The 72,089-nt window shown below is 37.2% G+C and overlaps 1 protein-coding gene across 2 annotated transcripts; it reads left to right on the top strand.

Moving 5' to 3' along the window:
- Positions 1-17,143: 17,143 nt before the first annotated feature.
- On the top strand, positions 17,144-57,237 carry LOC142337109 (uncharacterized). 2 transcript variants are annotated; one of them, XM_075386201.1, is made up of 4 exons: positions 17,144-17,508; positions 22,664-22,757; positions 47,740-47,974; positions 56,927-57,237. In XM_075386201.1, exons 1-4 carry the CDS (start codon positions 17,187-17,189, stop codon positions 57,149-57,151), a joined length of 876 nt encoding a protein of 291 aa, XP_075242316.1. In that variant the 5' UTR covers positions 17,144-17,186; the 3' UTR covers positions 57,152-57,237. The 2 variants fall into 2 exon arrangements, with proteins under 2 accessions (XP_075242316.1, XP_075242315.1); XM_075386200.1 differs by having other exon boundaries at positions 56,888-57,237.
- Positions 57,238-72,089: the final 14,852 nt, after the last annotated feature.

The following is a 72,089-nucleotide window of genomic DNA, read 5'->3' as shown; positions in this document are numbered from 1 at the left end:
TCATTGTGAATTAAATTTGTCTCAAAATTCCACTCAAAGCAAATTATTTACAGGTGTGTTATTTACAAAATAATCTACTGATGAAAGTCAATACACTAAAATTAACAAGAAAAACGAATTAATAAGCTCCGTGAAAATTAATTTCGAGATTTCCGTCAACATTCCCCTGAGACAACATTTTTCAAACCTCATAACCAAGTGAGTCGCTTTAGTTGCCTCAGCTAAAAAGGTGGGGCACGCAATTACGGTGAAAACGCGCAATAATATAGGTTTATAAAGAATATCTTTGTTCCGACCCACTTCAGTGAGGGAGGAACTGTATACTCAAATGGGGGGTTTTCAGTCAATTTATGGCTGACCGATTTAATCATCGTAGAGAGTTGCGAGTGGTATCATTAGAAAGCCCGTCCAGCGTAGAATATGAAATAAAAAAGATTTTTTTTCACCTTCGCTTTTTACAGGGAGTTATCAAGGTTTAATTTTTTGTAAATAGTAGTCGACATTACCTTGTTTATTTTCACATTTTCAATATTTTCTTCAAATTTTCGTCAATTTTTGTTGAAATATGTTAAATTTGTTAACAAAAGTTTCATTTATTTTATCATTAAAGATAGAGTAGGGTTGCTGAATTGTTCAATCCGTTTTTTTTGGCTAGTTTATATGTTTTCAAAGTTTTCCAAATTTCAGACATTTTTCGTCAAATATGGGACCAAATATGCCTTTTTAGCCCACTTTCTTTAAATTTGCTGGAAGTGCACACCTTGAAACTTATTCTTTTTAAGCTCAAAAAGAGAGCTAGTTGTACTCCCGCTGTCTTCAGTCTCCCCAATCAGAGATCCAATTGATTTTTAAGAGGTGTAAGTGAACCCAGGCCAAGCTTTCAATTGTTATCTAATGTCTCTTATGACTTTAATTTATTTGTTTTAAGAAAATGTCGTTGAATTTTTGAACTTTTCCACTTTTTTATCTTAAATCTCAATTTCTGGCGTAGTCTCAGTGAAGTGAGAAAACCAATTCATGTGAGAAACATTGAGAAAACCAAATCCTGTGAGCTATAAATTAATGTCTGTGACAGTTATATTTTTATTATTTTTAGAAAAAGGTGTATCTTAATATATTCATTGCTTTTGTTGAATAGTTTTTGCTTTTGGGCTGAGACACAGTTCTCCCGCACAAATTAGTGGATTTTTTTCATTTCTGCATGTTTTTCTATCCTTTTGTTGTTGTACAACATAAAGCTGATAGTGATAGAACTCAATTGCTTCCCCAGGACGTAAATTGGACCTATTTATGGATTTCAGTTTATAGCTATTTGTTTTAATGACTTACAAATTATTTTAAAAAAATTTCAATTGTCTCCCTTTTGGCTTACATATTTGTCACCATACATCTCAATCTCACTAAGTCTCAAGCCATTGAATCTCACTCAATCTCACAAGTCTCAACTACTTTTGTTAATTCAAACATCATTTTCATGGTTGGTTTTATGTTTTGACTGATGGCTTCGACCATTTAGTTTCATTAAAAAATTTCAAGATCTCTACTGTTCAGTTTCTGAATTTATTTTCGTTGTCATTACAAAATAGTTCCCTCAGAAGGAAAATCCATTGATGTTCAGATGAGAAACAAGTAATGATTTACAGTTCTTGCAGATAACATCTTATAATTATAATGCCTTAAACATCATAGTGTCGTAATATTGTGTGAAGTTTTGGCTTCTGCCTGTATTCGTTTTTATTTTGCAGTCTCGTGACTTAGTCTCATCATTAACAGGCTCAATTGGCCTACTGTTGCAACTTCATCCATCTCCTTCTTGACATCTTGTGTCTGTTATGATTTCTGAAAATATTTGTTTTCAAAATTATATTTGGGTTTTTGAGCTTCGCCACCTTTAAATACTTTTTATGACGATTTGTAGCTTAGTCTCTGTAACAACAGGTTACAACCCGTTTCCAGTGAGCTATTACTTAATTTTTATAGCTGACTTAATTTCAATCATTTGTGTCTCGGCTTGGTTACTACTGTTACTACGAGATTTCATAAATTTTTTGATCTTTGTATATTTGTACATTTTAAATGAGTTTTGTTCTTTTTTTAAAAAAAATTATAACATTAAGGGTAGGTCCCATTGGCTTTGAAATTTTGCGCAATTGCACATATTTGATGCTCTTAGTGACAAAATCATGATTTTAACGGCTTCACTGCCATTTTCGCGCAAAGTATAATTGAACTTTTTAATTTTGCCTTCGTTTGTTTTTCTTTGTCTCTTTTTGTAGTTGTATGATAATCACAGGTCTCAATTGCTCCCATTGGAGTTAGAAACTATTTTTTTAAGCAATATTAGTTAATATCTAATGATATTGGTCGCATTGAAATTAATTGTTTTCAAAAATGGAAAGGTATTTTTGAAATTTGCACCTTTTTGCTCTTGTTTTTATCGACTTGTTCCCCAGTCGCATTGAGAACAGGCCCAATATCTTTTCTAATGAAGTATGGGTTAATTTGTTTTGTTTAGGTTTCATCTGATGCGAGTTTGATTTTATTATGGTTTTTAAATATTGACATCGAGTTTTGGTCGTAGTTAATGTTTAATTGATTTTTTATTTTGTCTTTTCTAGTAGTCCTATTAACAACAAGTTCCGTCGGCCCTCTTGCGCGGCATTATTGTAATCCATTATTTGTTTATTAAACGATATGTATGTTTTTGAAAGTGTTCTATCTCTTTATCTTTTGGTAGCCAATTGAGTCAAGAATGTGGATGAGCGGAGTCGGAACATTACGTGTGTACGCACATTACTGAGCCTCCTTGTTTATATTTTGACGCGCTGAAGGTGATTTTTTTTTACTAAACTATACACAAAATGTTGCATTAATTTGCCCATTTTGCGACTTTTTTCGGCATAGTTTTTAAGCAGCTAAATCGGAGCACAATTAGTTTTTGCGTTGAGACTTCTAATGAAGGAGACAAATCAAAATTAAATGCAGTAATTGTCATCACACGGTCTAAACTGACATTCCTTTTTTCAAACCTTAATGGGCATTGGTGAAAATTGGAGAAAAATTGAGGCACATTCATTAGAAGTTTAAAGGATCGATTTTTGGATGAGCAGGCTTATTTACAGAGGAAATCCAGATGGAACATGGCTAGTTTTCCAAAATCAGCTATAATTTTAGTCCCTTGTGAAATCATTTAATTTTACTCATACTGCTGAGGTGACCGCAAAAACGCAGGCAGCGAAATGGTTCTTTTTAATGGGTAAAGCAATTAACTTAAAGTAAAGCTTTTTGACAATACTGTGCGCTTACTTAAAGTACACAATCAGCACGATGACAAAGTATACCAAACGGTATCGGTAAGCACGCACAAAAAGGCCTATAATGGACTGTATCATCTAACAGTGAGACTACGATGTATGAATAATATCAATACAAAACAGTCTATAAAGAGTTTAAAATAATGCATGGAAATGCTTCCTTGCAGAGAGGATCCACATATGGAACCCCGCCAAACTCTCATGCATCTTGAATTTCGACCTGCATAAATTCGTTGGGTTCGAAGAAGTCCGGATTCTTTGATGTCATATCGAACTCCTCACTGACGAAGGGTTGTTCGATCCATGCTCCTCAGGCGGAATTTCGCATGTCGGTCGCACTCGTTCACTCCTGGAGGTGAACCGAGTAAAACACCGTCCGAATGAGGGATTTCTGCTAGGGAAGGAGTCGTCTTTTTTGGTGGGCTCTCAGTGCTGGTTTCATTTTTTATCACAATCTTGTCCAGCTTCCGGGTGGATTTTGTGGACTCTAATTGGGATGTCGACTCGTTCGGTGATACTGATGTTTTGGAGTAGTCTTGTGGATCATTTGACATATAGATCGTGAGAGTGTCTCCTCGCAAGGAGTCCGACACGAGGTTTACTACTTCCACTGTCGGGGAATCCGGGATGATAGCATCATCTAAGTCGGCGAATGACTGGTTACTTGGAGACGAAAATCGCGTCTGACGCTTCATACGGTTTTGCATTTAGCGAAGAAAGAATCACTCAACATCTGCTTGTTTCGATTGCCACTTGAAGCTTGACGGCCTTTGTGTAACATGGAGGGTGGTGCTTTGATTTGATTGCACTTAGGAGCTTGATCCGTATGCTGTTGTGTTTGTTTGGGTGACTGGAGTGGGGCTTCTGCAATGTTTTGTTTTTGCACTTGACCGTTTTTGCTGCTGCTACTTCTAGTTTCTCTTCGCCAGAGAAATGAGGTTGCTGTCAACATGTAGGGTTTGCGCCAGAGAAGATCCTGCTTGTTCATCTGAATAGATTTTCTTTGATTTATTCTTTGTTTCGGTTGATTCACCAACAGCTTTTAGGCTACCATGCATATTCATCTCGGTTTTGAAAGAGATTTGATTGAGGCCTTATGTGTTCATGGCTTGGTTAATTTTACTCGACTTTGCAAATAGCTGTTTTTTGTTCGTTTGTGGCAAGTGTGATGGTGTGTGGATAGTAATTCGTGATTTTGCCTTCTTCTAAAGGTTTCCACTGTTGTTTTAACGATTCATACGGTTCGGATACTTTTCGTGCTGGAATCTTTTGGGCCAGTTTTTTTTTGAATTATACTAATGTGGATGTTTTATCACCAAATGTTACTCCACAATTTATTGGCTTAATCTTAACGGCTGCGCTTGTGGCTATTCAGCGGCGCGTTTTCCCGAGTAGATTGTTTCGGGATATTGATGTGTGGACGGTTGGTCCCCATTGTACTGCATATGCAGTTCTGGTTCTGACTATTATGTGAAGTCACACATTGCCGTCAGGCTGAAAACTAGTTGCTTCAGCAGTTTGCAATCTGAAGTGAACATTTTTATCTTGTTATATGGTAAATTTATTTATTCTGTGATTAAACCTGTTTAAGCCCTTTTCGCTTTTCCACCAAGGGGTTTTTCCAACGTACTTAATTTGGAATGAGTCTTATATTTCGAATTTTTCGAAAAGGACTTAGTTTGGAATGAGTCCTATATTTCGAATTTTTCGAAAAGGACTTAGTTTGGAATGAGTCCTATATTTCGAATTTTTTTGCCGCAATTGTGCTTGTGACCGTAATGGATATACCTCCAATAGTGCTAGGCGTCATTTTACTGTTTGTTTTAGGCGTTCTACCTTTCCCGTTGCTCGGTGGTTTTCAGTGGGAGCTACGATTAATTGGAAATTCTTTTTTTACTAAGCAGTTTGGGTCTAAACGCCTGAGATTGGTTCCATCTTAAAAAGCTAGGTTAACCGTTGAATTTGAAAAATTTTTCTAATTATTTAAAGCAATTTCTGCGACAATCCGTACATTTGGAGGGAAACCGTGATAGGTGGTTTACTTAGACTAGGTTTTAATAGTTTCGAATATTTTCAATCAGAAAGCGCGCCGGCGAAGTCCAATTGGTCTTCGTCGTTGGGTTCAATAACTGGCGGTAGTTTTTTTTTGAAACATATAAATTACTCAGACTATAACCCTAAGGTTAGATATCTACATGCTCTAAAATGTTAAATAAATTAATCAGCATTGTTATTAATATAATAATCTTCAAATTGTGGCTGTTCGTTTTCATAGTTAAAAATAGGATTTGAAGGCTCCTATTTGTCTATTAACGGGTACCTTCTTTTGTTGATCGAGCAAAAACTCTGCTCAAACATTTTTAAAGTAAGTTTTACTGTTAAAAGTTTTTATTGAAGAGGGCAATTTGTTCCATTTTTGAACGCTTTTCGAGATTAAGGATTTGTTACTCCACTTCGTTTTCGTTTTCTTTTTTACAATAATTTGATTTGTTCTCTTTTTCTGTCTAGCGTTATGGCGACTAGAAAACATTTTAAAATTTTTGGATGTTTCACATTGTCTTATGTCTGTTTGTAGCTTCATTAGGCTAACTTTTAAGATAAACAATTCGGCTGGCAGGATACGATCCTTAATGAGAAGATCAATGGAGTGGTCAAATTTTGACGAAAATAAACTTTTATTCCCCAGTTAATTTGCCTGTTTATGCGGTTTATGTTTTCCAATGTAAGAGTTTGAAAGAATACTCCACTGAAAGAAAGATGAGAGCGTAAAACTGACTTGAAAACATACAAGGTTCGTTTTCCTAGGTTTGTTTTATGGAGTGCTGGTTTTAAGTTTTTACCTTGACGTGTAAAATGGGACAAGCTTGTGCGTTGGCCGCTTGTTTTTTGGCTGCTTGTGCTTTGGCCGTAATGTTGCGATGCAAGCAAGGAAGCCAAACTAAACCTGCGAGACTAAACATGCCAGCTTGGCCGCAGTGTGTTGGATGTATTGCATCAATACCCAATTGTTTCTGAACCATTAACTAATTTTCAGAAAGGTGGCAGCGCAACTTTGTTACTGCGAGGTCCTTTCGAAGAGTAAAAATTGGTTTGTGTTGTTGTTCAAGCGTTTATTTCTGATCTAATGAAGATTTTGCTGTTGATTTGGTGCTGTTGATTTATCTGCCTTGGTTGCTTTAGCCAAGAATTTTTCTCAGAATACACGAGCCAAATTTTTATGGTATTCCGGCATTTTTGGCTCTTTTCCTGAGGGTAATAAATCCGGGCGGAGTTCAACTCCATCCGGGGCTGGTTCTCGTCCTTTTTAGTCACTTGGCTCGGTTTGTGTGACAGATTGGTTGTTTGTGGGAGCGGTGGAGTGTTGTTTCTCTGTGAAGGTTGTTCCATTTGGAGTTCTCTTCAGTTGGGGGGCTCTAAATCGATTGATGATGGGGCGTTAATTTGCGTCAATATATGGGCGGCCTCGATTGATGATGTGTGACAGATAAAGCTGAGCTAGGCAACATTGAACAATAGAGTTTCGTGGAAGATTTTTTAAAATTAAATGTGATTGAAGTTATCGAATATACATTTTGCAAAAACTACAAAACTAATCAAAATGAAGTTGCTTGAAAGTGAGTGCTGCTAAATTGTAGAAGACATAGGGCAAAAGGCATTTTGGTTGCGCTTTTTAGAGTGCGAGTGCAACAATTAACACTCCTTTTTTAATGGTGTTATGCCTACGCTTACGTTGCTACCTAATCCACGTGGATTCATTGTGTTTCGCGTAACCACAATTTTCCAGCCGTTTTTTTCGACCAATTTTGGGATCTATTTTGATGGGGAATTGCTTCTCCTGTTGGGTTTCTAGTAAAGTAATCTGCGAATCCATTTTTTTGCTTGGAATATGTTTCATGGTGAAACAAAAGGTAGGAGTTCTATCTGCCTTTTGTCTTGGACGGCTTTGATATGTTTTAATTCTCTGCCTTCTCAAAAGCTCAATGTACTTGATGATCCGTTTGGACTATGGTTTGAGAACCATAAACCTAATGTTCAAATCCTCCAGGATTGAAAAATGGGCTTGCAAATGCTACAGTGTGCCATACTTGATTTCTTTCTTTTTTGTCCAACACAGGCTGCTAAAGACGTTTGCTAGCATCGCATTGCATGCAGTTTTCTTTTATCATGTCAAATTGTTTGTTTTCAAATTTTTTGCGATCTGTTTTTTTATTTTTTCGAAGGGTTTTGCATGAATTTCTTATCATTTTAATATATTTGTAATTGTTTTATTTGATTTTTGAGTAGTGATCTCTGCGGCTCTGAGATTTTAGCTAAAATAGGATTAAATTTCTCAGGTGGTGTATACTGCCCATAAAGAATCGTAGCTGTCCTATTGCCGTGGTTTGATTATACTTAATAAGAGCTTTCGTTTTGAAAGTAATAGTCTATTAGGAGTAATTTGGCGTCCTGGCCACTTTATGCTTAATATCCCGAATTCGGTTTTCAGAAAGTTGATTGCTAGTCCTTCTTTGTCTACTTCTGATGAAATTTATCGGAATTTTGGTTGATTATTGGATAGTTTTCTTTTTTTACTACTAGAATATGGTCTAAAATTGCGTGGTAAACTAAAAGTGTGGTTAACTGACCTCTAATGTTTGATCTAAGTTTTCTGAAATGTTGCTGGCATGTAAGTAACTCCATATAATCCCTTCACAATGTGATACGTTGCAGTTGCTTTTCACCGAAATATGCCAAAACTACAATGTCGTGAAAAGCTTTCGTACGAAGGGTTTTGACTGTAATCATCTTTCTGATCGACTTTGATGAACAATAGTGTTTCCTTTGTGTTAGTCTAATCGGAGATGTGTGGAACTGCGTTCATTAGTTGGTCGATGCTTTGCATTGGGTACTTGTTTATGAGTATTGCCTTTTTAATGCTTTTTAATGCCTGAGTCTAATTCGAATTCTACGCTTTTGGCCTTTTTTACTGTTATGACGACAGGACTTATGAGTAGATCATCCTGACTTTTTCTGGGATGCTTTTCTTTTCCTCTAATAGTTTGGATGATTGGTTTTCTACTTTTCTTAGGAAGTATAGCGCTACTCGTCTTCGTTTATATTGAGGAAGCAACGGTCTGGTTTCAATGATGGTTTGTTGTGTGATTTTTTGGGCGGTCAGGAGGGATGCTATGATGTTCAAATTTCTTGAAAACCTCTTTTGTTATGTTTTTCTCTACTTCGATATTTGAAATTTTTTTACTTTCCTACCATAGGGTGGTGTTGTTTTGTTCGTGTGTGAATTTCTAGTTTTGAGATTTTGTGCCGACCCTTCCTTCGATTGGAATTTCCTTATAGTTGAGGCATTTGGTTCTTGTGTTGACGATAATAATAATAACAATAATTTTGGTTCCTGCGTAATCGCAACGGAACAGCATTAGGCCTACAGTAACCTGTTTTCAACTGCCCTTTTTCTTATTATTTCCCACATTTCAGACTGATCTTTTCATGAGCAGCATTGCTCTTTTTTGGTGACTATAATCACTTTTTTTGCGTCTGAAACTTTCACGTGGCACCATCATTGCAGCCAACATTCGTCGGGCTATGGTCAACCTAACGCTATGGTTAAGTAAGAGCTCATCCTCACACAGTCAGCTTCACGGATGCAGGGGATTGAACTCCCAATCATTGGCGTGTGAATCACACACCTTAGCTCTCGGCTATCGCGCCACCATTTGTGGCCCCGTTGAATTTTTCTTTTGTGACGCTGTTAAATGATGAATGTAAGAGTCGTTCACTGGCCAGTTGACGAAGCTTCTGAATTAACCTATATCGGCTAACCACTAGAGTGTTAGTTTTACTTCTGGTTTGCTTTAATATTTCTGGATTCGGAGAACTGTTAATGTTAGCAAAATTCACTGCGGTAAAGTTTATTTCGATTGTTTATGTTGGACCGATCTTCCTTTAATTCCTTGAGGCAACGGGCTTCAGGGTCGAACAATTCATTATTTTCATCCACTTCTGCTTCTATTTTTTTCTTTGATTCTTGAATGTTCTTGACTCGTGATGCGATGTTTGAGGGATTTTTTTCTGTTTGTTTTGTTTGAAAATTGGTTCCTGCGGGAGGTCTTGCTGACATTTTTGACCGACACAGTTTCGCGAACTAACCTGGTTTTGTTTGCGAATGTTGTATTCTGATGACTTGGCTATGCATGCTGTGTAGTGGTTTTGAGTGGAAGGGTTGCTGCATCTCCAGCATTAGGCGTATTTGGAGATTGAAGGTGTAGCTAATAGTGGCTGACTTTAGGTTCGGTTGGAAATCAGTGCAACTTGTTGGTTTCAGCGGGCATGGTTGCCTCTGAATTTTTGTTTTTGCTTTTCATACGCGTTTTGAAGCAAATTGTAGTGTTCGGGCAGGAGTTCCTACATCGAACAATAACTCAAATTGTTTGGTCGAGTTGTTCATTTGTTCACTCTTCCTATGAGATAAATGTTTACAAGATCCTCTTCTCCACTCTCTAGATGCTCGTGAACCAATGTCTTGAAGGCGAGTAAAAATGTTTCGTGAGATTGCTTTGAAAGTACGATCGATTAGTTGGAATCTTTTTTAGGTGAGGTTTCTTGGTTTCTTGTAGTTGATGCTACATTCATGTTCTAACTCATATGTACTTAGATCTTTTTTGTGAGTGGATTAATTTGATTGAAAATCCTTGTTGCTTCTTCTCTTAGATTTTGATTTTGACCTCCGTTTCGTGCAAGGGTAACGATCGACAAATGGACAGAGGAATTGGATGAATTGGAATTTTTCTCCACTCTTTCCGTATTTCGCGTTTTTTCTTCCACCGTCTCTTTTTTTGTGTGTTTATGGGATAATAGTCAATTCAAGTCAGCTGCTGTGGGACGTATGCAGATTAGTTTTTTTACTCTAAGATTTTTCTTTGAAAGCTTGGTTGTTCATAACCAATTAGATCACTCATTTTTGGGACATTCGGGTCCGCTCTCCCATCAAAATGAAACACCTAGTGGAGATTTTACCGATACTGACTCTGCCATGTGGTGACCGGGAAAATATAGGCAGCGAAGAGGTTCTATTCAATCCCTAGAGCAATAAATTTAACATAAAGTTTTTAGACAATTCTGTACGCGTATTTAAAGTAAACAATGAGCTCTATCATAAGGTAGCAGACTGTACAGTCGAGCATGCAAAAAAGTCCTGACGGCTAGTTGAACTATGATGTATAAATAATAGCAATATGTAACAGTATATAAAGAGATTATAATATAACATGGAAATGCCTTGTTGCAGGAAGGATCTATAAGGAACTGCACCTCGACTTTTATAATTTTAGGGAAAATTTGCATTGTGAAATTAACGACAATACAAAAAATTGAGCAGATTTCACGTGTGAGTAAATTTACAGCCTTTTATGAAGCCCTGGCCAACTCCTATACGAATTTCTCTGTCAGTAAACTTGTCAGTATATCTAGAAATTAATCAATTAAATTTCAGATGATTATGCGCCGATTTATAAGGAAAACAAAACGCAACGCCGAAGGTACGTTTGAAAATAGCTTCCTAAACAAGGAAAATACCATGTGAAATTACATTTTGAGCGTTCGCTTTTCTCAACGAGTCTATTCAATGAGAGAAAAAGTCGTTTCAATTTGTCACCTTGAAAAAATGTTGCTTGTTTTTTTGAAAATACAAGAACATTTGAAATGGAGGCAATTCTCAACCCATTTTTTTTTACAAGTTTGAACCAGTACCGAAATCAATTTGAGTCCAGGTCGACGAATTTTCCAGAAGTTATGTAATAAATGGGCTCAAATTTTAAAAAAAGACTTCATTTCAAACTTAAAATTAACCAAGCAAAATAACCAGTTTGCAAATTTGTTTAAAACACGTATTATACAATTTTTTGATATCAGGTTTTAAAAATCTCATCACTTATCATAAGAGGTTAGCCATGAACTGTGATTGGTGCGACTGCTCATGAAGCTCAGCGGCACTCAATCTTCACAGCCTGACTCTCCAATCTTACACCAGCCTGGTTCTCTTACTTGAATTACAATTGACTAACACAAAACTAATAGACGAAGGGCCGTTTAGAAGCACTGTCACTTTGAATGATTGAAGTTAAGAGGTAGTGAATCCTTAGTGGTATACTATGCTCAATCTCATGGAAAAAATCTTAAGTCTGTAGTCAACCTTAGTATGTTGCTAGCATCAAGTAAGAGAGCTAAATTGAATTAAAAATTTTGCTAATTTTAAGATCTAGCAAAACTTTATCTCAAAACATCAACTTTGGTTTGGAATCAAATTTTGGCTCCAACAATAGCCAATTGATCTTTGTAACACTTTTTAACTGTTCTTAATACAATAAGGATTCATTAACTAACCAACCCTGTAAGTGCACCTGACATTTAAATTAGCATCTGTAAACTCATGTTGATTTATCCTTGATTTGATCTTTATATACAAAATCTCTTTTTAGTAGATGTCGAATAACTGCGCTAAAAAAGTTTTTTTGCCTAAGTCAGGGCTGATATTTGCAGCACATTAGGTTTTTCATATGAGGCAATTGACTATTTAACAACTTCTATGAGTTGAACAGAAATAATGATTACAGATAGTGACAATAACCACATAAATAGTGAAAAGTGCAATTTTGCACCCTACAAAAGCTAATAGCCTCAGATGTGGACCATTTGGTGTGACAAAAAAGCTGTTTGAAAGCTTGTGATTAGTGCTACACGAAATTTTCCAATCACCTAGGAGTTTTAGGGCTGCTCTATCTTGCAGGCATGCCACGATGTACGTTGCGTCTTCTGAAACATCTGTAAAAATTGGTAATTTCAATTTTGTCACTCCGCTTTAAAAATAAAGTCGGTTTTTTGACACTTTTGCTGTTATATAACAAGTATGCCACGATGTAGAGTGCTTATTCTATTCATCTGTGAAACGGCGCAGTTTCAATTTTTTTGATCTGTTTTATAACTAAAGTGGGTTAATGGACAACCTTCTTGTCTCTCTAAACTCAGATCATGATTCATTGAACCGTTTTGAGTGTTCTGTTTACAATTGTTTTTGCAATATTTAAGACTTAAGAAAGAGTCTAATTTTGTTTTGTAAACTACAGCTGAAAAGTTTCTTTTCAAAAATTTATAAATTCGCGGCGACATATCTCGATGTCTTCAAGTTGTGGTACTTGGTCAACTAGTCATGTGAGTATTTTCTTTCCTTCATACTATATACCCTTTTGTCAGCATCAAAAGTTCCATGTAATTTGGTTTCAGGAGTAGCCACACTACTGTCTCCTCTAATATAGCTCATCAAACGCCTCAAAGATACAAAGCTATGCCTTCTCTGCTGACACGGAATCAAAAGTAGGGAATCGAAATAATCCCATCTTCTCACTTCTGGCAAAAGATGTGAAATTGTTTCTCGATGTGCTTACTCCTCTTGTGCATCGAGTCCCGGAGAAAGTGCTTTCAAGTAAAGTGCTTCTGTCGAACTGATGTTCAAGGCCCTGATTGTCTGCTGTTGATGAAAAAAGAGCAGCTGTGGCCTGCATCTTGACACCCCAACAGTGCTACGCGATATCCATTTAGCTTGAACTATTAGAGCGTCGTTGATTTTCTGTCGTTCACATCACGAGACCAGTCTGCGTCATTTCCCCCACTAAATCATTGCTAGCCTTTTTTGGATAAATGACTTTTAAATCTTTTGAAGATTATAAACCTCTGTAAGATATCATAAAATTTGTTTTCCGCATAGCCAGTAAGGATTGGTAGGTGTATTCATGTGTCTGGAAAAAGTTGACTATGGACGTAGTTTCTGGTCGCGTCCGCCTGGCCAAATAAAGAACCGATCCAACCGAATTTCTGTAGATCTTTTGATCCACTTCTTTGTCGCCGTTCTGTGCTGTCTGGAGCTTCAATTTTACAGTTCTTGAGGAAGTTCATTCATCCATTTAAATCCGATCAAGCATTGTTTCCATTAAACGCTCTTAGTGGACGGTTTCTTTGCCCTCTTCTTGTCTGATTGTGAAACCTCATTTCAAAAATCCTGCTGGTTTTCCAGATGCACTTCCTCCTCTATTGGTGAGTGTAGGTAGGCCGTCTGGACATCAAAATGGTGAAACGCTGAAAGCTGAATTGGACTCCCAAAGTAGTCCCTTCACTTGTTTGAAGCCGTTCGCCCCACAGCCTCCTTTGTATCCCTTGACCTGACCACTTGGCCCAGGTTCACTCTGCAGACCCAATTGCCCGGTAAGACGTCCGGGTCTGTGGGTGTTCTCACTAGGTCCCAAATTGCGTTGTCTTGGAGAGCCTTGATCTCTCTCTTCTTTGCCGTACGGTGCCACTGGTCCCAAGAAACACTTTGCGTGACTTTGTAGACTGTTTTGGATTCTATTTAGTCATCCTATGTCACAGCAAGATGGGTTTTGCGATCTCCAAAACATGCAAACATTCCTTGCTCTTGTTCCTTAGCTCTGCTCTTTCCACTTGCTCTGCTTCATTGGATCCTCATTGAAGCCAACTGTCTCTGACTGTGAGAAATCTTCTGTGTCACTGTCTTACTCTAAGTCTGAGTATTTGGGTCTCTCTCTTGTTGCAGTAGATCCTTCATTTAGTGCAGTTTTCTCAGAATAAAGGTATCATGTCTCTTTTTCGTTTCTTGGATGTTAACGCTTTCTGTGTCATACCACTCTTCTATGGAAATTGATGTGCCCTATCTACATTTGTTGCCGTTACCTTGATCACCGTCATCTTGGTGCCAGATCACCAGTTGCTCATACCCCTCATATTAGAGGTCAGACATCTATGTAAGTTCAGAGGATTGACTCCACTTCGGGCTACTTGATGGTCATATCTCGAGCTGACATCACTTTGCGTGAGTCGGTTTTGAATACCAGATATACATTGTCATTCTCAGTGTAACCCACCACTTTTCCTTCCAGTGCCTCCGTTCAAGTTTGCACAAAAAAAATGATTTACACACTGAAAGTTTAGGTTTCCTACTTCATATCAACATCTGGACATGTGTCGTCAACTTCTCCTTCATATCAACATCTGGACATGTGTCGTCAACTTCTTTCACAACCAAATTTCTGACACTCGCTGCGTGGAGTATTGCTGCTCGCCAGCTCGTTTTTGCTCGCTCGCCACATCTTGTCATCTTCAGCAATGTTAGCTCGTTTTGTTGTGGGGTCTCTGGTATGCTTTCACCTGTAGAATGCTTGCATCTAAACAAAACATCTTGAAGTGCTCTGATAGAAACTTCTTCGCTCTAGCTTGTCTCAGCTTCTTGGGCGTGCACACACTAAGAACAAACTTCTTCACGCTGGCCAGTGCTTCTTTTTCGCCTTAAGGCGGCCCACAAAAACAAATTTTGTGTATTGTTCTGAAAACACAAAAAGAATCAGAACCCTGATCTACTCTGAGTGGTCCCCATCATGTCTGCGAACACCTTTTCAAGTATCTGCTCTCCTTGGTTCTTTGCTACTCGAGGTGCTGGATGCTCTCTGATCTTGGCCCAATCTCACACGTTGCACACATCTTTGAGTTCCCCCACTGTCCCTGGTGCATTCTTGATCACATCTGCTATATCAAAATGTCCGATACGTCTGTGCCTCTTCCTTGCAGAGACAAGTGACAAGTCTCAAGCTGTTGGAAGTCATCTTGAACTCTACTACGCTGATGGTAATTAAAACAACACGCTTGTCAGTCAATTTTACCCGATATCCCTTCTGCAGTTTCATGCAGCTGTTTGCAATCTCAAAACAAGCTTTTTACCCACTTCGTGCATATTGAGAGCGATAGGAAGTTTGACGAATAGTCAAGCTTACACAAAACATTCTTGATTTCGCATTGAAATTTCCCTTTGTTTGAGGGTATCCTGATCACCGCAAAGCCTCTGCCCACCACTCTGGAAACCTCTCTACTGCAATACCTGCCCACCAATTGGACGGGTACTGTCTAGGTGACTCTTCTCACCACATTTGCCGCCTTGCGCTGTCTTTTTCTTCCTCCTGCAATCTTTGGCAAAGTGTCCAGAGATTTCCTTCTTGAAGTTACGGTTCAATGATAGTGCCACTGAACTATTGTTTTTTTGTGCCTCTGCTTTGCTGCAGCTTTTCCCTCAACACTGTGAAGCTTTTTTCGGGTTGAAGTTTTCCTGTACAAATTTTCATGCCCCATTTAGGACCGAGGCGTTGAAGAGGGCCTCTGAGACTGCTTCTCCTGCTTCTTGTAGCCTTGTGAGTGGCGCTTGTCCTCTGTTGAAGAAGCTGTCCTTACTCTTAGAATCCTCGAGCTGCAATTGCAGTTTTTGAAGCTTTTGCACGATAGCTTATGCTGTCATTTTCCACACATGTCTCAGCACCATAAAAGTTGTTGTATCTAGAGTCAGTGCCACATGGTACCAAACGTTTTTTCTCTTCTCCTTCATGTCAGCATCTTCTTTCTCATATGCAAAATTCTGCACCTTGCGGTTTTTCTCCTCATTACTTGCCTCATTGGACAGCAGTGCAGTCTCATTGATTTGATCCTCTGTCCCCGGTAGTGCTTTATTGAGCCCCTTCGTCTGCGTCATCACCGCAAATCTTGTGCTCCAGACGCAAATTCATGTGCCTTTGCTGTACTGGTCAGCAGTTTCATTGTCTGTTGAGTGATCAGGCACACTATTTGTGAAAAGAAAAGATACTAAGCACAAAAAGATTTGGACTGTCAACAACAATTCAGTTTTGTTTTTATAATTTAGTTGTATGACTTAGAAATCTGCTGGACCCATATTCTGTTGAGATATCGACTATCGCAACCAGAATAAAAGTGTTTGTACCTACGTAAAATTTTTAATTTCTCAAAATTGAGAGAATAGCAAAATCATATTTGTCCACAGAATTCAGTGATTTACAGGTGAGCTCTGATTAATAGATCAAGATGGTCATTTGGATTTGGGGACTTATTTGGACTCAAAAACCAGTCCAATATACCCATTATCAGTGCGAAAAAGGGCAAGTTACAAAACTAATTTTAGCACCAAGATTTGTAGTGGGCGTCGCTAGTGTTACCTAATATGTTCTGCGTCTGCAAAATTCCCGAAAATTTCTCCCATGAGATACCACATATATAATGCATTCAAAATTTCGGTGGTTTCATAATCATTTAATACATTTTGGGAAGGTTTTACATCGAATAATATATAGCTCTATTAATATTTAGCTAGAACCAACAGTTGAACCGAGTAAAAATTCACAGCACCATTTCTTGATGATTCATTTATATCAAATTAAGGAATTGAATCAATTAGCCCCTGTCTGAATAAACTGCTAAGTTAAAATTTCTATTTCTAACATATCTCGTTTTAGAGGACGAAAAGGCAAATGGTCAGATGAAAAAATTATCAGACGAAAAACATATAAGATGAAATATTGGTAGTACAAAGAATTGCATGCAACAGACCAACAACTAAATATAATTGCTACAAACTTCGCTTGCAAACAAAGATATAAAGAAAGACACGGGAGAAGTTATGCGCTGCTGAACTATTCGAGAGCAAACTGATCTGAAAATTAGGACGCCGGAATTTTTTCAAATCGAATTGTTTACATTTATAGCAAATTTCAAAACCTAAGATAGACGATGAACAAGATTTAGACATCTTAAATCATTAAGTTTGGTTGTAAAAAAGATTACCCACAAAAATTTCTATATTCCGATAGCCAAATTGGCAATTGTTATTAAAACTAAAATAAACTGACTTTTATATGGAAATACAGAAGTTATACTCAGCTGATGTTTGCCTAGCAGTGTTGATTTGGCCTTCTGTTTAACCTCTGATCTTTAAACATGCCCTTAAGCTGATACTGTACTGAGCTGACGAACCGAGAAATGAACTACTTTGTTGGTCATATTTCTGTTTTGATTACTCTAGTTTTATCACATACTAACCATAAAACTGGCAAATGCAATCAACCTGAGCCTGTCCCTCAGAAATGTCAAGCGAGGTTTCTTGGTCACGTGAGTCCAGAACGAGAATTTTTCGTGCGCGTCTTAATTGAAACTCGAGAGAGGCGCTCTTTGGGTTTGAGTAGCATTTGGGCTAAAACGAGAACCAGAGGAAGGAACAGTACTCGAAGTTTCGTAGAATGTGGGGGAGCAATTGTGGATAAGCAGTGGATTTTAACATCAGCTGGGTGTCTCAAAGGCATAAGTGAGCGTTATTAGTTTACGTTTGATACATGCATTGTTGAAATTTTCTCCAAAACAGCCCCCGTGCGTTATGCGCCAAGAACTAAATGCATGCAAATATAGAGCAACTTATTGCATACTAACAGAGCTTAAAGGCTCCGAGTAGTTTGAAGTCCCAATAGGGAAAAGACTCCAATTTTGTCGTTACAGTGCAATATATAAACTAACGTACTGTGACAAAAAATAGAACCTTTTTTGCTCTGCTTAGAAATTAAACACATGAAACATATTCACAGATTTTCCAATGAAAAACGTTTTTTTTTAATTCAACAGTGATCTCGACAGCAGTGATTTTACATTTGACAAATTATTTGGAAAATTGATGTAAAATTTCATAGTCTATTCACAAAATTATACCAGTCAATATATTGAAATATCTCGAAGCTCTCTCCCCAATGCCATTCATGCTTACCATGGACGCTAACTGAGGATATTAGAAGTTATAGATGTGAAGTTCATATGGCAATTAAAATACACTTTTCCGGTCAACTTTTGTGTAGTATTTCTAGGTTCCGCAAATCGTAGATTGAATAAGCTCCCTAGTGATAAACAGATTTAATTCCTGCAAGATTCTTGCTAGATGGTTCAAGTCCTTAAAGGATCTTGCCAGAATCTTTTAAGAAATGAATCTTGACCAAAACATTAAAAGCCCGTTTATAGCTCTGGGTAGTTATTTAATATATCGACTGTGATGTTAAGACAGGTTTCATAACTCATAGACGTCCTGGTGGAACTAATGATATTGCAAGAATCTTGCAAGAACAGTTTTACTTCCTCAAGCATCGAAATTGCTGAAAAAGAGATAAAAATAGATTATAAGACGACAGCCAAACCAGGGAAAGTTCAGATCACTCACAAAAGGTTGACTAATTTGAAACTGCAATCTTGCAAAAATCTTTCAAGATTTGAATTTGTTCAAAGCTGTATCAACAACTTAACAGAACAAAGAAAACATTCTCAATATGATCGAAAATGGTATTTATTTCAGTTTTTCAAGTCAATTCACAATTTTAGAAAAGTAAATAAATTTTCACTCTCGGCAAAAGAGATGAAGTTTCTTGTTGTTGCTTCTCTTAGGAAACTTTATAGTTGGTATTTTTCCTAATTATACGTGACCTGAAAGACATCTTCTATGACAGAAATTCCTTCGAAAAATAACTACAATTTTGGTTTTAAATGGAAGTATAACAGAGTAAAGTATGTTTCAAATAAATTTCTCTATAAGATGACAGCAAATTGTTTGCACATTTATGACACAGTGAGACTTTTTTAATGTATGGTAGTTGCAGTTGGCTGCAAATTCTTTTTTATTAAATGACATATATGATAAAATTTTTCACGTTAGAATTTTCTTTTTTCTTGTATTATTGTGCTGCTTGTTTTGTTGGAGAATTTTGCAAGCGCTGTTTTTACTGTACTATATCAGTATTCTCATAGCTTATTTCAGTAACACCGCTACCAATACCGGAGTGAAAAAGCAGGGACAGGAAGTAGGGAAGAACAAAAAAAGTTATAAGCATTTGTTAAAAAAGCAAAAAACTAGACTGAATTTTTTAAAGGGTTCATTCAAACAATCTGTTCTTTTTTGTCACATTATGCAACAAATGATTTAATTACAGTTGCATAATTTGTAGATTGTCATGTTAAAAAGTTCTCTAACCAAAACTGATATCACAATTAAGTTTCAGTTTGTTTCACGACAAAGTGCAGGTAATAAGGTTTTAAGTAAAAATAAAAATAAAACCTGTCAAATAATCAATTGATAGGCTTCATTGCAATTGTTCCGACCCCACTTGTGGGGGGGGAGGAGCTATATACTCAGATGGGTTTTTTTGTTCAGACAATTTTGGCCGATCGATATAATCATCGCAGAGAAGTATGGGTGGTATCATTAAAAAGCTGGTCCAGCGTAGAATTCAAAATGAAAAAGATTTTTTGGATGTTCGTTCCTTTCGAGGAATTATCCAGTATTGAAGTTTTGTGTGAACACGGGATATGTGTTCACTTTTAATGTAACTTTTCTTCAAGTTAAGATTCTTTTTCTATAAAAATAGTACTTCAAAATTAAATTTCACGCCAGAAATTGAACCAATTTTGTGCTCCTAATACACTAAAGGGGATAAAAAAGACTAGTTCTGGTCTCATAGGGAATTTCACTATAAAAAAATCAAATTCTAGTTGAGAAAAAATTTTTCTACTTTTTTTTTATTTTTAAGTCACCTAGAGACAAGTCACTTTTCATATCGAGGTTCCAGTAATGACAAACCTCCTTTACAGCCAAATCAAGCCCAATGAACAAAAAAAATCGATTTTAAGGAATTGCTCATGTTTTCTTGGCTTCGACTCTGAGTTTTCTTAATTTTAAATGAAATTTTGAATTTCTTTTTGAGATTTTACTAACTTTTTGGTGTGCAATGGCATCGACTCATTAACTAACAGTGACAAATTTTTTGTAATGAGCTTTAAGTGAACATATCTAGCGCTTTGAGTGGACAGCTAATGGCTGTTAAGTCTTTAAAAGTAATTTTCCGAAAATTTTTTTGAACACTAATAAATCATAAAATTATTATCGTGAACTGCAATTCAGTCTCAGTGATGACAACACACTATTTCTTCCTGTTGCAACCAAATTCATTCTGGCTACTGGTTTTATTTTCTAACTTTCCGTTATATGACTTCAATGACGCAAAATTTCAAAAATTTTAAAAAAAATTTTGGATATTTTTGTATTATTGGTTACTTTTGAAATCTTAGCATATTATCCTAATATTGATAGATCCTATTAGCTTAAAGAAGGCGCACAGCGGATCACAGATAAAATTTTCAGAGAAGAGCTTAAGGTTTAAATGGCTTCGACATTTTCTTCTTGAACTTTTCTACAGAGTTTTTGGTTTTTGCCTGTTTTGTGATGTCTTATTGATTACCAATGCATGACAATAAAAATCAATACACAGACTTGAACCCTTTTTTCGTGGTTTCTAAAAAGCCTCAGTAATAACCGGACCCCCATCTTTTCTGCTCCAACCAAAAAATGTGGTTCTAATGTATTTGTTCATTTTTGATTTTATATTGATTAAAAAACAGAATCCCACTGCTGCTGCTAAAAATTAATTGAACAGAGAAAAGATTTTGATGAAAAGTTCATTTTTTAATGCCTTCAACACTTTTCTCGCTCACTTTTTTTCATGAATATGCTGTTTTTGCCTGTTTATGTTCTTTAGGTAGCCGTAAATTTCCGAAATGTCTCTCAAGCTTGTAATTGAGGATTGTATAAATGATTTTACCCGAAGCAGTCAGTTCATAGCGATTAGTCGTAAAGTTTATGATGAACATTTTCAAATATTTTTCATGCTTTTCAAATTTTGTTGTTCATTTCGTCAAATTGTAACTTATTTTCATCAATGAGAGGTCTCATTCAATTTCTTGTATTTAAACAAAAAAACATATCTACTGATATTATTTGTCTCTGATGGTTTGTTTGTCGGACATTATGCGTTTTTATGAACGTTTTTTGAGTGGTCAGTATTTGTGTTTCTTTTTCTCAACTTTCAAAACGATGGCGAAATAACAGATCCCAATGGTTTTTACATATGCCCGAGTAAGTTTATTTCTTGTATCAGTAAAAATCCTTCAGCTGAATTAGTAGAAATAGCAACTGAAATAAAAATACATAATGTTCAGATAATAGCTAAAGATTTTAGTGGTTGCAATTGATTGTGTTTTCGCAAATCGTTTGTATTTTTTTGAGTTTTTAGTTCGTTTCTATGGCTCAGTCTAACGAAAGACTGGTCTTTTTGGTTTTTTAATGACTTTTTAGTCATTTATCAAGGCTTATATAGTTAAAAACTGATGATTTTCAATACTTTTGTAATTTCATGGTTTAAAAAATATTGATTAATTTTCGAATTTCGCCTCATTGATCGTTTTCTTTGTCCACTTGTTACTTAGTCTCATTAAGAAAACTTTCTATCTGCTATATAGATAAGAGAAAGTAAATTTTGTTACTAGGTCCTTTTAAATTTAGATATTCAGTTCTTGCCGTGAAACTTTTGTTTTTGCTCATTTTGTTATTTGTTTTTTTTGTCTGGTACTGTCTTTAATGTCAGATCTCGCTGGCGCTGTAATGAGGCATGGCATTACGTAATTCAATTAGTAGAAAGGTTGTGTAACGATTGTTTTAAACTAAAACATCTATTTTTGTTATCTCTTCATTTGGTTGACAATTAAGTCAAAAATGTAGATGAGCTCGGGTCGGAACATCATGTGCAAGCGCACATTAACGAGCCTCGTTGTTTTTACTTAAAATCTTAAACAGGCAAAGTGTGTGCTTAATAATTTTCGGATTTATGAACGGTTCTGAAGAAAATAGTTAACGCTTTGAACTGATCAATATCAGATAAACACATGCCAAAACGAGCATCAAAATGTTTTTGCTGTCTAAAGCGCATGTTGCTATCGCAGAATATAAATAAGTTGAGATGATCGTACGAATACTAATGCATTGCTTGCGAAAAAGATTGAATTGAGTTGAATCGAAAGTTCTGTAGAATTTTGTCTCAATTAATTATCCAGCTACGCATGTCAGCCAATGCTGGAGAGAAATTGTCTGTTATTAGTCGGTTATATAATGAATTTTTGAATTTCAAAGTTTTCACTAGAAAACGTTATTTGAAAAAAGTATGCAGTGATGTTTTCACTTGCCAATGTTATAGAAATAAGACCTTATCAATTGGACATCTGTACATGCTCATCTATTTGAAGCACAATATGTATTTTTTGACAAATTGTTTATAATTGACGGGTTGGAATAGTATTTGCTAACGCATTTTACCGATCCACCTTGTTATCCTTAAGACAAAACTTATTGTAATTTTTGTGTTAAATTGGACAATGTGCCTGATAAGTGTAAATTTTGATCATGTGAGAAAAGACAAAACATTTTAAAGCCTGGTAAAGTATCTCAAAAAAGTATCTCAAAACTTTTAGGCAATGCATTATCCAGAAAATTGATTATACAGGTCCTACTCCACAGAAAAATTAGGCCCTACTCAACAAAATTATCAGATTAACTGGTTTTTTAATATTTAAACTGGTATGTATACCTTTATGCGCTTTAGATGGCCGCATATCAATTGAGTTGGGGGGTTTCACTGCGAGGAACAGAAACAAAACTAAAGTTATCACCACTCGAAGGTATCTTCAACAGAACAGGTAGGCAAAAAAAGTTTCCTGTCTGATTGTCATTGCCCGGGCCGAGGTGCCCACCCGTGTTCCACCATTAACCATTATTAAGCGAGAACATAAATGTAAATCGAATTCCGCTCTTAATTAGTAAAAAAAAGTGTGGGAGTGTAATTGTGAAGACAGTACACCTTTTTTTCATCACTCTTTACACTCTTCAGTCCCCTCTGATTACACTCTTAAAAATACACATTAGTTGCCGTCTTCAGTCCACTTTTATTCCCTGGGTGAAGCCTTTCTGGGTCAGAGTGTCAGTGCACGTCAGGGAAAATTATGTAAGATATCCAGTGAATATGTGAAAATTATTTCTGTGTTGTTTGTGCTTACGGTTTAGCTTAAAGTTTAACTATTTAAGAAAAGGTTTAACTCTGCAAGACGTTAAAACTAAAACGATTGCGCTATGTAAAACTTTAAAGACGTTTAACTATGTTTAAAATGGTTCAAATCAAACAAGTATCTTAGCTAAGCTTTCCTTATAAATGTGGATACCTAATCAATATAAGCCCTTTGATATTGTTTGCCTAGAACAAAAGTTAGCTTGCAAAACTGTATTTTTGCCATTTTGCTAAAATTTGTTTTGAAATGAGTTATTTTAGGCTAGGTGAGAAATTGTCGAAATATCAAGGTAGTGGTTACCCTACTTTGTTAAAGTATTAATCAGCAAGCTTCTTTGATCTAGCGCGTTTAGAAAAAAAATACGGAGTTAAGTTTAGACCCTTAAGTTCCCATTTTTACAATTGCACTAGGGGTAGCAATAGCGGGGTAAAAATATTAATTTTAGTCTTTTTGCACTTTTCCCATTGTTGTTTTCTGGTAAAATCCTCAGTAGTAAGGTGTCTTACTGGGCACGCAAGCGGGGGGGGGGGGCATCTGGGTGTTACTGTGTTCGAAAAGTTGATAGTTTTTGGCGTTTTGGCTAGAGCGGTGGAATACGCCAAAAACTTTTCGAAACAAATTTTCGTGTCCCCCCCTGTTGAAAAAATTTTGAAAAAAAAAATTTGAGAAAAAATCGAAAAACTTAAAGTGTTAAAATAGCGTGAAATGCATTTTGCGCTGGGTTTCAGGTCTCAAAGGCGATTTTTTGTTGACCGTATCTCACCTGGTGAGCCTAATCATCGAAAAAAACTTCAAATATTGTGTGAAAATTTAAGATTTTGAAGTATTAAAATTGTGTGAAACATACTTTGCAGCGAGTTTCAGGTCTGAAAGTTAATTTTTTGTGGACATCGTTTATCTGTTACTAAGATTATATCAAATGTTTTATCATTAAGCATTGTCATCAATCACGGCTTACCAACTAGTTGAAAAAAATGTCGACTGCTTGTGGTATTCTTTATGTCTGTTGCTATCAGTCAGGCCTCTCAAATACTCATTTAACCCTTTATTTTTTCATACATGAGAACAAAATGTAGTAATAGGCAAGGAGGTGAGTGGTTGTCGTATTCGATTGTGATTGCACGAACGATTGACCGAGAGTGTCAATGAAATAATTCTGAATCAGTTTACATGTTCAACGGTCTGCATTGGGTGGTTTTGTTTTTATAGTTTAACACAGTAATTGTATAACAATATAGCGGACTTATAAGAATTTGTTTGATTTTCAGTTCGAGTTTGATTTTTAAACAAACTATGTCAGTGGTTGACGATTGCTCCGTCTGTGACTTTTCTCACGATATTACCTGTACAGAAAAACGTTATGTAGTGGCCTGGGTAAAAACTTACGACTCTACTGGAACATACATAACTGTAAAACTATTCAAAAAGAATAAATTCCGTGATAAAATCCAAGAGAGTACAAACAATTGCAATAATGATGGTTCTAAGTTCAACTAGAGAATTACACTATCTTTAACTGGGTTTGAACAAATAAATCAAAGCTACAATTCACTCTGTGAAAAGCTAAAGAATGGACAATCAGAAGAATCTATCCAAAAAAGCAATAAGACAACGGGAAGAAGACGACTTTATCAGTTTGCGTTTTCATTGGAGAAGAATCGTGTTAAATCATCTCAGGTTGCTGATCGATCAAAGAAGAAAAGTTCTGAGAGCGACAAACAGTAATAAAAATGGATGAGGCAATGTTTGAACGAACACCTTTAGTTTCAAAAGAAATTTTACTATTTTATCTGCAGAAGTGAGCCAATATTTAAAGCTAAAGGAATCAACAACAGTTTTGATTACAGTTTGCATGAGATTAAAAACTATTGTAGAATAAAAGAACAACATTATCATGTTATTGCAGCTTTGGATCAGGTAACAGAGGCTTGCAAAAAAAAATCTACTAAACCCTATTATATACCTTGCTATACACATGTCTTCTACTCCACAAAACACAATCTGTCAACATCACTTTTCAGTGTGAAATTTTTGAGAAGTCGGAGCAAGCGGTCACTTACAATAACCAACATCAGCTAGATTTATATAGCTCCAAAAGAAAGCTTCCGAATATCTTTTAACTCGAGACTGCCAAAGAGAGTGTTCAAGTTCAAACTGATTTCATACCATCTTGTACTTTCCACCAATTTTTATGTATTTATCAGAACAATTCAGATGCAGAACATTCAAAAATTATTGATATTATTATTAGTAGATATGGCTTCCTGAATGTTGATAATGAGAATGTAAAAATTAACTTTCGAGTCGAATTAAAAAAATTAATCCCACTGTTTTAAAAAAAAACCGACTCATCTAGCTTCAAAGGAAAAATGCTAATAATTTATGAAAACATTTGATAATAAAAATTTTTAATTGATTGATTTGTTCTACATCATATGCTTAGAAAATCGTAGTAATTCATCATCATTCATGTAGTGTACATACAGATAGCTATATGTGAAAAAACAATGAGCAATATAAACAAAAAAGAGTCCACACAGTTTTGAGTTTGGGTTCTGAATTGGTTTTAATCTGAGGAGTTGAACAAGTTTTTCTTCGAAGTAGAACTGCAGCAGTGTATACAAAATGGTAGCAATCCAGTGCCTGCCCAAGCGGATCAGCAAAGTATATCGTTTTTTATTTATAATTACAAATCAGTAGCCAATGACTACACGATGATGTTGATATTGAGGCATTGACCACAGCAAAGAAATTATCTGGCAGGCTTGGAAAATTATCAGCTGCAAAAACTCCACAAAACTTATGCTTCAGATGAAAACATTTACTTAATCAACCGGATATATAGTAACCATGTTCTTTGTAACTTTTCGTTCAGAGTTGAAGTAAAAAGTTAAACTTTGTTCCCCTAGGAAAAAAATTTCATTGTTGTCACCCAAAGGTGTTCCAAAAGCGAGAACCACTGAAATTGAACAATTTGATAAGTCAAGTTGAATGAAATTGTGTGAAGCCTCCTGTGTTGAAGTAAGGTTGAAAGCCAAAATAAAGTGATTTGGATAATTGGCTAGGGGAATGCCGTGACCACCTTTATCAAGAAAATCTACGCGTGTTGAAGTAGACTCGTTGATCTGAGGTTATTGAAATTGGTGTTCCAACAACCGGTAGTCGATTTCGATAAATTACTATTTCATTCAAATTGAATTTCTGGTAATGGAAAGGATTCGTTCTGTTAGTTCCTAAATACGACTGATCTGTTGACATTGCAATAATCATTCTTCGATTCGGTTCCGTCGAGAAGATGTCTTCCTGACTCCAGCTGCGGATGCCAACAATGGCAGGAAAGTTCTGGACAGCACCTCTGTGTACCGATAGACAGGTGGTGTATTAAGTAAAGTTTTTTCAGACGCAGACAACACATGATCAGCCACGGTCATTTTGCGCACGTAATGATTTGCTTCAACAATTTTTAATCTGTAATGTTTGTTAGAATCGGATATGACGGTAAAATCGTGTGGTGACCTTCTGAAGGAGATGTGTAGGGTAACACCACTGAGATGATGTTTGTCACAAGTCAATATATCACTGGCTGGTTTTCCAAGGAGAAAACATTCCAGAGAGTCAGCAGCTAAAGCTTTTCGTGAAGCAACATCAGTAGCTCTGTTGTCAGCGCGATCAATTTCAGCCGGTTTGTCTTCATAATAAGAGCCTTGACAAACTAACCAAGTGTTCTTGGTTGTTATTCAGGATGAGAATTCGGTTTCTATGAGAGCCTTGTGTGCGTTGTTGCCGTTTGTATTTGACAATTTAACAACGTTTGCCGAGACTATACACTCTGAAAATTATTGATGTTATTATTAGTGGATATGGCTCCCTGAATGTTGATAATGAGAAAGTAAAAAATAACTTTCGATTTGAATTAAAAAATTAACCCACTTTTTCAAAAAAAGCGAGTCATCTAGCTTCAAAGGAAAAATGCTAATAATTTATGAAAACAGTTGATACTAAAAAAATTTTAATTGGTTGATTTGTCCTACATCTTATGATTAGCAAATCGTAGTAAATCATCATCATTCATGTAGTGTACAAACGGATAGCTATATGTGAACATATTGAGCAATATAAATACAAAAGAGTCCACGCAGTTTTGAGTTTGGGTTCTGAATTGGTTGTAATCTGACGAATTGAACAACTTCTTCTTCGAAGTAGAACTGCAGCAGTCGAGTGCATACAAAATGGTAGCAATCCAGTGCCTGTCCAAATGGATCCGCAAAGTATAAAGTTTTTTATTTATAATTACAAATCAGTAGCCAATGACTACACGATGATGTTTCTATTGAGGCACTGACCAAAGCAAAGCATTTATCGGGCAGTCTTGGAAAATTATCAGCTGCAAAAACTCCGCAAAACTTGTGCTTCAGATGAAAACATTTACCTACTAGATAACTTATCTCAAAAATTTTCCATCAACCGTATATAAAATAACCAAGTTTTTTGTTGACGTAAAAAGTTGAACTTCGTTCTCCTAGGAATGAAATTTCAAGGTTGTCACCCAAAAGTGTTGCAAAAGTGAGCTCTACTGAAATTGAACAGTTTGTTAATTCGAGACGAATGAAATCGTGTGAAGCATCTTGTGTTCAAGTAAGGTCAAAGGCATAAATAAAGTGATTTGGATAATCGGCTAGGGGAATGCCGTGACCAACTTTATCAAAAAAATCTAGAGCTCCAAGCGTGTTGAAGTAGACTCGCTGATCTGAGATTGAGGTATTTCGATAAATTACTATTTCATTCAAATTGAATTTCTGGTAATGGAATTGATTCGTTCTGTTAGTTCCTAAATACGACTGATTTGTTGACATTGCAATAATCATTCTTCGAACCGGTTCCTTCGAGAAGATATCTTCTTGACTCCAACTGCAGATGCCAACAATGGCAAGAAAGTTGTGGACAGCACCTTTTTTCAATCGCAGACAACGCATGATCAGTCACGGTCATTTTGCGCACCTAAAGATTTGCTTCAACAATTTTTAATCTGTAATGTTTTTTTGAATCGGATGTAACGGTAAAATCGTTTGGTGACCTTCTGAAGGAGATGCGTAGGGTAACACCACTGAGATGATGTTTGTCACAGGTCAAAATATCACTGACTGGTTTTTCAAGGAGAAAGCATTCCAGAGAGTCAGCAACTAAGGTTTTTCGTGCTGCAACATCAGTAGCTCTGTTGTCACCTCGATCAATTTCAGTCGGTTCGTCTTCATAATAAGAACCTTGACAAACTAACCAAGTGTTCTTGGCTGTTCTTCCGGATGAGATTTCTGTTTCTTTGGATGCCATGTGTGCGTAGTTGCCGTTTGTATTTGAAAATTTAATACCGTTTGCTGAGACTGTACACTCTGAAAAAAGAGAGTGCAGTGCGTTATTGCTAAAATACGGCGAATCTGTGTTTACTGCATCAGCACCAGTTCTCAAATTGGCGTCATTGGTTCTCGTGATTTTGCATTTTTTTTCAAGTAGAAACTTTTGCAAATCAATAAAGTTGTTCCAGCCGCCAACAACTTCAAATTCCAGAATTGGACCATCCGGTGAATATGATGGACCAACGCTTTGTGTAAAAGCGTTGTCAAAGGTGATAAGAAGAGGCTGCTTTTCAAACAGGTCTAGAGTTGTGTGTGTTGACTCTGCTGGTAATAAGTTAGTACTCGTTTTTCACTTTGGAAAGGAAATCTGACCGAATTCTCAGTAACGGTTGTTTTTTCTGAATTTTTTTTCGGGATTTGACAGGAACACTCCGTTTCTGTTGTTATTGACATTGCTACCACGAACACCTCCTATTCGAGCCCTTGAGCCGCTAACTTGTTTCTGTACCGTTTTCTGAACAGTTGATTTGAGTGCTTCTTTAGGACTCTTCTTTTTGGTTACAACGTTAACAATCTCTGGTGCCGCCTGTACAAACAGTTCTCTTCCAATCGTTTTTAGCAACAAGCCACAGAAACTTCTTAGCTATTGGTATGGCCGCCCTACCAATTCCAGCTGCTAAACCCCGAAACCACTACCTTTTTGTCGATAGTGTCCTGCATTGCATGATGAAACTGATTATTGTACGCTTCCATTTGAATCAATTTTCTAAAGTTTATGGTCAGAATAACTTTCCTTGTTCCCGTAGATGGAAGAAAATTGCGAGTTTCGGTTCTCAATTGAACCTCAAAACACTAAAAATTGTTTGACAACAATTTTTTATATTCCAGATTGCTGAAAACTAAAATGATGGTTCAATTTCACAAAGGCTAACGTTTTTCAGGCGTTGTTTTGAATCAATGACACGAATCAGCGCAGCTTTTGTGTCTCCCATGTGCTGATACTCAATTATGATGTTGCTGCATACAAATATCAATCGTTTTCCAGCAAGCAGATCAAATCGGTAATCGGCGACAAAATCTTTCGCTTCTCCGTCACTCATTGCCAAATTTTCAAAGTAATCTTTCATTTTATAGCCAATATGAGTACCTGAGGCATCTTTGATTCCTCCTAAGCCTGGAATGCTCGGTATTTTTTTTGCCAGGAATTGTAATTTCTTCATTTTGCGAAGAAGAACAAATCCAAAGCGCCTGTGAATTTATCAGACTGATGATTGAATTTAGTTATACCAGTCGCTGTCTTGATGGCTTTTTTCAGGTGTTCCAAGTTCTTATAGCTTCCAGCATTGATAAAGACTGTCTCCTCTTTGTATGGTTTTGAGACAGCACCAGCAGATGGAATACTTTTCTGATGGTTTTTGTTACCTGCAGACGAGTACTATTTGATTCGATTGCTATTAACCTGGTTGTTTCTGGATTGGAAGATAATATCACTCAAAGCTACTCTCCAATCACTTTCCAGGCCGATTTCTTCATTGAAAAAGTTGTTGAAGTTAGCCAGAGTGTTGTTTGAAAAGATGTCCATGGAAGCTGATGAAACTAAATGTATGGTAAACTCATTCGAGTTTTTGTGAACGCTGCGCTATTGTCAGCAATTTTCACTGGCTCCAACTGATAGAATTTACCCCTGACTGGATCCTTATTCGAATCAATTAGGCTGTGTGTTGGAGGGTTTATTGTTGGAATATCGTAAACTTCAACACTTCGTTGGTAAATTTCTGTTTTTAATCTTTTCGGAAGGGTAAATCAACTTTTGATATTCCATAAAAATCACCATTTCGAAATTTTGGTCGACTAACTAATTTCTCGGACGCCATTGTGTTTATTGATAACAGATAAGGAACGTCGTTTTTGGTGACTTTGCTCTGAGCAATTTTGGTACACGGCTGATGCGTGAGTTTATTGTTTCCACAAAATTTTTGAACGGAGAGATGTATTAATACTTCCATTTTTCCTCCAGATACTTGTAAATATTGTTCTTTAAAGAGCGGACGTTCCTTTCAGCGACAGCAGACTTCTTTTCGCGAAAAATTTCGATGTTTTTTTGGTGAGGAGAGCTCTGCTGGACTGTTGCTGCTTCTGGTTGTCGAGTTTTTGAGGCTTTTGAACGCTTTTGTTCTGTAATCTTTTGACGACTTTTTTCTTTTTGTTGCAGTTTCTGGAGACTTTTTCCTGATCAAAGTTTTGGCATTGCTCTTAATTACTTGTTCCACTTTTATTTGTAACATTTTTAATAACTCAAACTAATCGGGATTGTCAATTTTCTTTGTTGGTTGTTGTAAATTGTACAAGAAAGCGAATGCGTTTATATCAGTTCGAATGTTGTCAATGAATAACTTCTCGTTTTCACCAATAAACACACGATTAGATTTTTTAATTAGATCTACTATACGTTCACACTTTAATATTTTTCGAATGAGGCAAAAGAGATGATAATGTTCTTAGAACTTGCTCTGCCCGTCTATTTGAATTTTCGACCCGATTTTCTCGAACAACATCAACACCAGAAATTTCCTCCGCCAATTTTTCATAGATGTGCGCTTCATTGTGTTCCTTTGATCGCATTCTGTTTCTAATTGAGAGCTGTGCCAATTTGTGTTTAACGTCAGGATCTTCTAAGACCTGAGTTTGGTATGGTTGATTTTTCATATAGACTTTTTTTGGAACTAAAATAAACTCCTCGGCGGTCTACTCTTTTATTGTTGACTTGAATACCGGTAGCAAAAATGAATAACGAGACAAACCGATTCAAAACCTGAACAGTCCTGAACACGTTTTCATATTGCATTAAGTTATTGATCTGAAACTTCACAAGTCCTCTGATGAAAAAAACATTCAAACAATACCAATAATTTATTTTCATTGGAAGTTCGAAGAAATTTTCTCAACTCAGGATCAGATAAAAGTACCATTGGCTTTAGTTTAAAGAATTTTTTCTCTTTCATTTGATATGTGAGTTATGTCGGCTTCGTCTGAAGGTATGTAGAACACCGACGGTCCAGGCACTGTAATGTTTGAGCAAATTCGAAGACAGTCAGAAGTTTTTGGATCGAGATCAATCAATAAGTGTCCTAATGTTTCTCTTGTTGCTATTTCATAACAATTTTTCAAAAAATGAGGAAGATTCAGTTGCTTACCGAGAAACTCGACTTGCTGAACGTCATGTGGTGATTTGAACAAAATGAGTTGCAATCAAATCTATTGTTCGTGACCACTTACTTTGCTGGTAAAGATTGTGCTTCACATAAATGACATTTATGTTCTTGTGTCGACCGGCGGTAGCAGCTTGACAAACTTTTTGTCATTGAAAACTCCCTCGCAAGAATCGCCAAATATGAGCAAACAATTTTCAGTATTTTGCAAAAACTCCAAGTTTGTGAATTTTCTGAGAACAATGATTGAATGCTGGTCAACTTGTGAGTTTTTTGGTTGCTTTTTGCTGTAGAGAAAAATAAAATTTTTACACTTTGATTAAAAGTTGTTTCCTGCTATTATTCTCAAAATTAAATTTGTTTTACCACAGCCGAAAAACCTATCATGGCCATGAATATTCTGTCACTGGTAGGGATTATTTTGTTCATAATCGAGAGTTTGGTAATATATGTCCAACTAAACTTAGCGCAGTCAGTTTCACAATGCAAAGAACTATTAGCATCAAAGTTACAAACATTTGAACAAAAAGTACAACTTCCGACCGTTGTAATGCTATCTGGTTACACAATTTCCAAGTAGATTTACCACTACTTTCTTTTGCGATCGTGATTTTTTTTCCATCGTGTGAAAATGAGTATAAAAAAATCATTAATTGAATTTTTTTTAATGATTTACATAGAACAGTTCATAACAATTAAAATCACTCATTAATTCATTCATGTGCAGCATGAAACATGCAGGTAATCTTGTAGTTTTTTTCTTAGTACACAATTTTTTTGACCTTTGAGTTTTGGATTTTCTTCAGGCAGCATTTCGTCATTTTTATCGTTTTCATTACCACATGGATGTTTCGATATCAATAGAAGTTTCCGAGGCGCGACTTTGCGTTGAGAATCCGACATTTTTTTCTCCAATGAAAAAAAGGTTCAATGTAGAAAACCCAGTGTGCGGGCGAGTTTGATTACCACTTTTTATTTCTTCTCCTTTGCAAATTGAAAGGTTCAGTGTCCCCTCCTTCGTGATGAAGACGCAAATAGTCGAATTCGCTGACAAGGGTGCTTCCACTCTCGTCAATTCCTCTCTCAATCGTCAACCAGTCAAAATAGAAACAGGTTTTTTCCCTTGCACAGTTATTATCGAAGCTACCACACTGTGCTGAGCTATGATTTGCACAGTTAACTGTAAAAAAAACTGTAAGATATTTTAGGACAATCAAGTATTTAAACCGATTAATGAACAATCGAGCGACTCCGATAACCGTTGAGTCTTTTCAAAACCTTAAGCGTAATAAACTGCTCTCGGGTTTCTGAAGCGAATGCTTTGAACAATTTGTGTCAGATAAATGTTTGGATAGTTTTCAGAGTTCCAATCTAAGCCATGTAAGTTTTTAGATGAACATTTAATTGAAGTTTTCTGGGGATTTCTCAAATCTGAAAATTTTGATGGTGGAGAAAACAAAACACAATTGTTTCAACCTGATTTCTAGAGGAAGAGATTGCACAACTATTTATCTGCTAGTGTTGGAAACGCTCAAAATAATTTAAAAGTTTTTCTTGTTTGTACTAGATCATTCGGAAAACGGTAGCACTTCTCTACAAAATCTTTTTCATTAGATAGTCAGTCACACCAAAAACGAGTTTTGGTATTATTTCTGTTTTATAGCACCAGTGCGAAAATAAGGTACTGTAACAACAATAACAACCAAATTGAAAGATTCTATTTTTATTTTAAAAATAGCTTTCCGGAAAGATAAGAAATCTCGAGGATTACACTAATACTTTCAAATCTGTGTTTGTTTAAACAAAGATAGTACATGTAGCATAAAAATTACACACAATAAAGAAAATATCTATTGGTATATACAGATTAATCTTTGTAGAGCACAAACCTTTCTAAACTTAGTAGAACAACACCTACGAAATTAGTATTCAATTCTTCGCTCAAACCAGATGCTTTAAATTTATTACGTTATAAAAAATATATCTATATTCTGTCTCATTGGCCGATAATTGTTTTGATAAATTTTTGCTTTTTGATAGTTCTTGTGAATAAGAACTTTTCAGTTTACATAAACAGTAACTAGTTTTTTTACCTTATTCGTCTAAAATTTTAAAATTTCTCCAACAGTCTTTTTTGGTATATTTCCCAGTCTTCAACAAGTTATTCAAGTCCACTTATAGGTGTGTAAACAGAACAAGTTATCATTGACTTCTTAAAATGTTTCCCATTGCAATAATACTAAAAAAAATCTTCTACTAGTAGTCTAACAATTGCATACGAGACTTTTAAAAAAGAGAATATTGTTATTGTTCAGCAAGAGCATCATAGTGGAGAATGGAAAACTGTGAAACACATGGCATTACTTGATGTTACCTTCGATTTCTTTCTTTCTTTCAGATTTGCAAAATCTTCACTTAAGGGAGCTCGATATACTCTGGAATTTGTAGCAGCTTATATTCGTGAGTTTATATTTGACTCGAACATTCTGGGAGTTGACATTGGTTTTCTATGATTACGATATTCAAGAGGTATTCTTGGAACTCATTGAAAACTTTGGAAAATCCCATCTATTATTGAAAGTCCAGATTCAACAACCATCAAATTAGAAAACTTCTAAAGCAATTACAACAGGTGTGAGCAAAACACCCAAATGTAGTAGGCTTGTGGCAAGCAACGGTTTTAAGACGCCGCCTGTCAGCTCTTGTTCCATAAAAACGTAAACTCTAAATGTGTCTCTTAGTACCTCAAACAGTTATAATCTTGCGAATTGGATTTGCCTAACCTCAATAAACTACTAATATTGCAATAAAACATTGTTCGTTGTTTTCTTAATTGTTTGTTGGTCTCTCTAGTCTTCTGTCATTTGATGGCTAAAAGTATCTTCTGAATAAAAAATTACTTTTATGGTGATAAATTCAATATGTTTTCCTGGTAGTGCTCAAGTTTTTGTCAAAATAATTATCCAAATAATTCGTTTTATCCGAGTAATAAGTATTCACACACGCTAAAGATAGTGTAATTCCTGCTTGAAGTTAAAACCATCACTAATGCAATTGTTTTTACTGTCTTGGATTTGATCACGGAAGTTATCCTTTTTGAATAGTTTTATAATTATGTATGTTCCAGTAGAGTCGTAAGTTTTTACACAGGCCACTACATAACGTTTTTCTTTACAGGTAACAACGTGAGAAAAGTCAAAAAATGAACAACCGTCAACCACTGACATAGTTTGTTTACAAATGAAACTCGAACCAAAACTCAAACAAATTCTTATAAGTCCGCTCTATTGCTATACAATTACTGTGTTAAACTATAAAAACAAAACCACCCAATGCAGACTTGTAAACTTATTCAGAAATATTTCATTGACACTCGGTGGATCGTTCGTCCAATCACAATCGAATACGACAACCACTCATCACTTTGACTATAACTACATTTTGTTCGCATGTATGATCAAATAAAGGGTTAAATGAGCATTTCAGAGGACTGACTGATAGCAACAGACATAAAGAATACCACAAACAGTCAACAGTTTTTTTCAACTACTTGGTAAGCCGTGATTGATGAGAGTGTTTGATGATAAAACATTTGATATAATCTTAGTACCAGGTAAAATGATGTTCGCAAAGAATTAACTTTCAGACCCGCTGCAAAATGTGTTTCACACAATTTTATTACTTCAAAAAATTAAATTTTCTACCAATTTTTTGAAGTTTTCTTGATGATGAGGCCCACCAGGTGAGATGAGGTCAACAAAGAATCTTCTTTGAGACCTAAAAGAAACCCAGCGCAAAAGGCAAATCACGCCATTTTAATACTTCAAAATTTTTGAATTTTCCCAAAATTTTTCAGTTTTTTTCAATGATTAGGCCCACCAGGTGAGATGAGGTCAACAGGAAATCGCCTTTGAGGCCTGAAACCCAGCGCAAAGTGCAATTCACGCTATTTTAACACTTTGAATTTTTCGATTTTTTCAAATTTTAAAATAAAAATTGTTACTGATAAGGCTCACCTGGGCTGATTACAAATTGACAACCACTGAAACAGCAGTGTTATTTCCCGACTAACATCTAAAACAAACCATACCCATCAAAAACGTCAAAACTGACAAGGTTTACCGAAAATTTGTCTTACTGGACGCGCAACTGGTGGGGGACATTTGGGTGTTACTGTGTTCACAACGGGGGGGGGACACGAAAATTTTTTTCGAGAAGTTGATAGTTTTTGGCGTTTTCCACCACTCTTGCCAAAACGCCAAAAACTATCAGCTTTTCCAAACAATTTTTCGTGTCCCCCCTCGTTGCGAACACAGTAACACCCAAATGTCCCCCAACCCCCGTTGCGTATCAAGTAAGACACCTTACTACTATCCTCAGATTGGTCGGTGGACTTAATCTGATTTTAGGTTAAGCGAATAGTAATAGTTTGGTAAAGAAAACGTTTCGTTTTGACTTCACAAAATTTAGTTAATGCTTCGATTACTACGCTCAAGAAAGCAAAATCAGGAGTAAGTATATTAATCAAATCGTTTTCTTATTAATTAATTGAAAGATAATTGCAAATGCCGCATTTTCTGGGAAATTTGTTTTCTAAATTGCTGATGAAAACTGAATTTTCAGGTTTTCCTTGAGCAATTATCGATCACAAGCTTAAAATAATCACAAAAACCAGAAGAAAAAAGAAATTCCAATTTTTCTTTTCTTGTCGATTGACCTCAAATGCCCAGATACAACTGATTTTTTTAAACGGAATGTTATTTATTTGATTGAGTTTGTTGGGTTCGATACTGAGTTTCTTAGTTTCACAAATTAAATGTTGGAACATTTGTCAGATGGCGGAACAAAACTGATCGGATGAACCTTTGTCGTGTAAATACTGCTAAAACATCTTTCAAGTGAGATCCGATAACATGAATTGATATTTTTAAGTTCCTGGAAAAAACGGTTTTCATCGCTTAAGATCTTTATGAAGATTCATTATACGCTATAAGCTAATAAGTTGGGTAATAAATTTGTTAGGTCTGTCAGCAAGAAACTTTCCTAATCACTGGGTACGTTACTCGTTACTCTAAAAAAGCAGGTCCGCAACACCTACCTGATTAATTTCTAATGTGAAAAAGCACAAATTTGGAATCAGATACCGACTTATGTAACTTATCCTGATTCATTACAAAAGTTATCTTAAATAACACTTCAAAAATATGAAAGAATCGAAATAGTTCTTTTGTTTTCTTATCTTTTCTCTCCAGATCGAGGCTTTGTCCGAAAATGTAAGAATTGCTGCGAAAAGGGGTTAAAAAAGTTCATAGCAAAGCGCCTACATCTTTTAGCAGTTAATGCAGTGAAAGCAGTGAATTTTTGAAAGATTTGCGATTTGTAGAGGTAATTTAAAAATTTTTCACTGCTACCAGTAGAATGTTGTGATAAACAATTCACCGCTAAAAATTGCAATTCGTACAAAATGTCATTGCTATTTTCAACGCAAATTTAAAAAAAATTCAACGCTTTCTCCGCTAAAAAAGAATCTGCGTTGAAAATTTTTTCCACCACTATGACAGCAAAATCTTGCATATTGCCCGGACTTTTTGCTCACTGAAAATGTACGTCAGTTCTTTCGGCTGTCACATCAATATCATTTTTCGGCCATTTTTGACGTTTTTGGGACCTATTTTGGACGTTTTTTCGGCCATTTCCGACGTTTTTTTCGGCTATTTTTGACGTTTTTGGGACCTATTTTGGACGTTTTTTTCGGCTATGTTTGACGTTTTTGGGACCTATTTTGGACGTTTTTTCGGCTATTTTTGACGTTTTTTTTGGCCATTTTTGACGTTTTTTTTCGGCTATTTTAGGCGTTTTTGGGACCTATTTTTGACGTTTTTTAGACGTGCCAAGTCTAGGCCAAGACTTGCATTTAGACTTGCACGTCTAGGCCAAGACTTGCATTTAGACTTGCACGTCTAGGCCAAGACTTGCATTTAGACTTGCACGTCTAGGCCAAGACTTGCATTTAGACTTGCACGTCTAGGCCAAGACTTGCATTTAGACTTGCACGTCTAGGCCAAGACTTGCATTTAGACTTGCACGTCTAGGCCAAGAATTGCCTTTAGACTTGCACGTCTAGGCCAAGACTTGCATTTAGACTTGCACGTCTAGGCCAAGACTTGCATTTAGACTTGCATGTCTAGGCCAAGACTTGCATTTAGACTTGCACGTCTAGGCCAAGACTTGCATTTAGACTTGCACGTCTAGGCCAAGACTTGCATTTAGTGTAACGGCTGCTCTCCTATCAAAGTCAAGGAAAACTTTACACCGCCCAGTTCGTTTCAGCGGTTTCAAATCTGTCCGGATATTGTGTTTTTGCAGTTAACTTTTGTGAACTGTATTATCCGCTATACTGTAGAATACCGTTGCATTACTTGTTGCTCAATTACTCCTGATAATTAATCGCTCAGCTTTGCTGAATAATAAACTTGTTTTAAACAATCAAATTTTGCTTGAGTTTTGGTTAATAACTCGAATTATGACACGAAAATGCAAAACCCCTTATGTACAGCTCTAGGTAACTGTCCTAGCGACTGTTTAGGGTAAACAATTTCTATCTCGCGATGTTTTAATGTTCTGGGCGACCTTTTCCCGATAATCAAATTAACAAATGTAACCAAATTCGCACGTTAATCAAAGTTAACAAATGTAACGAAATTCGCGCTTTGTGCTTTTCAGCGCACTCAATTGCTCAATAACGCAATTTGGGAACTATGCTAGGCTTCGTTAAAGCCAGTAAGAGAAACTGACTTTATGCTTTGCACAAAGTTTCTCTTACTTAGGAACTTTGTTCCTCAGAAAGAAAGTTTTGAGAATATCAAAGTTAATTCTCTTTTCACAAGTCAAAGTAAAGTCAAAACTGTACAATCACTAATATGATCTACAGAAACAAGACACGATAACAAGTAATTTACCGCTCAAGAAAATGTGCTTCAATACGCACTGTATGTCAGTTTAATAAGACAAAATTAACGAGTTTCTTCTGATTTTTGGTAGTTTTTCAAGCTCCTTTTATGCTGCTAGTCACGTGGATTTACATGTCAAATTCAACTGCTGATTGGTTGTAGATAATAATGTCGACAGAATGTGAACACTTTTCCATAACGTCACTTTTTCAGTGTAAATTGATGTCATGGGAAATTTGTTAACCATGTAGAAGTGTTGTCGAATATTCTGTATCAATAACAGGTTGATTCGCAATCCAATCGCAAAGAATCTGATGCAATATTGTTGAGTCGTAGTATTGTTTTGCTGGTTGTTGAGGTAGTTCGAGTTTGAGTTATAGTTTGACTTCATGAATGACGATTGTGTACTAATAATAGTTGCTAAATATAAATGTTGAACAAAATGAACAAATCCGTTTGGCTTCGATAGAATGTAGCATTAAATTTCGCTTGTCACGCTATTTTAGATTTAAGGCTTGAAATGGTCTTGAAGCGCTATTCAATTTGATTTCTGAGTTGTTAAGCTCAGCCTCAATATCGCCGGCCCTGTTTTCCATCGCGAAAACATCTTTTCCAGGTAGTACTGGGGCGAGCTTCACTACTGGTCTCTTGTACACTCCGTCGTTCGTTCGAACTATCGCCGACCGAATCACACCGTCAGACCCAATGATGGTCTCCGTAACTCGACCTAGAATGTAATATCCACGCTTATCGCTGTCTTTGATCAACCAAACGAGATCGCCTTCTTTAAAGGTTTCATTTGCTGTAGATCGCCATTTTTGCCGATTATTCAGAGTTGGCAGATATTCTTTCCGAAATCTGTCCCATATGAGATTGGCATAGGCTTGAGTTTGTCGAAAGAGCTTTCGATGATCAACAAATTCTTCCGCGCATGGTAGATAGGGTAAGCAAACGTTCTTATTACCAAGCAAGAAGTGATTGGGGGTCAATGCTTCTAAGTCATTAACACCCGAACTGACTGGAGTCAAAGGTCTTGAGTTCAAAGTCTGCTCAACGATGCACATCGTTGTTGAAAGAACGTCCTCGCTGACTGATCTGTTCCCCAATACTGCATACATTGCTTTCTTGCAACTTCTCACCAACCGCTCCCATACTCCTCCAAAGTGAGGTGCTGCGGGTGGGTTGAACTTCCATCTAATCCCTCGTTGAATTAGATGTTCTTCGATCCCTTCTTTGTTCCATGCCGCAACGTATTCTGCAAACTCTCTTTCAGCTCCAACAAAATTTGTCCCATTGTCGCTGATGATCGTATTTGGTTTGCCTCTTCGAGCAATAAATCTCATTATTGCATTGAGACAACTATCTGTGTCCAACTTGGCTACCACTTCTATATGCACCACTCTCATAGTTAGACATGTAAAGAGACAACACCATCGCTTTTCATTTCTTCGCCCAGTCTTCACAATGAAAGGGCCAAAGTAGTCAACTCCAAAATTTGTAAAGGCTGTTGAAGCATCTAGCCGCTCTTCGGGTAGGTCTGCCATTACTGGTGCTATCGTTTGTGCTCTGCCTTTTCTGCAGGTAACGCACTTGTTCTTGATTGATCTTAAGGCGTTTCGTATGCCTAGGATCCACATCTTTTGCTGAACAATGTTTCTGACATGCTTAGTGCCTTCGTGTTGATTGTCCTTGTGCTCCTTTCCCAAGAATAATTCAACCGCATGATGTTTCCAATGTAGCAAAATTGGATGCTTTGCATTGAAATCCAACTGACTTTTGCCTATTCTGCCTTTGGCTCGAATAAATCCTTCTTCATCTAGGAATGGTGAGAACTGCAGGATTTTGCTGCCTTTTGGAATTTCCTTTTCAGCTTTGAGAGTTTTCATCTCTTCCCCAAACTGTTCTTGTTGTAGTAGCTTGAAGATTGTTGCTTTTGCTTTTCCTCTTTCTTCGATGCTGACTATGAGTGTTGCTGGTTTGTGTTTGCTAAATGCTCGCCGTACGTATGTCACTGTATTTACTAGTCTGTTGAAGTTACTGAATCGTTCCCACTGGATAACAGCTTTCTTCTCTTCAGTCTGTATCATGAATACTGATGAGGGTATATTCTCTTCATCTGATTAGGTTCACTTGCTCTGGCCATTCACTTTCTGGTCATTTTAACCAGGCCGGCCCAGTGAGCCAATCACTTCTCTTGAGTTCTTCAATGTAGATTGCTCTGGTGCCAATGTCCGCTGGGTTGTTGATACCGCTCACATGTTTCCACTGTGAAACATCGGTTGTATCTAGTATCTCAGCCACTCGATTGGCCACAAACACTTGTTGTTTACGATGGGAACTGTGTATCCACTGCAATACCGTAGTTGAGTCTGACCAAAAACTGCAACTATTTATCTTCATTTCATGTTCCTTGACTATCTGTTCTTTCAACCTCACTGCCATGACCGCCGCTTGCAATTCCAGTCGGGGTATCGAAAGATGCCTCATCGGTGCCACTCTGCATTTTCCAATGACAAATGCTAAGTCAGCTGAGTATTCTTTTGGTTGTGAACGTAGATAGGCCACTGCACACATCGTGTCTTTAGATGCGTCAGCAAATACAAGTTCGGCTTTATCCCTCTCTTTGTTGAAGTACCTTCTATCGATGCTTGTTTCAGCCACTATTGGAAGTTGTTCTTTCCATCTCAGGAATTCTTCTTCTTCACTAGACTCCACTTCGTTGTCCCAATGTTGTCCATTCTTATTCCAGATGCTTTTCAGAAGTCGTCTCATGTGAACACTGAACGGAGCAAACAATCCGATCGGGTCGAATACTGAAGATACCAGTGACAGAATCTTCCTCTGGGTTATAGGGGTTTCCACTTCCTTGTTGGTACCTCTGCACACTTGAAGGCTATCATCAGTAACGGTCCATTGTAGTCCTAGCACTGAGGATCCCTCCGTACTGGGTTCCACTTCGACTTGCTTCGTGTTGCTGATTGACTTCAAGTCTTCTGGGATTGCTTTGGTAACTGCATCGTTGTTGCTTATCCACTTCTTTAATTCAAATCCATGTTGTGAGAGAAGAGGTTGTAGTTGATTGAAGACTTCAATTGCTTCTTCCGGGGTTTCTACTGATTTGATGAAATCGTCCATGTAGAAGTTGTTTTGTATTGCCTTGGTTGCTATTGGATACTCTTTTTCGTTGTCCAGTCCCACTCGCTTGAGAGCATAGTTTGCACAAGTTGGAGAACTCTTAGCTCCAAATACGTGACGCTGATATTCGTATATCTGAACAGGTTCGTTAGTTCTTGGACGCCATAAGAATCTCAAGCAACTTCTATCCTGTTCGGGAACTTGCACTTGTAGAAACATCGATTCGATGTCGGCTGTTAGGGCTATTGGTCCTTCACGGAATCTGAATATTGTTCCAATCAACCCATGTAGCAGATCAGGTCCTGCTAGTAGCTTCTCATTTAGGCATATGTCTTTGTACTTTGAGGCAGCATTGCAAACACGTCTTACTTTGCCAGGCTTGTTCGGGTTTAGCACTGGATGGTGTGGCAAATACCATTTTTTCCCGAAGGTGCCTTTCATTTCGGACTCGTCCAATATCTTTACGAATCCTTTTTCTACGTCTGTATCTATTGACTGTTGATACAAATTCTTCAGGTTTGGGTCTCTTTGGAATCTTCGCTCCAGTGAGTAAAGCTGACCCAAAGCTGAGCTGTAGTTGTTCGGTAGGTTTGGCTCTGGTTCACTCCACAGCATTCCCACTTCGTACCGCTCGCCTGTGAACATTGTCGTACTCTCTAGCATCTTTTGTGCCTGCAGTTCCTTCTTTGACTGACTGACGACGTTGATTTTGGAAGCATAGGTTTCTATGTCCCACCAGGTTTGGATATTCTCAGCCACTTTCACATCTTTAGTGAAGGCGAAATGACAAACATTTTGTCTTCTTTTGCCCGTCATGGGTCCACTGACTACCCATCCTAGCTCTGTTAGAACGGGGAAAGGTTCACTTCGTGTTCCTATCTTATAGTCCAATGGGCGTTGTAGCTCATAAGCATCTTGACCAAGGATGATGCCAACTTCCATCAAGTTGAAGCTTTTGTTGGGTAAAACACTCAAGTGGTTGAAGCTTTGCTTCAGCTTGTTGTAGTTGTAGTTTGTGTTTCCCAAGGAGATTGACGGGTGTGCAAACGCTTCGATTGAATGCACCTTTGAATGTACTCCCTTTAGTTTTAGAGGAACCTTTTCTGTCTTCAGATCCTTCGTTCCGTGTATGCCAGCTATGTTGAGCGTCACATCGGTGCCTTGGGCCCGTAACTTCTCTTGCACACTTTGATCGATGAATGAAACCGTTGATCCACTATCGAGGAAAGCATATGTGTTCAGCCTGTTGCCACCGCTCTGTATTGAGACAGGAACTATCTGAAGAAAGCTAGTAACTTCGTTACTCTGGTTGATTGTTGCTGCGCTTACGTTGACTGCATGATTGCCCTCGTCCATTTGATTTTCTGAGTGTAGCAATCGGTTGTGCTTCTTGATGCATCCATTGATGCCGCACGCATTGACTTTACAATCTTTGATTGCATGTCCTTTGCCTAAACATCCGTAACATAAGCGTTGCTTTCTCACTGCTGCGTACCGATCATCCACACTCATGTTCCTGAATAGTGGACAGTTCCATATTTTATGAGTGCCATCAGCTAGCGGACAGTGATCACTTTGCATTTGCTTCGTTTCTTTCACGTTGGAACTTGCACTGAAGTTCGACGTTTTCGAGAACCGTTTGTCTCTATTTGTGCTTCTTAGGTCTTCTTAGGTCTCCTTGATAGCCACTTTTAAAACATAATCAGATCAGGCCAATCTTCATCTTTATCATCAACATAGAACCACCACTTCTCTTTGAGAACTTGGGGTAGTTTATCTACTGCCAAATACAATGTCGAGCTTGATTGCAGATCACCAATCTGCTTGTACTCTTTGAGCACGTTCACAAAGTTCGAAACAATAACTGAGAAACTGATCAGACCTGTTGAGTCGTGAGGTTTCACCTGACTTGCTTTGCGAAGGCTCTCTAGTTGTGCCTCAATGATCACATGAGGCCTTCCAAATTTCCTCTCCAGAATCCTCCATGCAGCACCATAGAACTGTCCAGAATAGCCCATTCCAGAGATTGCTGACCTTGCCTTGCCTGTCAGTAGAGTCTTCAGATGGCTCATCTTCTCTGAGTCTGGTATTGGTCGTTGATCCACTGTAGCAATGAAAATACTAGACCACTCCGGCCATTCGAGAGGGTTTCCGTCGAAGTTGTTCAACTTCAGCTTTGGTAGGCTACTACTACCTGAATAGCCAGTGTTGTATCGTAATAGACCAGCTCGGGGGGAAACGTCTCGGTCTTCAACACTTGAGGATCGGTCTCGTGAACTGCGATATCGTGAGAAGTGACTTTGCCTGTTCACTTCAGGGGTTACTTCGAAGCGAGCTGTTGATCGATCTGGTGTTAGAAGGTTGTCGATTCTGCTGGCCCAGTCAGAGACATCTCTTTTCTTGGGGGTCCAGTTGAAAGGCGATTTGTCTCGAGCACCAGTTGATTGGGAACGAGCATCATCGTTCTCTAATGCTGTTCTCTTCACTTTGCGCTCTAGCTCACGCTCTTCCTCCAGCAGTTGATGCTTGGTTTCCAGTTCCTTCATTTGCATTTCCAGCTCTAGCTTCCTTCGCTCGAACCGTGCTTGTTCGAGTCGCATCTTGGTTTCGAAATCGATATCGAATTTCTTCATCCTTTCCTCTCGCCTTTGCTTTGCTGAAGATGTTTCCGAAACATTCTCCGTTTCTTGGCCACTTGCTGTTGCTCCATTTTGCACTGTTTGAGCAACTGGGTTGTCCGTTTGGTAGTTGTTGCTCTCGCTGTCGTTCACTGCTTGGGTTGCGTTGCTTTGCTCTGCATTCATTTCTGGTTACGTGCCTTTGCTTATATATGCAAGCCAATGATAGTCCAAACTTGCTTTGCACTTCCTTGCTTCTTTCAGATGCTCTTCAACGAAATTAGCTTGATAGGGCACAAGCTTGTTTCGACGCTGCAGTTGCTTTGGTATTTCTTCCTCTAGGAGGTGGACAGTCTGTTGGTAGAGGACCTTTAATTTGTTGGGTCGATCTGAATCTTCAATTATTTTGTAGCCAAGACTTCTTTTAGTGTTGACTTCTTCCACTAAGTCTCGGAATCTCTTGTCGTACCTGTGAGCTGTTGATTGAAGCTCCTCTCTATTGGTTGCGCTCGAATTGCCTGGTTGCTGTTTGCTTTGCTTGTTCCGTTTAAAAGAGGTCAATTCTTCAACGTGTTTTGTGAATTGCACTCTTCTGTACGCCTCACTAGCCTGTTGCTGTTGATTTGTTTGATTCTCTTTTGGGGCTGCCTTCGGCAATCTCTTCATCAGGTTGGACAGCAGTTTGCCTTCCACTGTCCGGGTCGGCGGACCAAATGTAACGGCTGCTCTCCTATCAAAGTCAAGGAAAACTTTACACCGCCCAGTTCGTTTCAGCGGTTTCAAATCTGTCCGGATATTGTGTTTTTGCAGTTAACTTTTGTGAACTGTATTATCCGCTATACTGTAGAATACCGTTGCATTACTTGTTGCTCAATTACTCCTGATAATTAATCGCTCAGCTTTGCTGAATAATAAACTTGTTTTAAACGATCAAATTTTGCTTGAGTTTTGGTTAATAACTCGAATTATGACTCGAAAATGCAAAACCCCTTATGTACAGCTCTAGGTAACTGTCCTAGCGACTGTTTAGGGTAAACAATTTCTATCTCGCGATGTTTTAATGTTCTGGGCGACCTTTTCCCGATAATCAAATTAACAAATGTAACCAAATTCGCACGTTAATCAAAGTTAACAAATGTAACGAAATTCGCGCTTTGTGCTTTTCAGCGCACTCAATTGCTCAATAACGCAATTTGGGAACTATGCTAGGCTTCGTTAAAGCCAGTAAGAGAAACTGACTTTATGCCTTGCACAAAGTTTCTCTTACTTAGGAACTTTGTTCCTCAGAAAGAAAGTTTTGAGAATATCAAAGTTAATTCTCTTTTCACAAGTCAAAGTAAAGTCAAAACTGTACAATCACTAATATGATCTACAGAAACAAGACACGATAACAAGTAATTTACCGCTCAAGAAAATGTGCTTCAATACGCACTGTATGTCAGTTTAATAAGACAAAATTAACGAGTTTCTTCTGATTTTTGGTAGTTTTTCAAGCTCCTTTTATGCTGCTAGTCACGTGGATTTACATGTCAAATTCAACTGCTGATTGGTTGTAGATAATAATGTCGACAGAATGTGAACACTTTTCCATAACGTCACTTTTTCAGTGTAAATTGATGTCATGGGAAATTTGTTAACCATGTAGAAGTGTTGTCGAATATTCTGTATCAATAACAGGTTGATTCGCAATCCAATCGCAAAGAATCTGATGCAATATTGTTGAGTCGTAGTATTGTTTTGCTGGTTGTTGAGGTAGTTCGAGTTTGAGTTATAGTTTGACTTCATGAATGACGATTGTGTACTAATAGTAGTTGCTAAATATAAATGTTGAACAAAATGAACAAATCCGTTTGGCTTCGATAGAATGTAGCATTAAATTTCGCTTGTCACGCTATTTTAGATTTAAGGCTTGAAATGGTCTTGAAGCGCTATTCAATTTGATTTCTGAGTTGTTAAGCTCAGCCTCAATATTTAGACTTCCACGTCTAGGCCAAGACTTGCATTTAGACTTCCACGTCTAGGCCAAGACTTGCATTTAGACTTGCACGTCTAGGCCAAGACTTGCATTTAGACTTGCATGTCTAGGCCAAGACTTGCATTTAGACTTGCACGTCTAGGCCAAGACTTGAATTTAGACTTGCACGTCTAGGCCAAGACTTGCATTTAGACTTGCACGTCTAGGCCAAGACTTGCATTTAGACTTGCACGTCTAGGCCAAGACTTGCATTTAGACTTGCACGTCTAGGCCAAGACTTGAATTTAGACTTGCACGTCTAGGCCAAGACTTGCATTTAGACTTGCACGTCTAGGCCAAGACTTGCATTTAGACTTCCACGTCTAGGCCAAGACTTGCATTTAGACTTGCATGTCTAGGCCAAGACTTGCATTTAGATTTGCACGTCTAGGCCAAGACTTGCATTTAGACTTGCACGTCTAAGCCAAGACTTGCATTTAGACTTGCACGTCTAGGCCAAGACTTGCAGTTAGACTTCCACGTCTAGGCCAAGACTTGCATTTAGACCTGCACGTCTAGGCCAAGACTTGCATTTAGACTTGCATGTCTAGGCCAAGACTTGCATTTAGACTTGCACCTCTAGGCCAAGACTTGCATTTAGACTTGCATGTCTAGGCCAAGACTTGCATTTAGACTTGCACGTCTAGGCCAAGACTTGCATTTAGACTCGCACGTCTAGGCCAAGACTTGCATTTAGACTTCCACGTCTAGGCCAAGACTTGCATTTAGACTTCCACGTCTAGGCCAAGACTTGCATTTAGACTTCCACGTCTAGGCCAAGACTTGCATTTATACTGGCAAGTGTAAAAAGCGACATGATCATAGCTCTGAATCAGTACTGATATTGACTTGCCGTTCAGTCCGGGCATGTTCTTATTTTTTTACTGCGTCATTTTTCCCTTTTTTCCTGCATCTTTTTTCTAAACCAGCACTCACGCTTTATTTGTCAACGTCAATGCGGGCTCCAGACATCCAATTTCTCAGAACTGACATAAAAATCCTTCCAAATTTGGTTTCAATTGAATTGCTCCCTGAAACGATTAAAAAGTACGATTTTTGAAAACGCTTATTTGCTTGTTAGCAGCGAAAATAATGAAAAGGCTAACTTTTCCAGTAGACACTAGACAAAACACTCTACATTTGACTCTACGTATACTTGCAATCTATACTAAATTTGATTGAACTTCAGCAGCCCCTTGACCCGATGAAAATTTATTATTCAAAGATTTAGGATCACTTTTCAGATCTAAATTTTGAATGGAGATGATTAAATAATAAGTGGCAAGTGAAATCACTGATAAAAATCATCAAATAATTTCAATGTTGTTTGCTTCTTTAGATACAACCTAAAGAATAGCGGATTAGCTCTGATCAAGCTCAGTATTCGTTTGCAAGACGATCCCAGCATAGAATTATGTGATGAAGTGACAATCTCAACAATAATGAAAAAGTCCCTTTTGGCATCTTGTGGCATGGGCCATAGACTGATTGATTTGTACAGTGATGAAAAACTATCAGAATTCCTGGTTGAGACCTACTATTGGAGCAACAATGCATGCCTTACTTATGATCAGGTAAAAATTCACTATACTCAGGGTGGGAGGGGGGTCAGTTTGTTTATTAATTTATTAAAATGTATTGATTTTTATGCGCCAGTGATTCTCAGATCCCAAGTTGAGGTGTGCAGCATAAGCTAGCTATGATCATACCCACTTGCGTCTCACACTTGGGTTCAGAATCACGGGTCCTGCGACGGGGTTTCAGACTCACGTAGGTATCGCAGTAGAACTTAGAAGCATGCCGGGCTTAGGAGACCGATAACAAATGGTCCATCTTTAAGAAAAACCGACCAGTTTGGCCAAGAAGTTAAAGCAACCGTCGCTTTTATGTTTGTAGTTTTGTGATCAAAGCATATCTTGTCGTGTTTTTAATTGAAAAACAACATACAATGTAACGGCTGCTCTCCTATCAAAGTCAAGGAAAACTTTAAACCGCCCAGTTCGCTTCAGCGGTTTCAAATCTGTCCGGATATTGTTTTTTGCAGTTAACTTTTGTGAACTGTATTATCCGCTATACTGTAGATTACCGTTGCATTATTTGTTGCTCAATTAGCCTAACTTAGTAAGCCTAAACTTAGTAACTAACTGCTCAGCTTTGCTGTATAACAAACTTGTATCTCTCAGAACAACAAAATAATTCAAATTGAAACAATCAAATTTTGTTGAGTTTTTGTTACTAACTCAAGTTATAAATCGAATATAGGAAATTTAATTTAATTCCAACAAGTTGTAGCCGTATAAGTTGGCTATAGTTATGCAAAGTGTCAACTTCCCAGCGAGTCTACTTCATAAAAAGGAGATCAGAGTATAACTCAATTTTGAATACTCCGATAAATCAATAATCAATCTTTTCTTTCTCAATTGGCTTCAATAACCACCAATATCAAACTATGCTAGGCTTCGTTACAGCCAGTAAAAGAAACTGACTTTTTGCTTGGCACAGAGTTCCTCTTACTTAGGAACTTTGTTCCTCAGAAAAAAATTTTTTGAGAATATCAAAGTTAATTCCCTTTTCACAAGTTAAAACTGTACAATCACTAATATGATCTAAAGAAACAAGACACGATAACAAGTAATTTACCGCTCAAGAAAGTGTGCTTCAATACGCACTTAATGTCTGTTTAATAGGACAAAAATTACGAGTTTCAATTGATTTTTGGTAGTTTTTCAAGCTCCTTTTATGCTGCTAGTCACGTGGATTTACATGTAAACTTCAACTGTTGATTGTTTGTAGATAATAATGTCGACAGAATGTGAACACTTTTCCATAACGTTACTTTTTCATTGTAAATTTGACGTCATGGGAAATTGTAAACCATGTAGAAATTTTGTCGAATATTCTGTATCCATAACATGTTGATTCGCAATCCAATCGCAAAGAATCTGATGCAATACTGTTAAGTCGTAGTAATGTTTTGTTGGTGGTTAAGGTAATTCGAGTTCGATTTTCACTTCATGTGTGACAATTGTGTACTAATAATAGTCACTGAATATAAATGTTGAACAAAGTGAACAAATCTGTATGGCTTCGATAGAATATAGCATTAAATTTCGCTTGTCATTCTATTCTAGCTTTGAGGCTTCAAATGGCCTTGAAGCGCTATTCAATTCGGTAATTGAGTTATTCAACTCAGCCGCCACATCATCGACCCTGTTTTTCATCGCGAAAACATCTTTTCCAGGTAGTACCGGGGCGAGCTTCACTACTGGTCTCTTGTACACTCGGTCGTTCGTTTGAACTATCGATGATCGAATCACAACGTCAGACCCATCGATGGTCTTCGTAACATGACCTAGATTGTAATATCCATGCTTATTGCTGTCTTCGATCAAGCAAACGAGATCGCCTTCTTTAAGGATTTCGTTCGACGTAGATCGCCATTTTTGTCGATTATTCAGAGTTGGCAGATATTCTTTCCGAAATCTGTCCCATATGAGATTTGCATATGCTTGACTTTGTCGAAAGAGCTTGCGATGATCAAAAAATTTCTCTGCGCATGATAGGTAGGGTAAGCAAACGTCCCTGTTGCCAAGCAAGAAGTGATTGGGGGTCAATGCTTCTAAGTCATCAGCATCTGAACTGACTGGAGTCAAAAGCCTTGCAATCAAGGTCTGCTCTACAATACACATCGTTGTCGAAAAAACGTCCCCGGTGACTGATCTGTTCGCCAACACTGCATACATTGCTTTCTTGCAACTTCTCACCAACCGTTCCCATACTCCTCCAAAGTGAGGTGCTGCGGTTGGGTTGAACTTCCATCTGATTCCTCGTTGAATTAGATGTTCTTCGATCCCTTCCTTGTTCCACGCTGCAACATACTCTGCAACCTGTTGTTCATCTCCAACAAAGTTTTTCCCGTTGTCGCTGATGATCGTATTCGGTTTGCCTCTTGGAGCAATTAATCTCATTATTGCATTGAGACAACTATCTGTGTCCAAATTGAGTACCACTTCTATGTGCACCGCTCTCATAGTTAGACAAGTAAAGAGACAACACCATCGCTTTTCATTTCTGCGCCCAAACTTCACAATGAAAGGGCCAAAGTAGTCAACTCCAACATTTGTAAAGGCTGTTCAAGCATCTAACCGCTCTTCGGGTAGATCTGCCATTACTGGTGCTATCGTTTGAGCTCTGCCCTTTCTGCAGGTAACGCACTTGTTCTTGATTGATCTTTAGGCGTTTGCCTAGGATCCACATCTTCTGTTGAACAATGTTTCCTACATGCTCAGTGCCCTCGTGTTGATTGTCTTTGTCCTCGTTTCGCAGGGATAATTCAATCGTATGATGTTTCCAATGTGGCAAAATTGGATGCTTTGCATTGAAGTCCAATTGATTTTTGCCTGTTCTGCCTTTGGATCGAATAAGTCCTTCTTCATCTAGGAAAGGGGAGAATTGTATGATTTTACTGCCTTTTGGAATATCCTTTTCAGCTTTGAGAGATTTCATCTCTTCACCAAACTGTTCTTGCTGTAGTAGTTTGAAGATAGTTGCCTTGTCTTTTCTCTTTCCTCAGTGCTGACTACAAGGTTTGATGGTTTGTTTTTGTTCCATGCACGCAGTACGTATGCTACTGTTTTCATTAGTCTGTTAAAGTTACTGAATCGTTCCCACTGAATAACAGCTTTCTTTTCTTCAGCCTGTATCATGAAGACTGATGAGGTTATATTCATTTCATCTGATGCAAAGATTAGGTTCACTTGCTCTGGCCACTCGCTTTCTGGTCGTTTCAACCAGGCCGGCCCAATGAGCCACTCACTTCTTTTTACTTTGAGGCGGCTTTGCAAACACGTCTTACTTTGCCAGGCTTGTTCGGGTTTAGCACTGGATGGTGTGGCAAATACTATTCCTTCCCGAATGTGTCGTTCAATATTTTTACGAATCTCTTTTCTACATCTGTATCTATTGACTGTTGATACAAACTCTTTAGGTTTGGGTCCCTTTGGAATCTTTGCTCCAGTGAATAAAGCTGACGCAAGGCTGATCTGTAGTTGTTCGGTAGGTTTGGCTCTGGTTCACTCCACAGCATTCTCACTTTGTACCACTCGCCTGTAAACTTTGTCATACTCTCTAGCATCTTCTGTGCCTGCAGTTCTTTTTTTGACTGACTGACGACGTTGATTTTGGAAGCATAGATTTCTATGTCCCACCAGGTTTGGATATTCTCAGCCACTTTCATTTCCTCTGTGAAGGCGAAATGACAAAAATTTTGTCCTCTTTTGCCCATCATGGGCCACTGACTACCCATCATAGCTCTGTTAGAACGGCGAAAGGTTCACTTCGTGTTCCTATCTCGTAGTCCAATGGGCGTTGTAGCTCATAAGCATCTTGACCAAGGATGATGCCAACTTCCATCAAGTTGAAGCTTTTGTTGGATAGAACAATCAAGTGATCGAAGTTTTGCTTCAATTTGTTGTAGTTGTAGTTTGTGTTCCCCAAGGAGATTGACGAGTGTGCAAACGCTTCGATTGAATGCACCTTTGAATGTAGTCCCTTTATTCTGAGAGGATCCTTTTCTGTCTTCAGATCCTTCGTTCCGTGTATGCCAGCTATGTTGAGCGTCACATCGGTGCCTTGGGCCCGTAACGTCTCCTGCACACTTTCATCGATAATGAGACCGTTGATCCACTATCGAGAAAAGCATATGTGTTCAGCCTGTTGCCACCGCTCTGTAGTGAGACAGGAACTATTTGAAGAAATGTAGTAAATTCGTTACTCTGGTTGAATGTTGCTGTGCTTACATTGGCTGCTTGATTGCCCTCGTTCATTTGGTTCTCTGAGTGGAGCAACAGGTTGTGCTTCTTGATGCATCCATTGATGCCGCACGCATTGACTTTACAATCTTTGATTGCATGTCCTTTGCCTAGACATCCGTAACATAAGCGTTGCTTCCTCACTGCTGCGTACCGATCATTCACACTCATGTTCCTGAAGAGTGGAAAGTTCCATTTTTTATGAGTGCCATCAGCTAGCGGACAGTGATCACTTTGCGTTTGTTTCGTTTCTTCCACGCTCGAACTTGCACTGAAGTTCGATGTTTTCGAGAACCGCTTGTCTCTACTAGTGCTTCTTCGGTCTTCTTCTCTTCGCTCTCCCTTGAAAGCTGAAAAACCCTCGTGCACGAATGCTATCTTAGATAGCCACTAGTCAAAGGTAATCAGATCAGGCCAATCTTTATCTCTGTCATCAACATAGAACCACCACTTCTCTTTGAGAACTTGAGTTAGTTTATCTACTGCCATATACAGTGTCGAGCTTGATTGCAGATCACCAATCTGCTTGTACTCTTTGAGCACATTCACAAAGTTCGAAACAATAACTGAGAAATTGATCAGACCTGTTGAATCGTGAGGTTTCACCTGACTTGCTTTGCGAAGACTCTCCAGTTGTGCTTCAATGATCACATGAGGCGTTCCAAATTTCCTCTCCAGAATGCTGCATGCAGCACCATAGAACTTTCCAGAATAGCCCATTCCAGAGATTGCTGAACCTTGCCTTGCCTGTCAGTAGAGTCTTCAGATGGCTCATCTTCTCTGAGTCTGGTATTAGTCGTTGATGCACTGTAGCAATGAACATATTAGACCACTCCGGCAATTCGAGAGGGTTTCCGTCGAAGTTGTTCAACTTCAGCTTTGGTAGGTTACTGCTACCAGCGTACCCAGTGTTATATCGTAGACCAGCTCAGGGGGAAACGTCTTGGTCTTCAACACTTGAGGATCGGTCTCGTGAACTGCGATGTCGTGAGAAGTGACTATACCTGTTCACTTCAGGGGTTACTTCGAAGCGAGCTGTTGATCGCTCTGATGTTGAAAGGTTGTCGATCCTGCTGGCCCAGTCTGAGACAACTCCCTTCTTTGGGGTCCAATTGAAGGGTGACTTGTTTCGAGCACCAGTTGATTGGGAACGAGCATCATCGTTCTCTAATGCAGTTCTCTTCACTTTGCGCTCTAGCTCACGCTCTTCCTCCAGTAGTTGGTGCTTGGTTTCCATTTCCTTCATTTGTATTTCCAGCTCTAGCTTCCTCCGATCGAACCGCGCTTGTTTTGAACTCGATATCGACTTTCTTCATCCTTTCCTCTCGCCTTTGCTTTGCTGAATATGTTTCCGAAACATTCTCCATATCTTGGCCGCTTGCTGTTGCTCCATTTTGCACTGTTTGAGCAAGTAGGCTGTCCGTTAGGTAGTTGTTACTGCTTCTCGCAGTTGTTCACTGTTTGAGTTGTGTTGCTTTGCTCTGCGTTCATTGCTGGTTGCGTGCCTTTGCTTATATATGCAAGCCAATGATTTTGCCAATGATCTTGCTGTCTAAACTTGCTTTGCACTTTCTTGCTTCTTTCAGATGTTGTTCAACGAAATTAGCTTGATAGGGCACAAGCTTGTCTCGACGCTGCAGTTGCTTGGGTATTTCTTGCTCTAGGAGGTGAACAGTCTGTTGTTAGAGGAACTTTAGTTTGTTGGGTCGATCTGAATCTTCAATTTTTTGTAGCCAATCACTGTTTTAGTGTTAACTTCTTCCACTAAATCTTGGAACTTCTTGTCGTACCTTTGAGCTGTAGATTGAAGCTCTTCTCTGTGGATTGTGCTTGGATTGCCTGTTTGCTGTTTGCTTTTGCTTTGCTTGTTCCTTTTAACCGAGGTCAACTCTTCAACGTGCTTTGTGAATTGCACTCGCACCTTCCGCTCTGCCTCACTGGCGTTGCACTGTTGTTCGTTTCATTTTCTTTGGGGGGTGCCTTTGGCACTCTCCTCATCAGATTGGACAGCAGTTTCCCTTCCACTCTCCGGGTGGGTGGACCAAATGTAACGGCTGCTCTCCTATCGAAGTCAAGGAAAACTTTACACCGCCCAGTTCGTTTCAGTGGTTTCAAATCTGTCCGGATATTGTCTTTTTTGCAGTTAACTTTCGTGAACTGTATTATCCGCTGAAAAAGTTTCAAGTTCCTAGCGAGTCTCCTTCATAAAAAGGAGATCAGAGTAACTTTGCACAGATTTTCTCTTACTTAGGAACTTTGTTCCTCAGAAAGAAAGTTTTGAGAATATCAAAGCTAATTCTCTTTTCACAAGTCAAAGTAAAGTTAAAACTGTACAATCACTAATATGATCTACAGAAATAAGACACCATAACAAGTAATATACCGCTTAAGAAAGTGTGCTTCAATACGCACTGTATGTCAGTTTAATGAGACAAAAATTACGAGTTTCAACTGATTTTTGGTACTTTTTCAAGCTCCTTTTATGCTGCTGGTCACGTGGATTTACATGTAAACTTCAACTGTTGATTGTTTGTAGATAATAATGTCGACAGAATGTGAACACTTTTCCATAACGTTACTTTTTCATTGTAAATTTGACGTCATGGGAATTTGTAAACCATGTAGAAGTTTTGTCGAATATTCTGTATCAATAACATGTTGATTCGCAATCCAATCGCAAAGAATCTGATGCAATACTGTTAAGTCGTAGTAATGTTTTGTTGGAGGTTAAGGTAATTCGAGTTTGATTTTCACTTCATGTATGACAATTGTGTACTAATAATAGTCACTGAATATAAATGTTGAACAAAGTAAACAAATCTGTATGGCTTACGATAGAATGTAGCATTAAATTTCGCTTGTCATGCTATTCTAGCTTTAAGGCTTGAAATTGCCTTGAAGCGCTTTTCAATTCGGTAATTGAGTTATTAAGCTCAGCCGCCACATACAAAACATCAGTTAGTTATTATGAAATTTTTTTTTAAATCTATGCTTTACTTCATTTTTCTTTAATAACGGTTGCAATCATTTTTTTTGAGTTTTCAATAGTTAGGTGACTCGGATTACGTACAACTATACCGACGTTATACTATACCGACGTTTAAGAGTGCCGAAAGTGAAACTTGTTTCAAGGGTGCCTAAAACATGAAAGAATTCATGTGAAAACATGCGAATTCAAAAGCATCTTAAGTAAATTCGAAAAAAATTCAGGGTACGTTGATCACATGTTCGGTTGTGATAGATTCATATCAAGTCCCACGAGCCGCTGAGGCATGGCCATTGCCCGCAATTACTACTGTTTATTTATTGTTTGTCTTTCTGCAATTTTCTTTTACTAATAAACAATAAGTTTTATAAGAATGCCGAAATTGGTTCTCGATTTTGGTTGGCCGATAATTTTTTTGCGTCATCTCCGTAAAATGACATGATTGGTTAAGAAATTTACCAAGATAATAATTGAATAAATTTTCGGCACTCTTATAATCGGCATAGTATTACGTCGGCATACTTGTACGTCACCGGTGTTTCGATAGATTAAATTTTTGTGCAAATATTTCACTTCTAAGAGATAACTTGTTAATGGCGGATAAATCGTTAAAAGGTTTAAATGAATTGTTCTGGCTTCTGTTTGTGACATATTATTTGCACATAGCATTTAATTAGCCTTGTCATTTTTGAGCTGGTGTTTTTAGGTCTTTATCTGGTGCTGCGTTGTTTTTCAACAATTGAAACATCTTCTTCTCCCTCCTCTTTTAATTCATCACAAATCATATGAACTGCTGAATGTCCCTAAAAACTGTATTTGGGAAAATCAAGAATTGTCGTTCCTGACAAAGAGTTTAAATTCTAAGACAGATTCAAAGACGAATAAGCTGTACGAAGTTGTAGGTGGGGAATTAAAGTTAAAGAAATTTCTAAGTTGAATGATTGATATGTCAGAAAATTAGAATTTGCAATAAGGCAACGTTTTACCTCAAAAGCGATTGAAAGTCCGAGGGAAAATTTGTAAGACTTTTTCAATTTTTTTCCTGTCGAGCTTGCTATCATTGGTTATTCAAGTACATTCTTTTTAACGACAAACGCAAAACAATTAGCGTGTTGAAGCTATACTTTTTAATGTTTTTTGAGAAAGCCTAAATTACATCTACCTTCTCGGCAACTAAGTTAGCAATGTTCAGTGCATTATTTTAAATTTTCAATTCTCAGCTATAGCGGATCAATTTGAAAAATAAACAGGAGAAATTGCTCTTACTTTTCCCGGTTTTTTATCTTGATTCACTTGACAGCTAACCTATTTTAAACTGATCTGTTGAATTGTCTTCACCCCAATTAACAGATCTATTTCTGAATGTTTATAAATCCATCTGGTGGATTCGTAATGTGCGTTACGATGTAGCATCACCTTTGCATTATACTTTTTCACCGTTTAAGTGCAAATTGATCGGGTCAGAACTCGTTTGCATTAGAAACCAGAAACCTTTAGCAAGATAAACGCTTACGGGCTGAAGGGACATCTAGGAATGTGGCAGAAAAATTGGTAGATTGTAGGGCGACGCATCGACTCTTAAGAACTTGCAAAAAAACGCAAATTCTCACAAGTAAACCATATGACCCAACCTCACCACGGGTGATTAAAAGTTATCAAAATTAAGTTTTGAACCACAGCGCCAGTTTTAGTCAGTGGTCAGTGGTGAAAGGAATACTAAATATGCCCAGGTGTGCTACCCAATCATGGATCCATCAACTTCATGCGGATCCGTCCCAGGTGCCCCTCTCTACCTAATAGACTACGATGACGAAATGGATGTTAAATGTTTGTATGGCATTGCTCAGGGTGAGAGAAAGTCCCGATTCGTGGGGTACAACGAGACATCTGAAAAGGCTTTCTGGAGTGTTCCTAGGAGCAAGGGGTGGATTCAAAACTCTATGCGTAACAATTAATCGTCTTTGAAAAATACCTTTGAAATTACTGAATACAATTATTCATTCCATCGGTCAGCTTATTTTCAAGCAATATTATGCAAAAATGCTTTTGCGTTCAAATCAGTCAGGCATCAGCGAGACACGAAAGCTGAAAAGGAATAACTCTCTGAATAAAAAATATGCGACTTCGACAGCGTTTAACACAGCTTCAGCTTTTGTGCGCGTATTCTCTTAGTTGTATTCTCAGCTATAATAGTTGTAGCTGAGTTCGGTCAAGAAGGGAGAAAAAATGTTTCGAAGATTGTTAGTTATGTACGATTTCCAAGAATATATTTTGTAGGGAGTTTGAACAGATTTTTGACAAATCTCTTGCACAGCTTTCAGAAAACTTGACAAATAGGTTTATTGCGGTTTTAAGCAGGACTGTTTATTTATCAAACATTAAATATATACGAACCTAATTCCTGTCGAGGAATTGGGTTCCAAAAATTTTTGATGTTTCATGAATAAACAGTCCTGCTAAATCCGCAATTACCCTATTGTTCAAGTTTTCTGAAAGCTATGCAAGAGGTTTGACAAATATTTGCTCAAACTCCCTACAAAATATTTTGGAAATCGGAAAAAACTTGCAGTCTTCAAAACATTTTTCTCCTTTTTTGACCGAGCTCAGCTACAACTATTATTAAAGTTATACAGGTTACAAGGGCAAGTTACAGATGGCGACTTTTTTAATACTGAGAAATCTTCTGTGATATAGTTGTACCAGATATCAAGCATTTATAAGGATTTTTAATAATTATTTCAATTATTAAACGCAAATATCGGCTGTTTCTTTTGGCATTCCTGTTTTTTCATTCAGTGGAGTGCGCGTTTGTAAACACGAGTGACAATCTTTAGTCAATTCATCTCGAGTGGGATAAAATTCGCTGAAATTATTCACAACAGTGACAAGAAAAGCTGCCGACAATCGTTTCAAAATTCCGTCACTGATCTCGAAAAATCGCGTTTCAATGTCGCAAATGTCCGCAACTTGTGAGCGGGGGAAATTGTGATCATTTTCGGCAATTTCGAGCATGGTTATTCATTCCATTTCAATTTTATGCTGCGCTCATTTTGCCTTGCGGCCATGGAATAATTTATAAATTTCACAATCAACGACATAAATTTGTCAGCTTTTTCCACAATGTGGATCAAAGCGTAAAACGAATAAGCTCCAATTATTAAACCGTTATTTAATAATTTATTTCAGATCATCTGAAAATGAAATTGAATCAGTGGAAATCATTTCAAAGGCGTCTCACTCTAATTGAACCATCCGAAACTAAATTTTATTATAATTAGCGTCAGATTATTTTAACACAAATCACTCAGTGTTTCTCTTTATAGATGAAAGGAGTCTTTTGATTAATTCAATAAATATCCTCATTGCTTTTCATTTCATAGATAAAAACAGCCTTTTGATTAAATTAATAAAAACCCGTAGTGCTGTTTTTCTGTACGTATAGAACTGGTCTTATGATTATTTTGATAAAAACCTCCAGCGCAGTTCACTTTATTGAAAAAAAGTTGGTTCTTTGAATAATTAACTAAAAATCCCTCCGTGCCTTTTCTCTCTTAACCTGTTGATATTTGGGTAAGAAAACGGATTTTGAACGGATGGTTAATATTAACAGCAAATAGAAATTTATTATATTCGATTTATTTGATAAAAAAATCACTCGCATGTATATAAATACCCCACCAATGAACATCTTGACTAACAAACTTTTTCATTTTGTCCGATTTCTCAGATGGTTTTTTTCGGATCCAGTTAACCAGAATTGAAATATGTGGATATATTTAACTACTGTTGTTCTTGATTTTAATTACAGAAAGTATTTGCTGAGGGATTTCTATTGGAAAAATATGGTTCATCAGTTCGTCATATAGTTCATCTAGTGATATAGTTCATCAGTCCTTGTTCGTCACTCCATTTTCATCAGTCATTTGTAAAAGTTTTTTCCTGTGTTAGTGTTTTCTCATTTATTAGCTTTTGCACTTAGAATATGTCTCGAATCTTTAGGGACGATGGTTTGCCTTCGTCCTGAGACAAAATTTAAAGCAATTAAAACAATTAAGCTAATTTTAAACTATAAGTTGCGGATAAGAGACATAAAAGCGGATAAGAGAGTTTCGTAAATTAGTGACATTAAAGTTGCGGATAAAAAAGACACTGACAATAGTGAGGGGTTATCTGAGGGCGGATGTAAGGGATGTAATGTGGTAGACAATAGTGGAAAATTCTGTCCGCCTTCCTCGCGCGTCATCAATTTCCTTCGACGAATTTCCTGCGACGAATTCCTTCAATTTTAAGCAAATTTGAACTAGTTTCCTTGCTGTTTTTGTTGTCCGCGAAGCGTATAAAATTCTATCTTAAAACATGGGGAAGCGGACAATGCTGAATTCAACGAACCAATTTGATTGGACAAAATCTAGCATGGCGACGTAATATAAGGTGAAACAAAAATTTGACGTGCTTTTTTTGCTCAAAGTAATTAAGGAATTAGTCTACCAAATTTAATTCTGCAGCCCAGTCAAATTCGTCGATTCAGCTTAGTTTACGTTTGTTTACGACACCAGGTGTAAAGTGATGGATTTACTTTCATCTATACGGATTCAAAACTTGAGAACAAACTTTGCAGAGAACTTGCTTGTAAAAGTTGTATCAACAGATATTTTGTTGTTCCTTTCATTCCTGTATATTCCTGTATCATTCTTCCTTTCCGTTTCTTTCTCCTCAGTTGTCTCTGCTTTCACCGCTTTTATTGTTTCATCTCTCAGACGTTCAGTTTTTGTAAGTACGACAAGATAGTAAAATGTACAAGCTGTTATGTAGATGAATTACAATGCTGAGATAAATACTGAGAAAAACTGAGGAACCTGGGAAGCAGCCTCGTGCTGAGTAACAGTCTCCCGGGTCGAGATAAAAATTGCAAAAGTATGTAAGATAAGCGGCGAAAAGTTGTTTTTTTCACCGCAATTTCCGTACATAATTTTGCGGTGAATGCGGTGAAATTATGTAAGTTTACCTCTAGAGTAAGCGGTGAACTTACAAAAATTCACCACATTTCACCGTTTACTACAAGTTACCGTCTGTGCACGGATTCCAACCTCTCACCTCCTGCATGTCAGTCACTTCTTCTTCCACTGCGCCACTTTTCACTCAAATATAGCATATTTGTTTTGACTTGAACTCAAATTCACTCTACTTTTTGTAAAACATACGCGTTGAACTTTTGTAAGATTAACGGTGAAATTACAAATTTTAGCTGTGAAGTATGGTGATTTTTTGTTAGTTCACCACTTACTCCAGTGGTGAAATTACATAAATTCACCGCTTAAAAATTTTAAAAAGATCTTTGATTATTTGTGGATACATTTTCCAAACAAAGGATAATTCGAGGTGGTTTCTAAGCGGTGAATTTATGTAAATTCACCGCTACCAGGCGAAAAAGGTTTTCACCGCATTCACCGCCTGATTTATGTACTTTCGCAGCATTCGCCGCTTATCTTACGTAATTTTGCGTTGAGTGGCGGTGACACCTAGACGCGGGCGGCGAAGAGATAATTGGACATACAGGGAAAATCCTTTGTAAAAAGGCTGCAATAGTTTGCTGTCGTCGAAAAGCCAGCCGCTTGAGAACTAACAAGAATCTGTAAAAATCACGGATGAGTTCCGGGCGGAGCTGTAAAAGACAGGAGCGGAGTAGGTCGCCCAGGAAAAACTGTTCAACCGTTCGTAATCTATATAAAGTTGCGTAGTAATCGCGAAGCGTTAAAGCTTACCTCCCGGATCCTCGTCCCATGGTATGTCAGTACCCGGGTCAACGATCATACAACTTTCTTTGATTTCGTACTAGGTCATATATGATTCTTATTATTCATACTAGGTCATATATGATTTGTACGAATTCTTGGTAGTCATACAAGGACCACCCTAGTGATTAAAAAATTTAAAAACTTGCAAGAATCTTGCAAGCTATCTTGCAAGAGAATACATACTTCTTGCAAGATTCTTGCAAGATTCTTGCAAGTTTTGAATCCAACTTGCAAGAATCTTGCAAGATTTTGAATCCGACTTGCAAGATTCTTGCAAGTTTTTGAATCCTGCTTGCAAGATTCTTGCAAGAATTTGAATCCATATTTTTTTTATTACCTGGCTACTGGGGGCGACTGCTGGAGCTGAAAATGAATGCTAAGAACAAGAAAGCAATTATATGTCGGAAAACAATCTCAAGTCAATTTAAAAAAACCGACTTTGATTTTTTTCCAGTATGATTTTTTTCTCACCCTCCTCCTTTTTCATTCCGGGCTTGGGACCGGCAGTGGCGGAGTTACATAAAACAATTATAGGAGAACTGAGCATAACACCAGGTAAAATTACCTGGCTCAAAAAGCTTTCTCCAAAATAAAACAAAATTAAACAAAATAAAGCACCCAATCAAATATACATTTTAACATTAAAATATAAGAATTAATCGCAAATTTCCGTATGAAATACTAACTTTTTTTCCTAGGTAACCTATAGCGAAAATTCATGTCGTCCTACACTCTACCTACACAGTTGACATTCCATACCGAGTTTGGTTTGATTTGGACAACTCCTTGACCCAATGAAAAAGACCTATTTTTGAAAATAATTTAAAATTAATTATTCGAATTAATCGGAAATTTACGTACGAAAAACTAACTTTTTTCCTACACAAGCTATAGCAAAAACTATTTTTCTCTTACACTCTACCTACGCAGGGGATACTCCACACAAAGTTTGGATCGATTTGAACATTTCCTTGACCCGAAGAAAAGGACCTATTTTTTAAATTCGTTATTCGAGAAATTCAAAAATTTCCGTATGAAATACTAACTTTTTTCCTAGGCAACATATAGCAAAAAAACTTTACGTCCTACACTCTACCTACACAGGGGATAATCAATACCGAGTTTGGTTTGATTTGGACAACTCCTTGACCTAACGAAAAAGACCTATTTTTGAAAATTATTAAAATTAATTTTTCGAATTAATCGGAAATTTACGTACGAAAAACTAACTTTTTTCCTACACAAGCTATAGCAAAAACTATTTTTCTCTTACACTCTACCTACGCAGGGGATACTCCACACCCAGTTTGGATCGATTTGAACAACTCCTTGATCCGAAGAAAAGGACCTGTTTTTAAAATTCGTTATTCGAGAAATTCAAAAATTTCCGTATGAAATACTAACTTTTTTCCTAGGCAACATATAGCAACAAATCTTTACGCCCTACACTCTACCTACACAGCTGATATTCCATACCGAGTTTGGATTGATTTGGACAACTCCTTGACCCAATGAAAAAGACTTATTTAAAAAAATACTTCTTCAAAATTAGTCGGAAATAATATGAAATCTTCATATGAAATACTAACTTTTTTCCTAGGCAAGCTGAAAAAAAGAAACTTTTCGTCCTACACTCTACATACACATGGGATGATCCATACCAAGTTTGGTTGAATTTGAACAACTCTATGACCTAATCAAAAAGACTTATATTTAAAATTACTTATTTGAAATAATCGCAAATTTCCGTACGAAAAACTAACTTTTTTCCTAGGCAAGCTATACCAAAAATTCTTTTTCTCTAAGTCTCTAGGTACACAGGGGATACTCTATACCGAGTCTGGTTCACTTTGGACAATTCTAAGACCTAATCAAAAGGACTTATATTTAAAATTACTTATTTGAAATAATCGCAAATTTCAGTACGAAAAACTAACTTTTTTCCTAGGCAAGCTATACCAAAAATTCTTTTTGTTTTACAATCTAGTTACCCATGGGATACTCGATACCAAGTTTGGTTCGATTTGGACAACTTCTTGACCACATCAAAATGATCTATTTTTGAAAATTATTCAAAATTAATTATTTGAAATAATCGCAAATTTCCGTATGAAAAACTAACTTTTTTCCTAGGCAAGCTATACCAAAAATTCTTTTTGTTTTACAATCTAGTTACCCATGGGATACTCGATACCAAGTTTGGTTCGATTTGGACAACTTCTTGACCACATCAAAATGATCTATTTTTAAAAATTATTCAAAATTAATTATTTGAAATAATCGCAAATTTCCGTATGAAAAACTAACTTTTTTCCTAGGCTAGCTATACCAAAAATTCTTTTTGTTTTACAATCTAGTTACCCATGGGATACTCGATACCAAGTTTGACTCGATTTGGACAACTCCTTGACCCGATGAAAAAGACCTATTTTTAAAATTCGTTATTTGCGAAATTCGCAAATTTCCGTATGAAAAACTAACTTTTTTCCTAGGCAAGCTATACCAAAAATTCTTTTTGTTTTACAATCTAGTTACCCATGGGAGACTCGATATGAAGTTTGGTTCGATTTGGACAACTCCTTGACCCGATGAAAAAGACCTATTTTTAAAATTCAATAATTTCAAGTTATTCGAAACAATAGCAAATTTCCGTATGAAAAACTAACTTTTTTCCTAGGCAAGCTATACCAAAAATTCTTTTTGTTTTACAATCTAGTTACCCATGGGATACTCGATACCTAGTTTGGTTCGATTTGGACAACTCCTTGATCCGATAAAATCTCTATATTTTTAAAAATAGAATAAGCGAATAAGTCGAAATTTCCGTATGAAAAACTAACTTTTTTTCTAGGCAAGCTATACCAAAAATTGTTTTTGTTTTACAATCTAGTTACCCATGGGATACTCGATAACAAGTTTGTTTCACTTTGAACAACTCCTTGACCCGATGAAAAAGACCTATTTTTAAAATTCGTTATTTGCGAAATTCGCAAATTTCCGTATGAAAAACTAACTTTTTCCCTAGGCAAGCTATACCAAAAATTCTTTTTGTTTTACAATCTAGTTACCCATGGGATACTCGATACCAAGTTTGATTCGATTTGGACAACTCCTTGACCCGATGAAAAAGACCTATTTTTAAAATTCGTTATTTGCGAAATTCGCAAATTTCCGTATGAAAAACTAACTTCTTTCCTAGGCAAGCTATACCAAAAATTCTTTTTGTTTTACAATCTAGTTACCCAGGGGATACTCGATACCAAGTTTGGTTCGATTTGGACAACTTCTTGACCACATCAAAATGATCTATTTTTGAAAATTAATTATTTGAAATAATCGCAAATTTCGGTATGAAAAACTAACTTTTTACCTAGGCAAGCCATACCAAAAAATCTTTTTGTTTTACAATCTAGTTACCCATGGAATACTTGATAGCAAGTTTGGTTCGATTTGGACAACTCCTTGACGCCATGAAAAAGATCTATTTTAAAAATTCGTTAAACGAGAAATACGCAAATTTCCGTATGAAATACTAACTTTTTTCCTAGGCAAGCTATAGCAAATGCTCTTTTAGCTGTACATCCTACCTATACAGATACTCCATACCTAGTTTGGTTCCATTCAGAAAAGCCGGCTAACTTCTGTATGAAAAGTCTCAAGTCAGGTTAAGAAAACTGACTTTTTGAGATTTTCCAGTATGATCTTTTTTCACCCTTCTCCTCTTTCATTCCGGGCTTTGGAAAGGCAGTGGCGTAGTTACAGAAAAAAATTATGGGAGAATAGAGCAGAGCACTAGGTAAAAAACCTGGCTCAAAGAGTTTTCTACAAAACAAAATAAAACGAAAAGCATTACATTGATAACATCTGTCGGAGCGGTCTCATAGTCAAGTTAATTAACTGACTTTTTGAAATTTTCCCGTATCATCTGTTTTAAAACCCTCCTCCTATTTCATTCCGGGCTTGGGACCGGCAGTGGCGGAGTTACAGAAAATGACTATAGGAGAAATGAGCACAGCACTAGGTTTAAAAAAAACCTGGCTCAAAACGCTCTCTCCAAAGAAACAAGACACCAAAACAAAACCACAAAGGAAAACAAAATGAAACAGCAAAACAAAACAAGAGAGCAACTCAAAACGAAACCAGACAGCAATACAAAATAAGAAAGCAAAACGAAACAAGACAGCAAAAGAAAACAAGACAGCAAAACAAAAGACGACAAAACAAAACAAGACAGTAAAACAAAACAAGACAGCAAAACAAAACAAGACAGCTAAACAAAACAAGAAACCAGAACAAAACAAGACAGCAAAACAAAACAGGACAGCAAAACAAGACAGCAAAACAAAACAAGACAGCAAAACAAAACAATACAACAAAACAAAATAAGGCAGCAAAACAAAACAAGACATCGAAATTAAACAAGACAGCAAAACGAAACAAGACAACCAAACAAAACCAGACAGCAAAACAAACAAGACAACAAAACAACACAAGACAGCAAAACAAAACAAGACAGCAAAATAAAACAAGACAGCAAAACAGAACAAGACAGCAAAACGAAAAAGACGGCAAAGGAAAACAAACGAATTAATTTTTAAACTCATGTCGGAAGAGTCTCAAAACAAATTTAAACATCAACTTTTTGAGAGCTTCCAGTATGATTTAAATTTTACCCTCCTTTTTGAATCCGAGCCTGGGCCCAGCAGTGGAGGAAAAACATAAAACAGCTATAGGAGAATTGAGCAGAGCACGAGGTAAAAACAACCTGGCTCCAAATGCTCTCTCCAAAACAAACGAGACAGCGAAACAAAACAAGACAGCAAAACGAAACAAGGCAGCAAAACAAAACAAGGCAGCAACACAAGACAGCAAAACAAAAACAACACAGCAAAACAAAACAAGACAACAAAACAAAATAAGGCAGCAAAACAAAACAAGACATCGAAACTAAACAAGACAGCAAAACGAAACAAGACAACCAAACAAAACCAGACAGCAAAACAAACAAGACAACAAAACAACACAAGACAGCAAAACAAAACAAGACAGCAAAACAAAACAAGACAGCAAAACAGAACAAGACAGCAAAACGAAAAAGACGGCAAAGGAAAACAAACGAATTAAATTTTAAACTCATGTCGGAAGAGTCTCAAAACAAATTTATAAATCAACTTTTTGAGAGCTTCCAGTATGATTTAAATTTTACCCTCCTTTTTGAATCCGAGCCTGGGCCCAGCAGTGGAGGAAAAACGTAAAACAGCTATAGGAGAATTGAGCAGAGCACGAGGTAAAAACAACCTGGCTCCAAATGCTCTCTCCAAAACAAACGAGACAGCGAAACAAAACAAGACAGCAAAGCAAAACAAGAGGGCAAAACAAAACAAGGCAGCAAAACAAAACAAGACAGCAAAATAAAATAAGACAGCAAAACAAAACAAGACAACAAAACAAAACAAGGCAGCAAAACAAAACAAGACAGCGAAACTAAACAAGACAGCAAAACGAAACAAGACAACCAAAAAAGACAGCAAAACAAACAAGACAACAAAACAACACCAGGCAGCAAAACAAAAAAAGACAGCAAAACAAAACAAGACAGCAAAACAGAACAAGACACCAAAACAAACAAGACGGCAAAGGAAAACAAACGAATTAAATTTTAAACTCATGTCGGAAGAGTCTCAAAACAAATTTAAAAAATCAACTTTTTGAGAGCTTCCAGTATGATTTAAATTTTACCCTCCTTTTTGAATCCGAGCATGGGCCCAGCAGTGGAGGAAAAACATAAAACAGCTATAGGAGAATTGAGCAGAGCACGAGGTTAAAACAACCTGGCTCCAAATGCTCTCTCCAAAACAAACAAGACAGCGAAACAAAACAAGACAGCAAATTAAAACAAGACAGCAAAACAAAACAAGGCAGCAAAACAAAACAGGAAAGCAAAACAAAACAAGACAGCAAAACAAAACAAGACAACAAAACAAAACATGGCCGCAAAACAAAACAAGACAGCGAAACTAAACAAGACAGCAAAACTAAACAAGACAACCGAACAAAACAAGACAACCGTACAAAACAAGACAGCAAAACAAACAAGACAACAAAACAACACAAGACAGCAAAACAAAACAAGACAGCAAAACAAAACAAGGCAGCAAAACAGAACAAGACAGCAAAACGAACAAGACGGCCAAGGAAAACAAACGAATTAAATTTTAAACTCATGTCGGAAGAGTCTCAAAACAAATATAAAAAATCAACTTTTTGAGAGCTTCCATTATGATTTAAATTTTACCCTCCTTTTTGAATCCGAGCCAGGGCCCAGCAGTGGAGGAAAAACATAAAACAGCTATAGGAGAATTGAGCAGAGCACGAGTTAAAAACAACCTGGCTCCAAATGCTCTCTCCAAAACAAACAAGACAGCGAAACAAAACAAGACAGCAAATTAAAACAAGACAGCAAAACAAAACAAGGCAGCAAAACAAAACAAGACAGCAAAACAAAACAAGACAGCAAAACAAAACAAGACAACAAAACAAAACAAGGCAGCAAAACAAAACAAGGCAGCAAAACAAAACAAGGCAGCAAAACAACACAAGACAGCAAAACAAAACAAGACAGCAAAACAAAACAAGACAGCAAAACAAAACAAGACAGCAAAACAGAACAAGACAGCAAAACGAATTAGACGGCAAAGGAAAACAAACGAATTAAATTTTCAACTCGTGTCGGAAGAGTCTCAAAACAAAGTTAAAAATTCAACTTTTTGAGAGCTTCCAGTATGATTTAAATTTTAGCCTCCTTTTTGAATCCGAGCCTGGGCCCAGCAGTGGAGGAAAAACATAAAACAGCTATAGGAGAATTGAGCAGAGCACGAGGTAAAAACAACCTGGCTCAAAAAGCTCTCTCCAAAACAAAACGACAGCGAAACAAGACAAGACAGCAAAAGAAAACAAAACAGCAAAACAAAACAAGGCAGCAAAACAAAACAAGACAGCAAAACTAAACAAGACAGCAAAAAGAAACAAGACAACCAAAAAAACAAGACAGCAAAACAAACAAGACAACAAAACAACACAAGACAGCGAAATAAAAAAGACAGCAAAACAAGACAGCAAAACAAAACAGCAAAACAAAACAAGAAAGCAAAACAAAACGAAACACGACAATAAAACGAAACGAGAAAACCAAACAAAACAAGACAGCAAAACAGAACACGACAGCAAAACACATTGACTTGGCACAAAACAAAACGCATTAAATAGAAAAAACATCTGTCAAGATTCCATAGTCAAGTTAATAAACCGACTTTTTGATATTTTCCCGTATGATCTGTTTTTCTTCTCTTTCAATTTGGGCTTGGTACGGGCAGTTTCAGAGTCACATAATATAGCTATAGGAGAATTGAGCGGATCACTAGGTTTAAAAACTTGGATCAAACGCTCTCTCCAAGACAAAACCGGACCACAAAAGTTAACTAATTTAAAATGTTCTGAAGCCAAGTTAAACTGACACTGTTGTCACTTTTCTGTTACTTTTGATAACTGTTGATTTTCCCTCCTCCATTTTTGTTGACTAACAGTAGGACTATTTCAAAATTTGCTTGAGAGCAATAAACGAGAACCAAAAATAAAATGTTAATCAATAAGGTTATACCAATTTTAAAGAGTGAATTGATCCGCAAATTAAACTTGCTAAAATTATTTCCTATCTTCATTTCGTGGTTGTCGCTCATTACTCTCAAACACACTTCATAGCGAGTCTGCAAAAGATAGTGGACTTTTGGGTTTCAAAATGCTTCTGGAAACAACTTGAGATTTAGGATGATTTGATATTTCCCGGACCGGATTAAAAAAGGAACTTGTTTCTGCTGTCGCGATTAGAGTTCGAAACCTAAACGTCCACTTTTTCTTGTTGACTCAATTAATGTTTTACCATGATTTCCACACACAATCGTGGATTCACTCAAAATGCTTAATCTAATTGTCCACCCACAGTCGTGGACTCACTCAAAACAAAAAATGAGTTTTAAGTTTCAAGTTAAGTTTTTCGTGACAATCAGGTTTTGAACATAGTATGGTTAATCACTAGAAAATTAAACACGGTAACAATAAAACACTTGCTTAAACATGGCAAAAATTGAACAACATCAAACATACAACGATGAATTGTTAGCAAAACTTTCAAGGAATCAAGTTTAAGTTTCAAAAGTTTAAGTTCAAGTTTTTGAAGAGCAATAGAGTATCATTCACATAAGTTTGAGAGAATGTTTGTTACTTAAAGCCGAAGGTCCTGCAGGCCTTGTACAGTCCTCTTAGCAAATCTAGCTGTCCTGACTCAATGGGATGAAAACCACCCCGATTGGCAAACTTACAGCGATAGATAGTCATTTTTGAGAATAAGTTACGCCCCAAATGGCGTTTCAAAACCACATTGCACTCATCAATCAGATCAGCCCTTACATCAGTCCGTGGTAGCATCTTAACAACGCGTACACGGCAACCCTTTTCTTGGAGAAGCTCAGCGACTGCTACAAGATTGCAGGCCACAATTATAGGATCAGTGGCGGATCGGTCTCTGAACTGACCCAAATCATTATTGCCCACCATTAGGATAACATATCGGTAAGCAGCGAAATGCTCAATATCTCTGTAAGTAATATCTGCGACTCTCCTGCCACTGACGCCGTCAACATGAAGCGGAAGCCGCGAAAGCTTTCTATCTCTGTAGACCTTGACAGCGAGATGACGAAGATTTGAGTCGCCCACGACCATTATGCCAGGAATTTTCTCCATCTAAGCAAAAAAAAGATGTAGCCCTCATTTACCTTCCCATTGTACCGGCGTACAATGAACGAACTTTGCGTCTCTTAAAAGCTTCGTACTGTACCACTGCACAGCAAACTCATTAATAGTTGTAATTCAATGTTTAAATTAAGCTAAACAGATACCAGACCAAAATCTTTGTTCGAACTCTTAACCTTAAAAACAACCCCGTTAGGGAATTATAACAACTTAACTTAAAAATTAAAACAAATTAAAAATCAACAAAAAACGACTAGCCCTCAAATAATTTTTTTTTTCAATTATGCTCAAAGCCTTCACGCATCACACTTGCAAAAAAAACGTCTTCGCGATTTTTGCACAAAACACATTTCCATTTCAACTCCCGAGCATCAATTATTTCGAGATCTCCGAGTTTTCTCAATTTATACAGGTAAACAAAAGATTCATCCAAATCAGTGCAGTACATTTTTAACAGTTTTTCTTTGAAAAATCGCACAACAGCAATAGTATCTGATGAAATATTGGATTTCGCAAAAAACTCTATTTTTACAATTTTTTTCGACTTCAATTGCGCAAAGCTATTCGAAATATTTGTTTTATTGTATGTGAACGCAGCCGAAGTAAATACAAAAAAATTAACGTACCTGCTTTGTAAAGAAAAAAGTCCGTGTTTTTTGGCTAAATTTACTGATTCAGTATTTAACTTGGTGTACAACTCCGTATTTACATGTTTTTCAGGCATTTCTGATGCCAAAAATTGAGCCGATAAAAAATTTTGAATAATTTTTCCGGTGTTTTGATTGATCCGGAGACAGTTCGCAGAAGCATATGGTTAGCCGACTCAAATGAAAACGCAGAAAACAGCCAAAGTGGTCCATGTGTTCTTACCTGCATACCAAGATGTCTTAGCGAATGAAAATTAAAGGACTGAGAGTTTACGCCAAACAATGCAACAAAATGATCAAAAACGATATTTACCTGTTTTTCAGCATAATCAATTGTATACTCTGATACTTGATATTCACTTAACAATTTGACTGCAATTGAAAGACGGCAGAAGCATTCAACCAACAAACTTTCTGGAGGACCGCAACTAAGCAGAATAAGCGGAGCTAGGTGGAAGAAAAACAACTTATAATCTGCAGCTTTCCACAATTTGATTTCTTTTATGCTTTTGGCTTTATTTAAGCTCTCATATGGGACCATGCAGTTTTTAAGGTAAACATCAATTTCTACTTTAAAGGAATTCATCTTAGCGACCAACGCTTTTGACAAAATTTTAGCTGCGCCTAAGAACACTTGATGCATGGGATCAACTGGAACAGACGATGGCATAGAAAAAAAGGTGTTCAGTGGGGACCTAGACTTAACTCCAAATTGCTTGAGGCGTGCATTTTCTAGATAGTCCGAATCTTTTCTCAGAATTAAGGGTTCATTGACTTTGTAAATCATTCGGTTATTTTGATGGAATCCACGAATATAACATTGAGGACAACCATAATATCCATTAAACTGCTGAACACAACACACGGCGGCTTTCGCAGGCATATCACAAACAAGAAAAAGAAATTTGAAAGAACAGAAACCTAGTTTTTCAACATACACCCTGTTGGAAAGAAAAATTTCGATCTCAATTGCAACCTTTTTCAACAAAAAATCCCAATTAGGCTTACCTCGGCCATGCCACATTCCTACAAGAGCGTGATTTGAAAACATACCTCTTATTTTTTCCGGGAGGTTAAGAACTTCCACCCAGACGGGCCAAACGGCAAAATTTCTTGATTTGAACACAGCCGCTCCGTCTATATTCATATTTAAAAGAATTTCACTTTCATGATAATTTGTTTTGCCTATATTCCAAGAACAAGCGCTACTCCATGATTTTTTGACAAATGTAGCATTGCAAGACAAGATTCTTTTTAGTTGCTCGAGAAGATTCACAGCAATGAAAATTGAGTCGTTGTCTGGAAAAATTGTAGTATTTGGCAAATGCTCTTTTGGAATCGGGGAGAAAACATTATTCGGCTGCGGAAGAAAAGATGCAAAAAACTTGAGTAGCTCGCGCCGAGCTATATCCGAAAAACTAAACTGATTTGAAATCATTTTGAAACCAGAAAAAAAATCGTTGGTTGAGTTATTTGAGCCATCGAACAACTCAACCTCTTGTAGTGCCACCAACGGGCAATCCAAAGACTCACAACTTATATCAGAATCTTCCTCGCCGGGTTCGAACGGATCTAAACAAAAAACATTTTCACGTAAAGGAGTGGATGACACCGGTAGCCCCAAAACCGCAGGGATCGGAGAGCCA

This window comes from Convolutriloba macropyga, chromosome 3 (assembly GCF_964194025.1).
Source record: "Convolutriloba macropyga chromosome 3, txConMacr16.3, whole genome shotgun sequence".
Taxonomy (NCBI): domain Eukaryota; kingdom Metazoa; phylum Xenacoelomorpha; order Acoela; family Convolutidae; genus Convolutriloba; species Convolutriloba macropyga.
This window is presented reverse-complemented; position numbering and strand designations above follow the sequence as displayed.

Bases quoted from the DNA above. Each gene is read 5' to 3' on its own strand.
- LOC142337109 (XM_075386200.1), top strand. From the start codon at position 17,187: ATGAACTACTTTGTTGGTCATATTTCTGTTTTGATTACTCTAGTTTTA. The intron at 22,758-47,739 runs GTAGGCAAAAAA...TTGCTTCTTTAG, and splicing joins AGGTATCTTCAACAGAACAG to ATACAACCTAAAGAATAGCG. The intron at 47,975-56,887 runs GTAAAAATTCAC...CGCCAGTTTTAG, and splicing joins CATGCCTTACTTATGATCAG to TCAGTGGTCAGTGGTGAAAG.